The 72,089-nt window shown below is 43.9% G+C and overlaps 1 protein-coding gene across 1 annotated transcript; it reads left to right on the plus strand.

Annotated features, from left to right (window-relative positions):
• The first annotated feature begins 6,896 nt into the window (after positions 1-6,896).
• LOC126427186 (speckle-type POZ protein-like) lies at positions 6,897-32,511 on the plus strand. The gene is made up of 3 exons (XM_050089410.1): positions 6,897-6,971; positions 28,231-28,807; positions 31,635-32,511. The coding sequence occupies exons 2-3, from the start codon at positions 28,242-28,244 to the stop codon at positions 32,113-32,115; spliced, it is 1,047 nt and encodes a 348-aa protein (XP_049945367.1). The 5' UTR covers positions 6,897-6,971; positions 28,231-28,241; the 3' UTR covers positions 32,116-32,511.
• Positions 32,512-72,089: the final 39,578 nt, after the last annotated feature.

The following is a 72,089-nucleotide window of genomic DNA, read 5'->3' on the forward strand; positions in this document are numbered from 1 at the left end:
GGGCGTCGCTGTAAATTTGAACATAAGAGTCGCTTGTCTTTTGTTCACTGCAATGTGACATGTTACCACGGGGAGCGCTAGCATAGCTGCAGTGAGTTCATAAACATCGCCGGTAAATACAATTGGTGTGTACCGTCAACTACAAAATTAATAGAGATGTATGAAGCTGATGAGGCGCTTTACAACGTGAGGCACCCTGAATACAAAAATAGATTAAGAACATTGTAGAGGTATAATAATATTGCGGAGATCATTAGCCGTGAGATACGGGCTGGTTGCGCCGGCCGGTGTGGCCGTGCGGTTAAAGGCGCTTCAGTCTGGAACCGCGTGACCGCTACGGTCGCAGGTTCGAATCCTGCCTCGGGCATGGATGTGTGCGATGTCCTTAGGTTAGTTAGGTTTAAGTAGTTCTAAGTTCTAGGGGACTGATGACCTTAGAAGCTAAGTCCCATAGTGCTCAGAGCCACTTGAACCATTTTTTTTGTTCAATGCTTTAATCGTCTCGTCTCGTAAAACCCACGGCTTCACCCAGGTACGTTTCCTTTTTTCCCCCGCTTCTCTCCCACATGTGCACACAGAGCAATTGTGGTACATGCAAGTTGTTGTTGTCAGCGATCTTCAACTTTGACGAAAAATATGATGACCGTGTAATTACCCCTTTTTAGGGCCACGTCAAAATCTTTGTAAAATAAATTTGACGAATATTTGACCATATCTTTGATCTAATCTTTGACAAAGAAATTTGATAGTGTAATACTGGCCTCAAGAGCTATGAACACTACTCTAATAGAGATGTTTCGCAGTATGGAAGACGAAGCAGTGCACTGAGCTCTTGTGGTGTGCATTTTAGAGCACATGATTACTCGACTTTCTTTTTGCTATGAGTCAGTTTCTGTCATCTGCCTTAATACTGGCCATCCTCCTGGGACACCCTGTATTAATATCGTCACACTACTTCACAGGCTGAGTAAGTGAGCCAGGCTGAACTTTCAGACGGAGGAGTAAATTGGGTCGGCAGTGCTCCAAAAGATATTCAAGAAGCTGTTTTACTTGCGACAATGTTCTACCAAGCGCCACGCCACGCATCTTTTTGAAAAGGCGCCAAACGTAACTGCTGAGGAGAGTCCACATCTTACGTCAGCTGACTCGAATGACGATCCAGCATCTGCAGAGATCATTCTGGAGGCCTTGAAAACATGTAGTGCGTTTACCAATACTTGTTCTCACACTGTTAAATGTAGTACACGATCTTTAAGAAACGGAATCGTGCACTTTTTATAACGTCTTGCCAAACTTTGTTACTGTGTTTAACAATAGCTTTTCTCGATCGAATTATAATTTTTAATTTCTTAACTGCTTGGCCCAATTTGTTTTTTAAATTCCAGACAATTGCACATACTTTTCAACAGAAGTAGCAGAGAATTTAATTTTCGTAAAATGATAATAACGTTAACCGAAACTGTATGAATGTGAGATAATCTTTTATTAATACCATAGCACACGTGAATTCATGTTAAACCGGAAAAACGCTTAAATACACTGTTTACATTATGTTCTTTCACTGAAAAACACAGAAAACTAACTCGTTTGACGAACTGAAACAAGTCACTCACGGTTGCCAACAACGACATGAACGTTACAAAATTCGTAATGGAAAGTAAACAAATTTACTTGTATAATAGTCTTTGCTTCTCTGGATGTTTTGGAAAACTACTGCAGATTCACATCTGGGACATGTTGTATTAGATTCACCAGACCAATAACAACAAAGTAAATGGAAACCGTGCTTTCCTTTAACCTCGTACATTTTTGCGATGGCTTCGTATCAGCGAATTTGCTAAATGTCAGACCAAATCTTTTATTAGCCGTAACTCCGTAACTAAACATTTGCGGACATATGTTTATATGAACTTTTTTCTTTGGTTTTACTTGGACAATAACATACTAAGATATTTGCAGTATTCTGTGTACGAACTGACTGCTCGATTATGTTCCATAAATGTTCAATGGGACTCATATCAGGCGATCGGGGTGGCCAAATCATTCGCTCAAATTGTCCAGAATGTTCATCAAACTAGTCACGAACATTTGGGGCGCAGTAACATTTTCACCCACAGGAATTCCATCATTGTTTGGGGACACGAAGTCCATGAATGGCTGCAGATGGTCTGCAAGTAGCCGAACATAACCGTTCCCAGTCAATGATCGGTTCTGTGGCACCAGAGGACCGATTCCATTCCGTGTAAACACAGCCCACACCTTTATGGAGCCGCCACCAGCATGCTTAGTGCCTTGTTGCCAAGTTTGGTCCGTTGCTTCGTGGGGCCTGCAGCACACTGGAACACTGCTGTCACCTGTTACCGGCTCACCTGACCAGGCCACGGTTTTGCAGCAGATAAGGCCGAGAGGCCAGGAGAGACGCTGCAGGCGATTACCTGCTGTTAGCAAAGGCACTCGTGCCGGTCCTCTGCTGCCGTAGCCCACTGGCGCCACATTGTTCTAACGGATACGTTCTTCGTACGTGCCACATTGAAATCTGCGGTTAATTATTCCAGGCAATGCTGTTCGTCTGTTAGCCCTTCCAACAATACTACTACTTGCAAAGTAGGTTAGAAATCAGATTAATAATGTTGCTCACGCAGCATATGTTCGCTTTATCGGGCAACAACAATGGAAATAATGAAGTCACTGTAAAATAAGTTATTAATTTTAACACTTATCTTGAATGGATTCCCATGTAGACTTCGTCGAAGTTATTATGGCTCATCTTGTTGATTATAGGGTGAATCCACTTTGACTGCTAGAAGGTCCAGATCTGTATTTTAGCAATATTTGAAGACCTAAGAAATGCGTTTTACAGGAAATTCTTAATGATCAAACAATCCCAGATCAGAACAATGGTATGGTGGAAATAATTATTTATTGGTGTCCACCATCCACATTTTTGTTAAACTTCTTCTAAATACACATATACTTCTTCTTAATTGTCACATCATCAAGAAAACAGTTTTGTATCAATCTTCATATATTTAATTTCCACTTTAACCAAACACAAGACTTGACTGTTCTTTTACAAAGCGAAATAACAACTTAACTTCTGCCAAAGTGAAACAAAGACCGCTCTGTGCGCATTCGCGCCAAAACGATTACAAGTAAGTCAAAGATATGACAGTCTCACAGAAATGATTACACACAAGAACCATATCACTGTAATATTTCGATACATCGGTGTACCTATACATTAATAAAACCAAATGTGAATATTGTCACAAAAATGTCTGTTACTTCGCGGAAAAGCAGTACGATATTACTGGTATCGAGAACTGGGGTTGGAGTGCCGTGATGGTCACGTAAATAAAGCACCACTACCCCCTGACAACTCTACGTAAGCGCCGCTGCTCTCGGTAGTTACGTCAGGGCTGCCGGCCACTGCGTTGTCTCCGCAGTGGGAGGTAACGCCTGAAACGTGGTCTTGTCGCACACTCTTGAGACTGTCGATCTCGCAGTGTTGAATTCCCAAGTGGTTTCCGAAACGGAATGTCTCACGCATGTACTTCCGACTACCATTCCACGTTCAAAACTATCAATTCCCTTCGTGCGGACATAATCACTTCGGAATGCTTTTCACTCGAATCACCTGAGTACAAGTCACACCTCTGAGAATGCACTGTCTTTTTTACCTTGTATACGCATTACTACCACGCGCATACCGCTGTCCTGTGACCTTGGTCACGCCAGTGTAATCCCATCTCATACTTGCAACGTCTCTGTTTCTCTGTAAGCTTTAAATCAAAACAGCACCGCAAAAATATAAGAGGGTGTGCCCTTCGATTTAAAAGTACTTGTAATGCTGGAACTCAATGTGAAATCCTTGACACATTGTAAAACCGCGATATTACCTAAGATGGGCCACAGCCATTCTGCCTCTCTGTGTGTGATGCTGGATAGGTAAATTCTGTATATAATAAAAGCGGGAGGGCGATTTTACGAGACATCATTCACCTTAAACTGCGAGACAGCCGTCAAAAAGTTTGCGGCTGCGATAGACGGCTCGTGTCATTACTTTGTGGGGCGTCGAAGATAATGGAGGACGCAATGATTCACTCGACGTGCAGCATTCAGTCGCAGGATGAGTCCAGACTTGGGGGAAAAGAAAGTGCTCTGATGCCAGAATGCACTATCATATTTCTTTGTACAGGGTTATTACAAATGATTGAAGCGATTTCGCAGCTCTACAATTACTTTATTATTTTAGATATTTTCACAATGCTTTGCACACACATACAAAAACTCAAAGTTTTTTATGCATTCACAAATGTTCTATATGTGGCCCTTTAGTGATTCGGCAGACATCAAGCCGATAAACAAGTTCCTCCCACACTCGGCGCAGCATGTCCCCATCAATGAGTTCGAAAGCATCGTTGATTCGAGCTCGCAGTTCTGGCACGTTTCTTGGTAGAGGAGGTTTAAACACTGAATCTTTCACATAACCCCACAGAAAGAAATCGCATGGGGTTAAGTCGGGAGAGCGTGGAGGCCATGACATGAATTGTTGATCATGATCTCCACCACGACCGATCCATCGGTTTTCCAATCTCCTGTTTAAGAAATGCTTCTGCTTTAGCCTTTTCCGTAAGATTTTCCAAACCGTCGGCTGTGGTACGTTTAGCTCCCTGCTTGCTTTATTCGTCGACTTCCGCGGACTAGGCATGAAACTTGCCCGCACGCGTTCAACCGTTTCTTTGCTCACTGCAGGCCGACCCGTTGATTTCCCCTTACAGAGGCATCCAGAAGCTTTAAACTGCGCATACCATCGGCGAATGGAGTTAGCAGTTGGTGGATCTTTGTTGAACTTCGTCCTGAAGTGTCGTTGCACTGTTATGATTGACTGATGTGAGTGCATTTCAAGCACGACATACGCTTTCTCGGCTCCTGTCGCCATTTTGTCTCACTGCGCTCTCGAGCGCTCTGGCGGCAGAAACCTGAAGTGCAGCTTCAGCCGAACAAAACTTTGAGTTTATCTACGTATCTGCAGTGTGTCGTGACCATATGTCAATGAATGGAGCTACAGTGAATTTATGAAATCGCTTCAATCATTTGTAATAGCCCTGTAAAAGTTGATACGTCAAATACTTATGTCAAAGAAATTTAATGGTGGAGTAGGAAATACTCTCAAATCTAGCCTACCATCAAATAAATATGATCAAACCTAGTGTATCGCCGTAGATTTGATCATACAAGTTATTTGCCTTCTCTTCATTGCAATGTGAAATGTAACGGCCTGGAGCGCTGGCGTCGCTACAGCTATTTGACGCCTCTGCAGTGTGTCTGTAAACATGGCTTCACAGTTAGCGTTTTGCTTCGACTCCTAATTACAAACTTGCTTCGACTATGGTGAGGGTTTGAGCAATGGGCACAGTGCACGCTATTAATTGTGTGTTGATGGGCAGCTGAAGTTGCTGCAGGCGACTCCATGTCCACGATCACAGCTACAGCCATCTACATCTGGAAACATCCAGGCAGCTTTTCATAGAGGATGTGCTCACACTATAAAATAAAATAAAAATTCTTTCTTAGTTTTGCGTTCTACTTTGTCTGTTTTCGAACTCTGGATACCACAAGTTAAAAAGCGCTTCATCTGTTTAGTACTTTTTATTAATTTTGTAGTTGTGACTCTTTAAGCTTACCCGATGGATATGTAGTGCATAGTCTTCACAGATTTGCCGCGTGATAACGTTGTGCAAATTCCACAGTATTTCCTCGCAGCAACTGTTCAACCTTGCTGGTGGCTTGGTACGACGGGCGGTATCCGCACGTCAACGCCTCGTTTCTAGAACACGCGCGTGAAGAATGCGCAGGCGCGGAAATGACGCATGCGCAATGCTTTGCAGGTAGATGGTGCCACACTCCAACGCCCTCTGCCAAAAATCGCAGAGCAGCTCTCCTGCGTGTGCGCTGTACGCTGTGTTTACTAGCAGTGCGGCCAGACGTTACTCAACAAAAACCGTACTAGACAAATATAATCACGGGTCTGTTATCGAAAAATCTTGATTTTTCCCTCGTGATTTTGTAGTTGTTCGAACACTAATTCCAGTAATTCAATTATTCAAAAATAAAAATAGCTCTTATTGCCCGTATAGTGTATTAAACATTTATTTGCCTCTAAATATTCTCCCACCAGTGCTTTATAAATCGCTTCACACGTTTCTGCAACTATTTTCGTTAATGTGCAATTTGATATTCCAGTGCTGTGTTGTAAACTAGAGTACCTCTATCCTGTATCGAGAAATTTCAGTGTCACAGTTTGCCTGTCTTCTGCACATACAGCTTTTCTCAAGAGAGTATTCTGTTTGGTAATATGAGAAGTCACTGTGCTGAGAAAATACTGAAATGCACTCTCATCCACTCGTAAGTAATTTATATAGTAGCAGAGTTGACATCCTCCACTAGCATCCCTCGTAACAAATTTTGCTGAATGCTTTTACTGCCACGACGTAATGCCTATGGCTTCATCCAAGTGGGTATCCTTCCGTCTTGCGCCGCTTTTCTTCCAAATACGCACACAGTGGAATTGCGATTCTAGCAACTGCAGCGCCTAATAACAAGTTGTTGTTGTCCGCTGTCTTGAAATTTGCTGATAAATGTGACAACAACGTAATACCCCTTTTTAGCGCGACGTCAATGATCTGAGTCAAAGCAATTTGACGAATCAGTATGTGATAATATTTCTTTGTCAAAGATAGTGTAGTACGAGCCTAAGCGAGGGTCACGCCTCGTGCCTTCGACCTTCTGCGGCAGCATTCTATGCGGTGTGTGTGTGGGGGGGGGGGGGGGGGGGGGGGAGGGGGCAGCGTGACGTCAGACCAGCTGCCCCGTCAGTTCTGGAACACTCTCTGGCGACGCGTGGCAGCGAGCGACGCTCAGTTCTTTTCCTACAGCAGGACGGGCGAGAGTGTGTGCGGAAACGGCAGGTAGGGATACGAGCATAGTAATGTTTTCGTGTCGCAAACGTTTGGCGAACAAGAATGGAACTTCCTCCGAAACAAAAGTATTACTCGGCTGATTTCATAGGAATGTATCATTGCAGTTCCTTAGCTCTTGTCACCCAGTTTTTTCAGAAGAGAAGAGACGCAATGGAAATGATAGAATGACTTATTTTAAGTACAACATTTTTACTGCCGCGTTATTTATTTACTCGCAATGATAAATTTGCACGAGGACCTCGTTTCGGCGACTTTTCATTACGAATTTTGCCTGTGAAGATGGTGTAATAGGTATAACATTGTACCTTACGTCTGTCCACGCCTAAATAGGCCACCTTATGCTGAGATTTTAGCTAGCATCACGTGCCCCTTGCGGCTTCTTGCAGCGTAAATGTCGATTGCCTTTTTATGATCTGATCATATCATTTATATGTTTGCTTTTCATTTGCTTCATCCTCCAGCGATGCTATATGTTTGCAAAGGAATTTATATTTTTCCAGAAGTCTGTGATCACACTTAATTTTTCAGAGACTGTATTTTGAGGTATTTGCGCCTACAAGTATTGATATTTTGTGTTTATCACGATAATTCACCCTTTTTCTTTTACAGCAGGAATAAAATTTTAGAAATATTTTTCATATTAAAATTCTGTGATAGTTGGGGATGTACTCTGGATATTTTTCTGTATGAGTGTAAATTTCCATTTTCTCCAAAATGTTCATAGGTTGTCATTAAGGTACTTTGTGTAGAATTTTAAGGACACATACTTTCTGGCTTATAATCTTGACTTTTTAAATACAAGTAGAATATCGAGATACTATTTCTTATCGTATTTGAGCCTTGAAGTTATTAGTAAGAAATGCTGATTTTGTTTTGTTTCATTTTCTGGTATTTGGCCTACATATGGTGTTGTAACAGGTAGCATAAGTTTGTGATTTTCTTTCGTCTCATTATATTGTTATTTCCTTACTTTTCCCACCTGCTTTATGGTTTTGCGTGCTGTTCATGTAACTTTAGAACTATTTTGGGGTTGAAGTCATTTCATTGTTTCAAGTATTGCAGACTTTCTTTTTCTTTTGTATCTCGTTACCATCGAAAGCTAACTTTAACAGAATTTTAATCATTGTTTTGAAATTTGGGTATTTATGCGAATTTGGGTGTCAGGAATTTTCGTTTATGATGTCAGTCGTAGTAGGTTAGCTCCTCTATATATTTGAAATTGGTGGTAGCTGTTGTTGCTCAATTTTAGGTCTAAAAAGTTTAATGATTCGTTTTGTTCTGTCTGTATTGCAAATTTTGTGTTATGGTGCAAGTTGTTTAGTTAGTATTCCCAATGGTTTTCAAGATAGAACAGATTAAATGTTAGTTTCGTACAGTTTTCTTGAATAACTCGAAAACCATAGCCTTTAGCCAAAACGTGTCACAGTACAAAATTAAAAGCGACACTAAATTTGCTATAAGAAAGTTCCTATTCGTTTTCTCTTGATCTAATACTTGGCCTGATGAGACCAAGAGAATATAACGCTGTCACGTGACGTACATGCACCGTAGTTTAGGTATTTCTTGTAGGCCAGTTTCGACAGTTTCCCGACTTAATAGACCAGATATTCCCCATGTGAAACTGTGCGTCTCGAATTCCTCTGCACTATTTTGGTGCTTTCAGAACAATCGCAATATACTGAATTATTCACGAGAAAACCAACAATGACCATTAAACGTTTCTATCTCTGAAACCATTCAGAATAGGGTGTACATCGATATGAAGTTTCATGTTCAACATAAGCAATACTATCACTCCTGGAACCACGTACCTCCTCCCCCCCCCCCCCCCCCCCCCCCCCGAGTCACCGTGTAGAAAACCGCTTCCGATTTCAATGAACCTGCAGTGTGAATGTTACGTTTTTATCGTGGGGATGTCTATAAAATTTGTCGCGCACCTAACAGTTTCTTTAGTGGGAAAAGTTATTTCAACATAAATTGTGACTCTTTCACTTTAACATAGGTATGTTTGGTGTGAAGCTCGAGTATCTTCCTTATAAATAAGTCCATACTTTTTCACCGTAATGAGGATGAATGTTGAACTTGGCAGTGTTGTTTATGCAATTGAAAAGCTTCCAGACACTTTATATTTTTGAAGCATACGATACGTGAACACTCGACGTCTATATGTGTTTCTTGCTGTCATAAGGCTCTCCACAAATAGCTCAGGTGGTGGAAGTAGAGGGTCAACGTTGAAGCCTCGTTCAGGGCACAGACATCTGATAACCCCAAAGTTCCTGTGGTGGTCGCTATAGGAGGCACTTGCTCTGGAAGCTGTGAGGAAATAAGTTGCCGTTGCGAAACAACACTTTATCGGCAGCAGGCAGTGAAGGTAACTGCATCTATTGCGAGCAACAGAGGGTCGCTGGAGGCCGGGGCTTCCCCGAGCAGGTGACGCAGTGCGGCCACACTGACGGAAAAGTACTGAGGGCAGAAGGGTGGGAAATAGCAGCAGCGAGGCAGACACGACGGCGGAGAAAAACAATGGCGCTGATGTCACAAGTACTCTCTGTCACACACTGTAGTGTAGTTGGTATTAGCTGTTTCTATTTTTTTATTTTATTTTTTATTTTTGCAACATGCTCCTGGTCAACAATAATTTTGTGCTACATCTTTCGGTTTCATTTTCACACAATATACATGATCAGCAAGACTTTGATTCACTCATTTGAATTGCGATTTTTTGGATCGGAATACAAAAATATGCTTATTAGAGTGCATTTCATATGTCTCGTACTGTTTGAAAATAGTGTTTCACAATAATTACTAGGGGGCGAAAAGTTTTTACTCTAACAAATAAACAATGGCAGAAATTTCATAATACCAATTTATTTTTCAATATGATACCCGTGTACACTAATACACTTAGAAGCCATGCTCAGATAACTTCTGCAAACCATTAAAATAAAAGGTCTTCGATTTAGAGTCTAACCAAGCGTTCATAATATCAATCACTGCATCATTATTGTGAAATTTCCGTCCTTTGAGGTCATTTTTTATGTTTGGGAAAAGAAAAACTTGTCATGGAGCCAAATCCGGAGAATATGGTGGATGACGTAGCAGTTCGAGCCGGCAGTCACGCAGAATTTCCAGTGTTGCGAGGCCTTTGTGCGCTTGTCCGTTGTCCTGATGCAAAAGCACTCCGCTCGCCAATTTTCCCCGCCTTTTTTTTATCTTTATCTCTTCTCTCAAACGGCGCAGGAGGGTGCGATAGTATGATTCATTGATAGTTAACGCCCTTTTGCAAGCAATCCTCCATAATTAGCCCTTCTGCATCCCAGAAGACCAATGTCATCACCTTAGCGCCTGGTATTTCCACCAGAGATTTTTTTGAGGCTAGGGGACGAAGGATGTTACCATTGTTGTGAGTGTTGTTTTGTCTCAGGATCAAAGTGGTGTGCCCACGTTTCGTCCATTGTCACATACATGCAAGAAACCTCTCTTCATCCGCTTCAGATTGGAGGACGATTTCTTCACAACACTGCACACGCTCCAGTTTCTGATTTGCATTCAAGTCTTTCGGGACCCACCGAGATGAAACTTCCCGCATTCCCGAAACATTCACAACAATGTCAAGCGCACGCCCGTGGGAGGTTCCGAATGCGGCTTCAGTGTGCTGCGATGCTGCTCGACAATCCTGCAACATCGCATCGTGAACTGCAGCCACTGTTTCATCAGCGGCAACGCTGACACGCCTTCCGCTCCTTGGAGCGTCTCCCACACTCGTTCATCCACGTCTGAAGTCGGACACCCAGTTTTTCACTGTCGCATAAGACGGAGCACTCTCCTTCTTAAGTGTATTCCGCATGTCCTGCTCAATTTTCAAGGGCGTCATTCACTTCAAGTGAAGATATTCAAACACAGCACGTTTCTTGAGTGTCTCGTTATCTGCCATTTAGCTTACACAACGGTATACAACGTATCCTAGCGGCAAAACTAACGAAGCCGGAGCCGCGAAATTTGACTTGCACATCCACAAAAGGCCACCATAAAAGTAGGTGACGTTGCTTGTGCGAGACATTACGGTAACCTTCTCGGGCTAGAAACTTTTCGGACCGTCCCTCGTAGGAAAATACTGTGGCATAGGTAGTAACTGTGTACGCTACATGAAATTGTCAGGTAGAATAATGTTTTCCTCATCTTTGACAAACGGTTGCTTATATTTTGGAATAGTTTGACTAGATAATTTTGTGAATTCGTGTTCGTGTATACTTCCATTAAAAGTCATGGGCAGTCAGCTCTGTTGGCGGCGGGGGAAAGGGGAGGGGCGAAATCTCAACACATGGGGGTGGGAAGTTAGTCTCGCCTGCGTATTATGAAAGTATGCCGTTTCAAGGGAACAGCACATCGAAGCTTTGCAAAAAAAAACGTCATTTTTGGTACAATTTGTTATAAATAAACGACATGTAATGACGTGTGGGCAGGTAAAGCCTTCATTACATTTAAGTTACGGTACGGAGGCTGCGCTTGCAGTAGTTCATTGTGATGTAGGCGTTATAAGCGTTGAGTTACAGAGCAGATAACTGTGGGAATGATTCGCGTCCTGCCATGTCCAAAATTTTGTACAAATTTTTGACAAAGGCGTATAGAGAAAATAGTACAACGTTTTTCAGTAAGTTCCACGCTAATTCTTGACAACACTTTAATCTCTCTCCTACCCACAGCCCAGTTCACGTGGATGCATAATCTTACACATTTATGAACGAAGTAACTTCCAAATTCACATACCCTACTGTAAAGAAAAAGCATAACTTCCAGTTAACATCAGCTGCGATGTTATATCGTTACTCTTCCATCACGTTCCGCATACCGTTAAGTTATTGAAAACCTCTACGAACTCTTTCATATGCCACAGACGAAAAGAATATACATTGAAGAGCTAAAGAAACTGGTACACCTGCCTAATATCGTGTAGGGCCCCCACGAGCACGCAATGTGCCGCAATACTACATGGCATGGACTCGACTAATGTCTGAAGTAGTGGTGGAGGCAAATGACACCATGAATCCTGCAGGGCTGTCCATAAATCCATAAGAATATGAGGGTGTGGAGAACAACACGTTGCAAGACATCCCAGATATGCTCAATAATGTTCATGTCTGGGGAATTTGGTGGGCAGCGGAAGTGTTTAAACTCAGAAGAGTGTTCCCGGATTCACTTTGTAGCATTTCTGGACGTGTAGCTTGTCGCATTGTCGTGCTGAAATAGTCCAAGTCCGTCGGAATGCACAATGGACGTAAATGGATGCAGTTGATCAGACATGATGCTTATGCACACATGTCACAATCGTATATAGACGTATCAGGGGTCCCATATCACTCCAACTCCACATGCCTCACACCATCACAGAGCCTCCACCAGCTTTAACAGTCCCCCACTGACATGCAGGGTCTATGGATTCATGACATTGTGTGCATACCTGTACACGTCCACCCGCTCGATACAATTTGAAACGAGACTCGTACAAGCAGGCAACAACATGTTTCCAGTCATCAACAGTCCAATGTCGGTGTTGACGGGTACAGGCGAGTCGCAAAGCTTTTTGTCCTGCAGTCATCTTCTTTATTCTGGCCTTCTTTGTTATTGTTTCAGGAGTTTTTTCAGCTTCAGCTACAAATTGCCTGTCCGTTCATGGAGCCCACTCACTATTTGACACCTAGTCCATTCATGCTATGTAATCTGCTTGTTACTTCATTATTAAAACATATTATGACAATGAGACCATCATGAAGGGGTGACCTACAAAAAAGAAAAAAAAGACAGTTTTAGGCAAGCATTCCCAAATTGCAGCTATTGGAGCTTTCATTCTGTTTTTGTGTTTTGCCATGTAAATATTTTTCCAGGGGTTTAGAATCTGAAAGATCTCTGTATATTGGCATTAGTTCCACAGTAACAGTTTCTGGCATGAGGTGTGCATGTGCCTGTTTTTGTCCATTTTCTTTTGTTTTTCTCATCTCACTGACATCACTGTTTCTCCTGATGAACAGACCATAATATTGTGTAAGGTTTTCTATCTTCGATTTGTTGTCAGCCTTGTCCACCAACAGCTATGCCAATAGAAAAGTTTGTTTCTATCGTGTTCTTCTCTTTAGCACATATGCTACACATTCCATTTTTTAAATTTCAGTTTCAGCATATGGCTTAGCAGTCACAACAAAGTCACAGTTTCCACAGTAGTGAATGTATTGCACACAGCATCTAACAACTGACCTACTAAAAATAGAGACTACCTCCCTACATTTCATACCATCACTGAAACCTTCAAAGTTTTTGTCACATTTGTGTTAGTCTGCGTTACTGACTTAATCTTGGCAATGTTTTGTCAGACATTCGTAGTTCAGCACGTTGCTCATATCTACAGAGGTAGCTGTGATAACTTCAGTCAGCAATGTGTAGCGTCACGTCTGCCAGGAACCGTCCAGTGCAGCAACAGTATCAGCATACTGACTAATACCTGCAGTTTATTTCGCTGTCCTCACATAGAAACCTCACTTTGTTAGGCCATTGTACAAACACTTGTAATACCTCTCGGACCTGACAGGTCGCAGTGGGAGATCCATCATAGCACACAATATCTGGGCTGCTTTCTTCCCTTCCGAATACACCTCATGTCACGTGCAAAGCGAATATCTACTTCCCTACATTTTATGCTTGTTACAGGAGATGTCATTATATAGGTTGATTATAATTAAAGTTAAACTTTAATTATAAAGTTAAACTTTCAAAACGCTGTACAAGTAACACCACTGGTCAACATGAAGTCAAATTGCAACGGAATATTAACGGAGAAGGGGAAAACGTACGGCAGAATAAAAAAAAAATAGATGGCGCTGTATGTGTCAGAATACGTAAATGAAAACACCTGTTATGCGCACGACCCACTGAAGTTGGTATAAACACGCCTGTTACACGGCTTTTCCTCCTTTCGCGTCTGCGACGTTTGCCGTGGCTGCCTCAATGCAGGATCGCGCTGTGCTTGTAAAGCTGTACTACTAGAGTGATGACTGTGCACGCGTCGCTCTGCAGAAGTTCCGGACACTTAAGGGTTTGAAAAAAGGCGTCGGTGCGATGACTGCCGTGGGTCTGGAGAAAATTACTCGGAAATTCGAAAAGACGGGTTCTTTTGGTGTACAACCTGGTAGAGGGAGGAAACGAGTTGATTCGACGTCAGTGGAAGCAGTGGCCACTGCAGTGGAGGGGGAGACGAGTGGTGGTGGGCAAACGTGTGGTGCACGGACATTTGCCCAAACACTGGACACACCCGTGAGCACGGCGGGTAAAATCCTACGAAACATCCTTCTTTACTAGCCATTCAAAATTATCCATGTGCACTAGTTGTTTCCACAAGCAAATTAACCAGTACCATTCATCATGAAAAGGTCACTGTGTGGCGGAGGTTTATGGCATCATTTATCATAGGGCCAAAATTTTTTCGAAGACACAGGTGCTTTCGGTCCTGTTGCCCGTACCTGGTAAGCGCTATGTGTGTCTTTGGCGCAACCACGTCATTCCAGCACTCCAACAGCCTGGATGTGTGGATGGGATCATTTTTATGCAAGATGGCGCTCCTCCGCGCATTACAAATCCAGTTAAGCAGCTGCTGAAGCGCCATTTCGGAAATGCTAGAATTATCAGCCGCCATTTGTCTACATCCTGGCCGTCCCGATCACCTGATCTCAATCCGTGAGACTTCTGGCCGTGGGGCTATCTGAAAGATGTTCTGTTCACTGTTCCGATTGCAAACTTAGCTGCGCTGAAGGCGCGCATTGCGCAACACATTCTGAAAGTGACCCCGGAAACACTTTGATCAGTTGTGGAATATGCTGTTTCTCGATTTCAACTTTTTGCCGTAAACGGTGGACAGCATATTGAACATGTTCGGCGCCAGTCAGACGGAAATTAATAATCCGATTTGATTTTGATTGATGCTTTTTATGCGGGTTTTGGCCTCGGGAAAATACACTCCTGGAAATTGAAATAAGAACACCGTGAATTCATTGTCCCAGGAAGGACAACTTTATTGACACATTCCTGGGGTCAGATACATCACATGATCACACTGACAGAACCACAGGCACATAGACACAGGCAACAGAGCATGCACAGTGTCGGCACTAGTACAGTGTATATCCACCTTTCGCAGCAATGCAGGCTGCTATTCTCCCATGGAGACGATCGTAGAGATGCTGGATGTAGTCCTGTGGAACGGCTTGCCATGCCATTTCCACCTGGCGCCTCAGTTGGACCAGCATTCGTGCTGGACGTGCAGACCGCGTGAGACGACGCTTCATCCAGTCCCAAACATGCTCAATGAGGGCCAGATCCTGAGATCTTGATGGCCAGGGTAGTTGACTTACACCTTCTAGAGCACGTTGGGTGGCACGGGATATATGCGGACGTGCATTGTCCTGTTGGAACAGCAAGTTCCCTTGCCGCTCTAGGAATGGTAGAACGATGGGTTCGATGACGGTTTGGATGTACCGTGCACTATTCAGTGTCCCCTCGACGATCACCAGTGGTGTACGGCCAGTGTAGGAGATCGCTCCCCACACCATGATGCCGGGTGTTGGCCCTGTGTGCCTCGGTCGTATGCAGTCCTGATTGTGGCGCTCACCTGCACGGCGCCAAACACGCATACGACCATCATTGGCACCAAGGCAGAAGCGACTCTCATCGCTGAAGACGACACGTCTCCATTCGTCCCTCCATTCACGCCTGTCGCGACACCACTGGAGGCGGGCTGCACGATGTTGGGGCGTGAGCGGAAAACGGCCTAACGGTGTGCGGGACCGTAGCCCAGCTTCATGGAGACGGTTGCGAATGGTCCTCGCCGATACCCCAGGAGAAACAGTGTCCCTAATTTGCTGGGAAGTGGCGGTGCGGTCCCCTACGGCACTGCGTAGGATCCTACGGTCTTGGCGTGCATCCGTGCGTCGCTGCGGTCCGGTCCGAGGTCGACGGGCACGTGCACCTTCCGCCGACCACTGGCGACAACATCGATGTACTGTGGAGACCTCACGCCCCACGTGTTGAGCAATTCGGCGGTACGTCCACCCGGCCTCCCGCATGCCCACTATACGCCCTCGCTCAAAGTCTGTCAACTGCACATACGGTTCACGTCCACGCTGTCGCGGCATGCTACCAGTGTTAAAGACTGCGATGGAGCTCCGTATGCCGCGGCAAATTGGCTGACACTGACGGCGGCGGTGCACAAATGCTGCGCAGCTAGCGCCATTCGACGGCCAACACCGCGGATCCTGGTGTGTCCGCTGTGCCGTGCGTGTGATCATTGCTTGTACAGCCCTCTCGCAGTGTCCGGAGCAAGTATGGTGGGTCTGACACACCGGTGTCAATGTGTTCTTTTTTCCATTTCCAGGAGTGTAGAAAACCGATGTGAGTGATGCTTTTTATGCGGTTGTTGGCTTCAGGACAATAAAAAACTGATTTTTCCCATACGATGTGATATGACCTTGCCGCTGTGGATGGACTTACTTAAGAAACAGTATAACACCTGTACACCCATGCACAATGAATAGTACAGTTTATTTAAGGTCAAACGTACACCTCAGGCATTGTCGTATGACTCATTTGTCATTTGTAGTCGAGCACCATTAAATTATGTTTACAGCGCCGTCTATTGCTACGTTTTGCAACTATTTATTTTTCTTCTGCCACGTATTTTCCCCCTTCTCCGATAATATTCCGTTGCAATTTGGTGTCATTGTGACCAGTGGTGCTATTTCTGCAGCGTTTCGAAAGTTTAACTTTAATTGTAATCACCATGTACATTTCGTTTCTTTACAGACTTGACATCCCACTACAGGTCTGCTGCATAGAATTCGTTCTTACTTACGTCTTCATTAAATGTGAGATATTTTTCACTAGTACAGTATTTACATTAGCAACAGACAAATGCAATTGTGAAAGGATGCACTTACTAATAAATGTAGCCGTTGCTTTCACTGTTTAAAGCACCAACATTTTGTTAATAAATTCTCTATAAGATGTTTCAACTTATTTTTGAAGTACAGCCTGCCGGACTTTCAGGCCTAAACCCACTTTGCCGCAGCGTAACAGGTTTTTCATTTTTACAGTGTCCATCAAAATGTTTGTACTGATTACAGTAAAACTTACGACTGTAATTAAACTTATTCGGTTTTGGTGCTTTATGATGTCAAATCGTTGAAATACGCAGTCACAACAACTTTACAACACGAACTCACGAAAAACGTAAGCAATCTAATTGTATTAACAGAAAGATCGATTGTAATAAATCCCTGATCATAATACTGTCCATAATTTCTTTAAGGATATTATACAAATGACTTGCTATGGAAATAGCGGCGCCAAAGTGAAGTAACAAGACACTGCAGGCAAGATTTTGTTTGATGGTAGCGTGACAGGCATTCAAGAGCTACATATTATGCTTTAGAAGGACATTTAAACACCACAGTAGTGAGGTAATACACGCAAAGCATGAATATTTTACAATAAGGAAGAATCGCATAATTTTATTAAATAAAAAAATCCATTTTCTGGGCGCTCATGACACCAGCTCCCTTTACACTTAATTTGTTTGTGATTCGTAAGCTTCCTGACATCCCTCTGTAACATGCATTTTAGTAGGAGTAAATCTTGTGTCGCTTGCAGAAATGTGAAAATGCACACTAATGGCTAACTTTATAGACGGTGTACTCTAGATGAAACCACACAACTGGCCGAGCGTTTCTAGGCGCTTCAGTCCGGTACCGCGTGACTGCTACGGTCGCAGGTTCGAATCCTGCCTCGTGCATGGATGTGTGTGATGTCCTTAGGTTAGCTAGCTTTACGTAGTTCTAAGTTCTAGGGGACTGATGACCTCAGATGTTAAGTTCCATAGTGCTCAGAGCCATTTCAACCATTTGATTTGAAACCGCACAACGCTGCATCAGAGATCTTTTACCAGGAGAATAGATTAACTTGCGAGTATTATAAAGATGCCTTAGAATCCCTGGAGGGAAGGTGACGTTTCATTCGAGACAATTTAGGGGTCGATGACGTAAATTATGTGTAAGTCCCATAAAGACAAGAGAAAATCTAGGGCTCATACAGTGACATACAACATGGATGCTCTATTTATGAGTGTCATGACGTACCATCTACTATGCAGCACAAAGTGCCCTCTGGAGTAGATGTGTTCTAAAAGGTTAGAAGAGTCGTAATGATCAGGATCAGTAAGGATACAGCGACCCAGGGCTCAGACCAGCATTAAAAAGAACACGAAGACGTGTGCAGAATTAGCGAACATTTGTCTGCTTCTTGATTCAGTGTGATTGTTCTTCACACACATGCATATGTAAACCCTGATCAGGTTTCCCATCTCTGCAGTAAAATAGACTTCCGTGATAGTCACAAGAAATTTCTCACGAAAAGTTATACCTCACATCTGTTAACACAAACTGATAATTTTCGCATGCTGATGAACAACTCTCATATCGTGATGTCTCTTTCAGGTAACACACCACGAAAAATCGAAATCATTTCCAGAAATGTGTAAGGCAAATAATAATTAATTATAGATTAGAACCATCATGATGTGTGTTGTGGGTATTTTAAGACTGCATATTGAGATTAGGATGTCGTGGTGAAGCTGTAACACATGGCCACGTCTAATGTTTTATGTTGTAAATCGAGAAGATTAAGTACCGACTAATCACAGTAGTGCCAACATTTATTCTAATTTTGGAACTCATGATCACGTGATCAACTTACAGAGTTTTATTTCTTCGCAGTAGACAACTGGCAGAACTGCATATTGACACTGAAGAGCCAAAGAAACTGGTACACCCGCCTAATATCGTGTAATGACGCCGCGAGCACGCAGAAGTGCCGCGACACGACGTAGCATGGACTCGACTAATGTCTGAAGTAATGCTGGAGGGAATTGACACAATGAATTCTGCAGTGCTCTCCATAAATCCATAAGAGTACGAGGCGCTGAAGATCTCTTCTGAAGGGCACGTTCCAAAGCATCCCCGATACGTTCGGTAGCGTTCAGCTATGGTGAGTTTGATGGCCGGCGGAAGTGTTTAGCCTCAGAAGAGTGTTCCTGGAGCCACTCCGTAGCAATTCTGGGCGTGGGTGGTGTCGCATTGTCCTGCTGGAATTGCCCAAGTCCGTCGGAATGCACAAGGTGCTTGAATGGATGCAGGTGATCAGCCAGGATGCTTACGTGTATGTCACCTGTCAGAGTCGTATCTAGACGTATCAGGGTTCCCATATCACTCCAACTGCACACGCCAAACACCATTAAACATCCTCCACCAGCTTGAACACTCCCCTGCTGACATGCAGGGTCCAAGGAATCATGACATTATCTCCACTCCCGTACACGTCAATTCGCTCGATACAATTTCAGACGAGACCCGTCCGCCCAGACAACATGTTCCCAGCCATCAACAGTCCAGCGCCGGTGTCGACGGGCCCAGGCGAGGCGTAAAGCATTGTGTCGTGCAGTCATCAAGGGTACAGTAGTGGGCCCTCGATTGCGAAAGCCCGTATCGATAATGTTTCGCTGAATGGTTCGTACTCTGTCACGTTTTCATGGCCCAGCATTGAAATCTGCAGCAATCTGCGGCACGGTTGCATTTCCGTCACGTTGGACGATTCTCTTCAGTCGTCGTTGGTCCCGTTCTTGCAGGTCCTTTTCCGGCCGCAGCGATGTTGGAGATCTGATGTTTTGCCAGATTCCTGTTATTCACGGTACGCTCGTGAAATGGTCGTGCGGGAAAATCCCCACTTCATCGCTACCTCGGAGACGCTATGTCCGATCACTCGTGCGCCGACTATAACTCCATGTTCAAACTCGCTTAAATCTTGATAACGTGCTGTTGTAGCAGCAGTAGCCGATCGAACAAAAACGCCAGACACTTGTTGTCTTATACAGGCGTTGCCGACTGCTGCGCCGTATTCTGCCTGTTTACGTATCTCTGTATTTGAATACACATGCCTGTACCAGTTACTTTGGCGCTTCAGTGTATAATTTAACAAGTAATGGCTTAAGTCTCACTGACAGATTGAATCCTTTATGTGGTGTCACCGCCAGACACCACACTTGCTAGGTGGTAGCCTTTTAAATCGGCCGCGGTCCGCTAGTATCGACGGACCCGCGTGTCGCCACTATCAGTGAATCCAGACCGAGCGCCGCCACACGGCAGGTCTATAGAGACGTACTGGCACTCGGCCCAGTTGTACAGCCGACGTTGCTAGCCATGGTTCACTGAGAATTTCGCTCTCATTTGCCGAGACGATAGCATAGCCTTCAGCTAAGTCAATTGCTACGACCTAGCAAAGAGCCATTTATCCTTTGCTATGAAGCATGTACAGTAACAAGACCAATGTCACCAATTGTGGATTAAAGTTAAGTATTCCAGCAGCTACGTACTTTTCTTTATAGCATTCATTACGTATCCTGTGTCAGACCTCACGCCAGCCTGCGTGAGTTTAAACGCATGCCTTTCGGTTACCCGTCGCTGTGGACTGGCTGTCTTGTCAGTCCACAACACTTTAGGTATCTACATTTTTGCCAGCAAGACAGTCAGCTAACTCCCTGGTTAGGAGAGACGTATAGATATTCTTTGAATTTTGAGATTTAGCCTCATTGAGACAATGAGTCTCACCGAGTTTTTCATGTTCTTAACACGAGCAAAACCCTATGGGACGGTGGTGCTTTTGCCCGCCATACTTGCGAGTGCGTAACTTCAAACAATAACATATTCCCTAGTATCATTATCATCAAATTCGTTCCATAGCAATTGTCAAACCCAAGCAACTTCGCTGACGAATAGATTTCCGTGTAGCAAATAGCCACTCACCCATTCGGTCCTACTATCGAACAAATGTTCCATTGAAACTACAGCAGATGCATTCCGTACTGCATTTGAAATGTAATTTTCTTACGAAGGCTAGACAGCCATCCAGCATAGCAACATAGAATTTCACCAAGATACAGTCTGGAATACAACAGTCGGTATCGTTGTTTGGTACTTTGTGTAAGTGATTTTCATGCTAAATATCTATCCACTCCCATTAGCTGAGTGATCAGCGGTGGCTGAATGCCCCACCAATGGGGCCGGGTTCGATTCCCGGCTGGGGCAGGAGATTTTTCTCCGCTCACGGACTGGGTTTTGTGTTGTCCTCCTCATCATTTCATCCCCCTCTCCGACGCACAAGTCGCCCAATGTGGCGTCGAATGCAGTAAGTACTTGCGCTCGGCGGCCGAACTTCCCTGAATGGGGGACTCCTGGCCCACATTGCCGTACGCTCATTTCTATGGTAAATAATACGCGTAGAGAGCACAGTATTACATCCAGGGCAACTGGGAAAGGCGGCAATTTTAAAAATTCTGATAATTTTAGTTTTTGCAGATTTCAGTTAAATTTTTGTAATTTTGCTTTATACCGCTAGCACAGAATAATACTGCAGCAATAAACCATAAACAACACAAGAAGACCCAAATGAATCTCAAGTTGCAAACAAAATGCGCCGTTTACAACAACAAAACAAAGTACATAGACAAGCATCTGCCTACAGCAAAATGTGTCGAAGATTTAGGGCAAAGACTGTGCATTATTTCGTAAAAACAAACTGCTTTCGCCTTCGACGAGCGTGACGTCGCAACTCTTCACGTTTGTAACAGATTGCGGGAAAATATTGTGAATGGTGGTTTGAGAAGCGTTACTTTCAAAGTATGTTTCCTTTCACGCAAGATGAATTATGTTACATGTGAGAACGCGTGATGAATTCGTAAAATTTCGAAGCGTTTGATTCTCATTCAAAACTTAAGGGTTTGAGAAGCAGCCATTTCGAAAAATTACAGGTCCCAAAGACCAGCCATTTATACCATTATTTAAACATTTGCTGGCACATTTGTGTTTGATACATCGTAAAGGGCAAGACACGCTAAAAAAGAGCAACGTTATATGAGAAAGCATAGCTTGTCTTGTAGTTGTACTGTATGTGTATTAGTTAAACCATTAACTTTTCTTATTTCTGTGTTCATGGATCTGAAGTGATACTTAGTCCAATTTATGTATTGCCTAAACATCTCATTCTGTTTTACACTTATAATGTCCTCACAGACGCAGAACTAGTGGGATGTGGTGGTTGACACAATATCTCTCTAGAATGCACAGTCTTTTTTTCTAAGTTTATGTGTGACGTCATGCCTCTGTTGTTATAATCTAGTGCTTATGCCTCAAATTTCGAATACTCCCTCTGTATGAGTACAGATATCCTGTATTACCATTTAGGGTCTGGATTTTTCTATATTTTCCAAAATTTTAGTCTTTTACGTATTTTTCAAGAGTCTATGGAAATGTATAAAAATGTATATACTTATCAGCCAGAACATTATGACCACCTACCTAACAGCTGGTATGTCCAACATTACCACGGATAACAGCCGTGATGTGTCATGGCATGGAAGTAATGAGTTCTTGGTAGGTCGCTGGAGGAAGTTGGCACCACATCTGTACACAAGTCACCGAATTCCTGTAAATTCCAGGGACGGGGCGGAGAGCTCTGACGTTATGTAGATCCACATCCCAGATGTGTTCGATCAGCATCAGATCTGGCGAGCTAGGGGCTGTCACATCAATTAGCACTCGCCACTGTGTTCCTTGAACCACTCCATTACACTCTTGGCCTTGTTATGTGTCACATTATCTTGTTGAAAAATGCCTCAGCCGACGCAAACATGATCGTCGTGATGGAGTGTATGTGGTCTGCAACCAGTGTACGATACGATACACTTCGGCAGTCAGGGTGCCTTGCACGAGCTCCACTGGATCCATGGATGCCCATGTGAATTTTCCGCAGAGCATAATGGAGCCGCCTCCAGCTTGTCTCTGTCCCGCAGTACAGGTATCAAGGAGTGGTTCCCCTGGAAGATGACGGATTCGCGCCCTCCCGTCAGCATGATGAAGAAGGTGTAGGAATTCGTCAGACTATGCTGTGCTCTGCCACTGTGCCATGTCCAGTGTCAGCGGTTACATGCCCATTTCAGTTGTAGCTGCCGATGTTGTTGGTGTTAACATTGGCACATGCATCGCTCATCGGCTGCAGAGGACAATCGTTAGGAGTGTTCAGTGCACTGTGTCTTCTAACACACTTGTGTACTCTGCCCTGGGGTAAAGTCTGATGTTAGTTCTGCCACAGTTCGTTGACTGATCTATTCTACCAGTCTGCAAAGCCTACGACGTACAACATGTCGGATGAGGGATGGCCAACCAACCCACGACGTCTGGACTTGATTTCACCTTGTTTTAGCCATGTGCTGAAGACACTCATCACAGCACTCGTAGAATACAAGTCGTGCAGTTTCCGAAATACTCACGTTGAGCCACCAAGCCATCGCAATTAGCCCTTGGTCAAACTCAGATAGATCGTGCACCTTCTTCATTCTATATATGGACAGCATGTTCACTCATACTACGAGGGCAGTTCAATAAGTAATGCAACACATTTTTTTTCTCGGCCAATTTTGGTTGAAAAAACCGGAAATTTCTTGTGGAATATTTTCAAACATTCCCGTTTCTTGTATAGTTTCATTGACTTCCGACAGGTGGCAGCGCTGTACGGAGCTGTTAAAATGGCATCTGTAACGGATGTGCGTTGCAAACAATGGGCAGTGATCGAGTTTCTTTTGGCGGAAAACCAGGGCATCTCAGATATTCATAGGCGCTTGCAGAATGTCTACGGTGATCTGGCAGTGGACAAAAGCACGGTGAGTCGTTGGGCAAAGCGTGTGTCATCATCGCCGCAAGGTCAAGCAAGACCGCGTGCGGGCCGGCCGTGCACAGCTGTGACTCCTGCAATGGCGGAGCGTGCGAACACACTCGTTCGAGATGATCGACGGATCACCGTCAAACAACTCAGTGCTCAACTTGACATCTCTGTTGGTAATGCTGTCACAATTGTTCACCAGTTGGGATATTCAAAGGTTTGTTCCCGCTGGGTCCCTCGTTGTCTAACCGAACACCATGAAGAGCAAAGGAGAACCATCTGTGCTGAATTGCTTGCTTGTCATGTGGCTGAGGGTGACAATTTCTTGTCAAAGATTGTTACAGGCAATGAAACATGGCTTCATCACTTCGAACCTGAAACAAAACGGCAATCAATGGAGTGGCGCCACACCCACTCCCCTACCAAGATAAAGTTTAAAGCGATACCCTCAGCTGGTAAAGTCATGGTTACAGTCTTCTGGGACGCTGAAGGGGTTATTCTGTTCGATGTCCTTCCCCATTGTCAAACGATCAACTCTGAAGTGTAATGTGCTACTCTTCAGAAATTGAAGAAACGACTTCAGCGTGTTCGTAGGCACAAAAATCTGAACGAACTTCTCCTTCTTCATGACAACGCAAGACCTCACACAAGTCTTTGCACCCGAGAGGAGCTCACAAAACTTCAGTGGACTGTTCTTCCTCATGCACCCTACAGCCCCGATCTCGCACCGTCGGATTTCCATATGTTTGGCCCAATGAAGGACCCAATCCGTGGGAGGCACTACGTGGATGATGAAGAAGTTATTGATGCAGTACGACGTTGGCTCCGACATCGACCAGTGGAATGGTACCGTGCAGGCATACAGGCCCTCATTTGAAGGTGGCGTAAGGCCGTAGCATTGAATGGAGATTACGTTGAAAAATAGTGTTGTGTAGCTAAAAGATTGGGGAATAACCTGATGTATTTCAATGCTGAATAAAACAACCCCTGTTTCAGAAAAAAAAAGTGTTGCATTACTTATTGAACTGCCCTCGTACATGCATCATGTGTGTATCTGACGATCAGGTGACGCTGGTATAGCCTGTACAGGTTTATATAGATAGTAGGTCGATGGTCATAATGTCTTGGCTGATCAGTGTATGTTCTTATTGCTTACCTCCCCAGATTTCCAAACCCAGCCAGAGTATCTACAAACGGCACTTGAGTGCAGAGTTTAGCCGTATCTTAAGTACAGCTATCTGTCCACTGATTATTACAAAATATTACTCCATGACCACATAACGATGACATCTGTTTATATTTTCTTGTAAGTTAATAACTCCAAATATAATCCAACTAGGGCTGTCCGAATTTATGATAGAGACTCTAATGGTACAAGATGGAAATAGTCTTCGAAATTCTGATCAACTGCAGCTATCAGAACTTAGATCCCAGATGGGTGTATGTATGTATGCAACATATGGAAATAATGTTTGAGGAACTGACTTAATCCTGTTATAAACACATATACATAGCTCTCTTTTGCTACTTTCGTGCGTCGTGATTTCTCGCTCTCAGCTTTTACTCCCAACACCCCCAGACCAACGCTGGTTGGAAACATTTCTTGTCACTAGTGCAGACATAACTCGTATGTACATTCTGCATCCAATCTGATGCAGTTCATTCGATCTCTGACAGATGAGAACTCAGCATTGCAGGAGCGGTCGAGCAGTGGTGCACAAAAATGCAGTGCATGGGGAGTTACTCCAACATTGGCCACGCCTGCGACGCAATGCTCAAAATCCTACGAAACATCCTGAACTGCTATCCGTACAAAATTACCTATGTTCAGGAGCTGCTTCTTGCTGACCTACCAGCAAGACCGATTTTCGATCTGGAATTTCTTGCTCTCATGGAAGTGGAAAATGAGTGGCTATGGAACTCTGTGGACAGACGAAGCCCATTTCAAACGACATGTGAATAAGCAGAATATGGGCAACAGAAAATCTGGACGGCCATCAAACGGTATCACTTCATTCTGCAAAGGAATCGGTGGACGGCATCGTTTATCACAAGGCCGTATTTCCCCGAGGGGATGAGTCCTGTGGGTCCTGTTACCTTTACCGTCACTGGTTGATGATGTGAGAGTCTTTCGCGCACCAACGTCACTCCAACCCTTTAATAGCACGTGTGTCTGTGGATAGGATCATTTTTGTGCAAGATGGCATTCCTTCACACATTGCACAGCGAGTGAAGCAGTTGCTCAGAGCCATTTCGGAAATGGTTGAATTATCAGCCTGGCCGTCCAGCTCACCTGATCTTGATCCGTGTGACTTCTGGCCGTGAGGTTATCTGAAAGATGACACGCTCAGTGCTTCAGTTACGAACGTTGCTGAATTGGAGGCACACATGCACGACGTATTGTCAGCGTGACCCCCGAGGCACTTCCATTTGTTGTGGAACACACTGTTTCTCAGTTTCGACTTGTGGCACAAAGCGGTGGACAGCTTACTGTACGTGCCTCGCGCCTGTCTCACGGCAGTTAGAAACAGATGTCACGTTGCGTTTTATGCGGGTTTCGGCCCCAGCACAATTAAAAACCGGTTTTTCCCATCCGATGTGCTACGATCTCGGCGCGGTGGATGGGCTTGCCTAAGTAACACTGCCACATCTGTTAAGACTGCCAGACTTGTGCAGTTGCGCACATTGAACAGTACAGATGGTGTAATGTGCTACCTAAACCGCAGACTTCGTATTGCAGCTGACCTGTGATTTGAAACCGACCCCACTTTAATTTAAGAGCTTTACAGCATCATCTATTGGCAAAATGTTCTTTAGCTTTTTTTTTTTTTTTTGTTCCATCATGTGTTTCCCTGTGTCAATAATATGATGTTCAAATCTGACGCCATTCTGAGCAGTGGCGTTTTGAAAGTGGAGATTTAATTACGGACATCCTCTATATGGGAGGAGTATCACACACACACACACACACACACACACACACACACACACACACACGCAAGTACACACGCGCGAGCGCGAGAATGCTTTGTACCAAGGGAGTAATCGGAATATATCGTAGAGAGGAGTTCTGCGTCTTTAGGGTAACGACAAGATATAGGAAAGGGGATAACTCTACACTTGCGTGTGTGTGTTCTCATTACCTCTATGTTCGTGAGAAAAGGGTGGTATTTAAGACAAAACTCAAATAACGAAATCAATACGTTCTCACTAAGAGGATCCTATAATGAATGCAAACAAGTTTACAAGGAAAGTTGTGATGATTATTCGGAAAGTGAGATAGTACACAGATCCCAATTAAACACGCCTTCTGTCATCTCATAGGTAAGAACTGAAATCAAATCCAAGAAGATCCTCACTTCCCAAACTTTTGTTTCGAGATAAAATTCAGAGAGATCATGATATTATGTTTAGCATTTCTCATATACAGCTGCTGTGAGTAGCAACCGAATATTAGATTTGTTATCCTTGGCTTTATATTCATTTTCTATTACATGATTCTGATACATAGTAATTATTTCGCCGTAAAAGTTTTAAAGTAATGAAAAAAATACTTCCTCTTCAAGTAGGTTTCAAATTTTTGTTTAAGAATTCCGTGTATTTGGTCGTTAGTTCGGAGTGGGGGAGCGTGAACCAATTATCAGCAATCGCCAGTGAGTGTCCAGATCAATTAGTAGTGGGGCATACAGGTTACATGTTGGAATATCAGTCACTGGGCAGTTCACCACAAAGTGTATGCTGACACTAATTGCATTGAACGTGAGCATGAGCAGAGAAAGGCTTTGGATGTTTGAAACAAAATAATTACACAATGGAGGAGTAATCTCAATGAAAACTATCCTTTTATCAGTATTATCTCCAGTGCTGTGATAAGGGGAGATCAATTCCAAAACGATAACAGATATGTTAGTTGGACGGCTGATGTGTTCTATATTTCTGGCTCAACATTTTTTCCTATTCGTGGTTGGGTGTCGTCCTCTTGGAATGTGTCGAGTGTGTTGACGAGTCACAGTCGGATTGGTTAACTGACTGTGTGATCAAAGTCATGCAAGACAACGTACAGAAATAGCTGTTAAGAGCAGTGTAAACAGATTCCTTAATACGATGAGCGATTAGTAAGATACATCGTTTACTGTAGCTATTTATGACGTTCTTAGTAGTTTGCTAGACATCGATTTTGGTGACTGTGCGGTAGCTACAAATTTACGGAGCTACATCTCCAGTCTGTCTGAGAACACATTGTGGAAAATCTTCTAAATTGGGGCGAAGATTTCCAGCTGTTCACCTGTGTAGTTTGACATACCAATGATAACTTCGTGTTGTAATTCATCTGTTATGGGTAGCTTTTTCCGAACTGTTTCTTGACACAGGTCTCTGTACCATATACAAATGTTGAGGGTGCTGTTGTAAGGACAAAGAGCTGCTCAGTGGTGACATGTTTCAGAATCAACCACCATGTTGGCCACCAAGAAAGTTCCAGAGACCGCAGCTGTGGATCTGGGTGCTCTCCTCGATGAGAGTGAGGGCGCCATAGTGATTCTGGTGGCAGGCCAGACGCGTCTGGTGGCACACAGGGCAGTCCTGGCCGCCAGGAGCCCCGTATTCGCGGCCATGTTCCAGCACGACACACTGGAGGCCAGCACAGGTGAAGTCAGCATCACGGATATGGAGGGCCCAGTTTTGCGCCAGCTGCTGTCATACATGTACACACTCCAGGCCCCCCAGCTGTCCAGCATGACCCCACAAATGCTGGCAGTTGCTGATAAGTACGGCTTGTCGGCCCTGAAGGCTGCTTGTGAGCAGCTGCTGGCCACTCAGCTGACTGTGGAGAATGCAGCAGCCACAGCTGTCCTGGCAGTGAGGCACTGCTGCCCAAGCCTGACTCCAGCTTCAGTCGCCTTCATAAAAGACCACAACTTCCGAGTAATGGCTACACAGGGCTGGGCAGACATGATGCGTAGCCACACTGAAGATTTGATTGAAGTGAGTCGCCTGCTTGCTGAACCACCAGAAGAAATCAGGTAAATATGAGAATATGTGCTTATCTGTGTTGCCCAGTGCTCTCTCTCTCTCTCTCTCTCTCTCTCTCTCTCTCTCTCTCTCTCTGTGTGTGTGTGTGTGTGTGTGTGTGTGTGTGTGTGTGTGTGTGTGTGTTTTTTCAAGTTTACAATGTTTGCCATTGAATTTCCTTGCATGTGTCCACACTGTGAAATACATCTGTTGACAGCTACAAAAACCACTGGCTGATAGCTCACAGAGCTTTCATTGTATTCTCATGACTGGTTCACTGGATCTCTGGATGGAACTGTGTTTATTTGTAGATGAGTTAGCTACGAAAAATCAGGGATGACCAAATTTTTGATAGCTTCAAAAATTATTTTTATCTTCAACATGTTCCATTTGTTTGCAGTAATTAATTTGTTACATTGTGTATGTACAACACATTGTTAGATGTTGGCATCTGGTTTCCAAACAAAGATTATGTTAACAATGCACCCAGCAGGTGACATTCTTGCTGTGGTCACAAAGATGTGCTGCTCACTACAGTAACAGACATGACTGTGTGTGTAGTTTGTAGTTAGGCAGGAGCGTGTTTGGAATTTGTTTTGCGTGACATACAGGTCACCATAACCTCTTTACAGTAAGAATACTTCAGGTGTTTCGTGTCACTGTAGCTGCTGGTGCTAGAGGCAATAAGATCGCTATAAATGGCATACTGCTGGATAAAGAGAAGTTGAAGATAAAAAGTAAGTATGCCAATCTATACCAGCACCAAGAACATGTTAGTATGTTGAATCAACGAGGGCAGCAACATATTTACAGTTTGCATTTGTCGTGTTACCATGCTGTAAGCGCTTACCTGTCGAAGCTTTTTGGTGCAGGGAAGTATACCACTGCTACCTCACTCCTAAATCAACGTCTCTCACTATGCATTCAGCGACGAAGACGACACCTTAGAGCTGACAAGCGGACATCTGCACACTTCAGCATTCTACAGTCTAGCAGTTCCAGCTTTCACAAACATCCCATAAAGTGCCAACAAAAGTGGTGATTGCATTGGTGGCTATTAAAACTCGGCATGTCCTAATATAAAAAAAAACGCCTACTTAATAGTGTTACATACCAGTCAGTGTAATCAACGGCTGGCGTTGGCTATGAAGTTTTTCATGACAGTCTTTGCCTGAAAAGCTCTCGGTTGCCACATCAGATTCGAATAAAACTCAAACTTTCGATTGTATCCTCCACCATAGTCCTCCCTGATGGTCTTTGCCTGAAAAGCTCTCGGTTGCCACATCAGATTCGAATAAAACTCAAACTTTCGATTGTATCCTCCACCATAGTCCTCCCTGATGGTGATGATGGAGTAGTTCTCCCACTGGTGCTCCTCTCACACTACCACGGCATGTGTCTGCCACTGCCACAGTAGAGGACACTACCACAGGTCAGTGTGTTGCATTATTCGCTTCCACTTCCTTAGTACGTGTACGCAATATGCCAACAGTCTTGGTAACACATTATTCTATTGACTGCCAGCAATATAACTTTTAATGCACATCAAATGAAATATATCAGGCACTAAGGAAAATGGTATGGTTCTCAGTCTGTTTGTGTGTGCAAGCCATCCAGTACACAAGGTGCTGCAAGCACAGGGGCAGCAGGGTGTAGCAGTTTATTCCTTGTGTACCCACAAGACATCAGACCAGCCCACACAACAGTAACACAGCAACTTTGTGTGGGCCACACATTTCCTTCTCCTCTCTGTTTGTCGGTGTCTCAGAATGTGTGCTACACTTTGGTGCTATTTCTTAGTTCTTACATGAGCTGCATGTATTGTACAGTGTGTTCAGGAAGCTAAGGTTGGGTTATAGGAATACATATAATATGTACACAAGTGCTTGAATTGTTAATTTACTGTGAGGCTATAGGTCTTTCTGATGTAATATTTAGACATGGCCGCCACAATAATCTATTTCAAATAGTGTTAGAGCATGTGCAATGCTTGTGCGTGCGTGCGTGTGTGTGTCTAATGGACTTAATATCATTGTTATATCTGTAATATGTCAACAAACTGTTTCCTGCAAAGCTCTAATTTTCTCTAATTGGTGATGGCATGCCCAGAATTTTACTAACTGGACTGAAATTTTATGCTGCCATTTGAGGACATTGCCATCAAATTCCTAGAGATTTGATTAGGTTGGTTGGTTGGTTTGGGGAAGGAGACCAGACAGCATGGTCATCGGTCTCATCGGATTAGGGAAGGATGGGAAAGGAAGTCGGCCGTGCCCTTTCAGAGGAACCATCCCGGCATTTGCCTGGAGTGATTTAGGGAAATCACGGAAAACCTAAATCAGGATGGCCAGACGCAGGATTGAACCACCGTCCTTCCGAATGCGAATCCAGTGTCTAACCACTGCGCCACCTCGCTCGGTAGATTTGATTAGTTTTGTGTTTTCCCTTTAAAGTGTCAGAAGATATTGCTGTTCAGAGATCCAGTGTTAGCTGTATTAAGTATATGTTTCTACAGAGGTCAACAAGTGGTTAACAGTAACATCCTGATTTCAAAGGAACTTTGTGTCTAGAATGAATTATTGCAAAATGCGATGACTCGCTCATGAGTTGAATTGTAGTAATGGTACGTGAATGAAAACTTTGATGAGAGCATACTGATATACATACATATCTTTTACATTGACTTTCAGACTATTCCACATCGCAGATGGGATGCTGCTACTTTTTTAATTTTTCACTGGACAGATGCGTATTCATACAGTTTCATTGCTATGACAATTACCTTCATTTGATTTATGTGTTTACAGTAGAGTGTAAGAACTTCAATGTTCTGTACAGGAGTCTTTCGGTCGAGGAGAAAGGCAGGAGGCTGATCCAGGCAGCTGAGGAGGGGTCAGTGGAGGAGATACGGACTCTGCTCGCCGCAGGTGCTGACTTAGGAGTGAGGGACAAGTACATGGGGACCGCCCTGCATTGTGCAGCGAGGGAGGGACACGTAGATGCAGTGAAGTATCTGGTGGAGTGTGGTGCAGGCCTGGAAGACAGGAACAGGAAGCAGAGCACACCTCTGCACTTAGCTGCATGGAAAGGCCACACGGCTGTGGTGCGGCTGCTGGTGGCTTGTTCTGCGGACCCCAACACCAGGGGTGACTGTGGGTGGACGCCACTGCACTTTGCGGCGTGCTATGGTCACACAGAAGTGGCGGCTGCGCTGCTGGAGGCGGGATCTGACAGGGGAGCAAGAAATAACAAGGGGAACACGCCACTGGACCTTGCTAGAAATAACAATCACCAGCAGCTCATAGGGATTCTAACGTGAAGTTTACAAGGCAACAAAAATCAGGAGGAAAACAAACAAAGCACCACGTCATGACTTAACATTATCTTTAAATAAAGTATTGATCCTGCGTCCAATGTTTGCACCCATCACTGTGTAGTGCATGTTCTACTCCAGTAACAACTCAGCAATAGGTACAACATGGATAGTATCGTAAGTAATGTAAGTATTCTTTCTCATTAGGAAAAGATCTGAAAAACGTTAGTTGAGCAACCATTTTAACGCTCGAGCAGGCATGTCAGTTTTGTAACATCTGTAGTCGCTAACCAGCCTTCATGTTCTTTAGAGGCACGAAAAATAGTGCCTCAATATGTTTGGTATTGAGAAAAAACTTTACTTTGCTTTTTACATAAATAAACATATATTTCATTGTTTGAATTTTATTTCTTCTTCATAGGTATTTACAAAATCTCAGAAGTATACCACTCTTTTATTTAACCACAAATTTCTAACGCACACAATAATCTCACATCACATTTGGTCGACATGTATTTTACAGTGTATATTGCTTCTATACCACTAATTGTATCATACTCAGGTTATTTATTAGTCGTGTTGTTACTTATACACAAAAATTTACTCTTCCTGTTCCACCACTTCATTCAAAGTGCCACATGTACAGTTTCCACAGACAATGGGAGAATGATTTTTGCACATAAACATCTTAGACTGACTACAACAAAATCTGGTAACAACATTCCTTTTTCCTGCATACATAAAGCAGCGACTCTTCCTTGTGTTTGCAGGCTCTTCCAGTTGTCAATTTTACTCCTATTTATAAGGTGCCAAAAACATTTTGGGATCGTTTGCAAAGGTATAAATGTGGAATGCTGTAACTCTTAAGCTTCCTGTAAGTTGTTGAGACGACTGTTTCAAACATATTCTTCTTGGTTTTCTTGGGTTTCCTACATTGGACTGCAACAATGTTTGAGCATTTTTATTTTCAAAGTGCCAGTGTAAGTGATGTGTTTCTGCAAAAGTGAAACTCCTATTGGAAAACTAGTACACCAATTACCAAAAGTAATATTCCATTTGGATCCATCCAAATTTTCTACCAGTCAAAGCATAATGTTATATACTTTATTTGACACCTTGTAAGGGCATTTGATTGTGTTCCACCAACTGATGATGTGAGAATGATGTGGCCTAGCAAATAGCAAAGAATTTCAAACCATACTTGGCTGGTTTGTTTGTTATGTACTGAATGAACAATAACACGGGCCAACGAAAAATGTTTTTTGAAAAAACATTTTTTACTTTGGTAGCTGATCTTTATAGATTTTTATGAGCTGAATCCAAATCTAGCCCAAGTTTTTTTCTATCGTCCATGGATTTCGAGCATTACGCTTTTTATTACACAGTATAAAAATCCTATGCTATATGGTAAATGGGGAAATTAATGAAATGCTTTGTTACAACATAAGCATGGTTTGTATTTACAGTTGTTTTTACTTAAAACAATGATATGCGTTAATAGAGTTTTCACTTGTCAGGTGCAATAGGTTTGTATTTTCTTTCTCTTTTTCCTTGGAGCTTCTTGAGTAGCTTTTTCTACGATGAGTTTCTTGCTGAACTTCTCGGTAAATTGACCAACAGTGGTCCCCCATCATGTTGGTGTTCCAGCAGCCTTGGTAGCGTTTTTCCATCACATTAATGTCCTGGTGTAATCGCTCACCATGCTCCTCACTAACATCTCCCATATTGTGAGGGAAGTAATCAAGGCGATTGTTCAAAAAGTGAACTTTCAGGCTCATTAAACATCCTAAAGTATTAAACTTCTTTTTTACATTGTAGCTTTAATAGAAACATATTCTGGGTCTTTTTCATGTCCTAAGAACTTTGTAACGACTTGCTTGAATGATAACCATCATTATTTCTCATTTAAGGTCATTGTCGATTCAGAGTTAATATCATACATCAATTTTCTAATGTCAGGTCTGACAAAGATGCTTTCTTTTAGTTTAGCTTCTGAAAGGTATGGAAACTTTTGGCAGAGATACTTACAACATGGTCCATGTGTAGGCAAAGTCTTTACAAACTGTTTCATTAGGCCTAACTTTATATGTAGAGGTGGTAGGAGTACGTTTAATTGGATCTACAAGGTTTCTGCATAGAATGTTCTTCTCAGCAGGTTTTAAAGACTTCCTCACAGGGCAGGTCTTTCTGCACCAGTGTTGATCCCTAGCACTCCTGTCCCATTCACATAAGAATCATGGAAATTTGGTAAAGCCATCTTGCCGACCAAGGACCATTCATGTTACTTTTAGATCGCCACGTATCGTCCAACCATGAGCAGAATAGCCTATTTCATTTAACACTATTTCCAGGTTTTCATAGATTTTTCATTTGTACAGAATGTCCAACAGGTATAGATTCATACATGTTACCATTTTCTAATACAACAGCCTTTAAACTAGTTTTGGATGAATCAATAAACAGCCTCCAGTCGTCCTTTTTGTATTCAATACCAAACTCAGTCATAAGATTGCGAGATTGCGAATGTCTGAGCAGTACACTAAATCACCTTGTTGAAAAAGCTTGGAAAATTGCTCCTCTCTCTTTCTATACATATATATGCTGGTTCCAACTGCTAATAAGTTTTATTTTAATCTAGAACCAAGCAATGTAGCTTTTTCTTTCGTTAACCCCAGATCCATAACCAAATTGTTAAGTTTGGTCTAAACAATTTGTAAAGTTCGGTATAAACAATTTGGGCTCTAGACTTTCTGTATTACAATGGAATTCATCAATATTTGGTTCATGTAAATCAGATTGCACATCAGAAAATATTTCTGTTGGATAGAATTTAAATCATCTGGTTGTTCAGGAACCAGCAGTTCTAGACCATGGCCTACAGGTCGGATGGTGGACAGAAGGTTAGGGTAGCTTATTACCTTCTTGTTTTTCTAATTATGACCAGTAATATCAACTCTGCAAAAGCAGCAACCATGGAATTATTTCTTGGCTCCCTCCATCTCATTAGGACCATTTTCTCAGATCGTTAACTCAAATAACATACCTTATGCAGCGTCCAAAATTAATGTTGATAACCAAGTTTAGATTCAAAGTATGATAGATAAACCTTTTTCACAAAGTCTGTAATGTTTCTTTGGTGTTTTTTAATCACAATGCACCACAGATGTAACGAAAACTGTAAGCAGAGTTTTTACAACCACTATTAAACATTGTACTGAGCACATGTACAGGAAATGGGAAAGTGAGGTTAGGTTGACAGTATACAAAGCACCATCTGTTATCACAAAAATAGAAACGACCTTTTCTTGCCAGCAAATGTTTTTCAGCACTGCTACCAACATCATCTACATTCATTACACCCGCTTTTTAAAATAATTTGACCTATATAAAAGCTGTTAAATTCTTTAAGAAGTAGCTTAATTTAATAAATTTAACTGTAAAACTTGAAGAAATAGTGGGTGTTACAGATTTTTAATTATCATATTTGGATTTCCCCCCCTAAAAGACATAAGAATAAGGTATTTCCAGCAAAAATGTTTTTCCATCATTGGCCTGTGTAATCTTTCACTAAAAGCTGTCAGCTTCTCGTAAATGATTGCAAACTCACCAAAATTGTTGCTTCCCTTACAGTTTGTAACAAATTTATCCTAATATGACTTGATCACTGCTAATTTATCTTTCTCATGCCTTTGTGTTCTTGTCACTTCATAATCAAACCTCATTCTTCTGCGGAGAAATGAGAACCATCTGTATGATCTTCATGCTCTGAGAACTACACTGAAGAGCCGAAGAAACTCGTACACCTGCCTAATATCGTGCAAATGGTTCAAATGGCTCTGAGCACTATGGGACTCAACTGCTGAGGTCATTAGTCCCCTAGAACTTAGAACTAGTTAAACCTAACTAACCTAAGGACATCACAAACATCCATGCCCGAGGCAGGATTCGAACCTGCGACCGTAGCGGTTTCGCGGTTCCAGACTGCAGCGCCTTTAACCGCACGGCCACTTCGGCCGGCTAATATCGTGCAGAGACCCTGCAAGCACACAGAAGTGCCGCAACATGACGTGGCATGGACTCGACTAATGTCTGAAGTAGTGCTGGAGGGAACTGACATCAAGAATCCTCCAGGGCTGTCCATAAATCCGCAAGACTATGGGGGGTGGAGATCTCTTCTGAACAGCATGTTGCAAGGCATACCCCCCAGACCTCCAGATTTGCTCAATAATGTTCATCTCTGGGGAGTTTGGTGGCCAGCAGAAGTATTTAAACTCAGAAGAGTGTTCCTGGAGACACTGTGTAACAATTCTGGACGTGTGAGGTGTCGCATTGCCCTGCTCGAATTTCCCAAGTCTGTCGGAATGGGCAAAGGACATGTATGGATGCAAGTGTTCAGGCAGGATATTTACGTACATATCATCTGTCAGAGTCGTATGTAGATGCACCAAGGGACCCATATCACTCCAACTGCACATGCCCCACACCATTACAGGCCTCCACCAGCTTGAACAGTCCCCTGCTGACATTCATGGTCCATGGATTCATGAGGTTGTTTCCATACCTGTACACATCCATCCACTTGATACAATTTGAAACGAGACTCGTCTGACCAGGCAACTTCTTTCCAGTCATAAACAGTCCAATGTCGGTGTTATTAGGCCCTGGTGAGACGTAAAGCTTTGCGTAGTGCAGTTGTCAAGGGCACATGAGTGGGCTTTTCATTCTGAAAACCCATATCAATGATGTTTCGTTGAATTTTTCGCTCACTGACACTTGTCGATGCCCCAGCACTGAAATCTGCAGCAATTTGCGGAAGGATTGCACTTCTGCAACGTTCAACGATTCTCTTCAGTCGTTTATTGTTCTGTTCTTGCAGCATATTTTTCCGGCCAAAGCAATGTCGGATATTTGATGCTTCATCATATTCCTGACACTCACGGTACACTCATGAAATGATCCTACAAGAAAATCGCCACTTCATTGCTGCCTCGGAGATACTGCATCCCATCGCTCGTGCGCTGTTTACAACGCCAAATTCAAACTCACTTAAATCTTGATAACCTGCCATTGTAGCAGCAATAACCGATCTAACAACTGCGCCGTATACTTATATAGGCGTTGCCAACTGCAGTGGTGTATTCTGTCTGTTTACATGTATCTTTATTTGAATATGCCCCCCCTCCCTCATACAATTCCCTTTGGCGCTTCAGTGTGTGATCCAGTACCATCATTACTTGAAAGTTCAACTTTTATTTCTGCCATTGAAGCTGATCAAAATAAGTGTTCCAGTAAGAACACAGAACTCTTACCTTGAAGTCTTCTTTACACTCTCACTCTAGAATAGTTGTTTTGTGACATTGGGTTTGTAATATTTAAGCTGGTGTATTCCACCAGTGAATCAGTCATTTCCTCACCAGTAATCCAGTGATCTGTAATACCTTCAGCAGACCTGTCTGGAACAGGAAATATTTTTTTATGTTTTTTGAGGGCGTCTTTGCTGTTTTGGCCGTAAAGCTTTGCTTAGACCACGTGGTTTTATCATCTTTACCAACAAAAGACCCACAAATAAAATCAAAATTGTCATCACCAATATCTTCTTCATGACTCTGAATTTCCGCTTCTTCAGGATGTATGGGTTAATTTCTCTCTAATGGAACCATTTCTAGTTTTGATTCACTGTTGTGATCGCTAACTATATTTTGTTCTTCCTCTCCATCATACCAGTGAAATACAGTATTGTCGCTGTCATCAGAGTCGTCATTTAAAAGCTTTTCAAATTCCTCTTCTGACAACCTGTGTTTGAAACGAGCCCTAAAGATGCAAACAAAAATGAAACTTATTTGATAATGAAAGAATTTAACTTATAAAAGCGATGGTACAAATAATTAATATAAAAATTGTTCCTTACATTACCCATTATGTGGTTCACTGCACACCAAACACAGCATGGACAAAAATAAGCTGCAATTACAACTCCAGCAACAATGCAGATGACTAAATGAGGTCCAGCTCGAAGATAGGTGGAGCCGCCAGCAGTTCAGCAATGAGTAATTAGAATTCACAGCAAAATAATAAATTCAGGTTGACTCGGTAAACCGAGGCAGCCGCTTGAGGGTTAAAAATCAACAACAGATGAAAAATACTTCCTTCGTTGCCATTACACAACAGTTCTGTCTGAAAGTGAGATTTTCCCAGTGTAAAAAATTTTCGAATAACTTAAGGGAATGTAGCCGGGTGGCATCTTCAACAACCACAAATACTTCAGCAGGTGAACTCCTTATCATTTTCAAGGTACAAACAGAGAAATATCAGTGGTTGTCGAAGACAACACTTCTCTTTGGTCCTTGAAAACTGTTTTAGTCAAACCTCTACGTTATTTTGTTACTTTAAAGTACTTTGTACAAACAAGTATGATGCTATGTTCAAGTTCTGTAAACTACGCCCATATCTAAATTATGCCGTGTAAACGGTATAATTATAATTTATCTTCAGTTATGATCCCAGGCTGAATTGACTTTTGTCTTTGCAGTACAGATGGTGTAATACGTGGAGGATCCCAAAAATGATTGGAATTTCTTTGCAGAAAGCATTTGCTTTATTATTTTTCAAATATGGATTTAATCTGCTTCAAAGTATTCTGCGTTAACATTAATACACTTGTCCAAATGTTAATTCCAATGTTGGAAGTATTCTCTAAATTCGTCCTCTTTGATACCTGCTAGCACCTTCATGACACTGTGTTTTACGTCTTCTACATGGAAAAAACGCTTCTCTTTCAAGCCTCTAATCATCCTTGGGAACAGAAAGAAGTCAGAGGGTGCTAAATCTGGGGAATATGGTGCGTGAATCAAGGTATTGGTCTTCGTTGAGGGGAAAAACTGTCGAACACTGAGGACGGTCTCTTGTGGGAGCATTGTCGTATTGCTGGAACCACTCGCCAGAATTTCATAACGCCAGACATTTTCACGTCAAACTTCTGTGAATTCTTTTCATAAGCTACAAATAGAATTGTTAGTTTACTGTCTGGATTCAAGGGACACATTCCGTGTGTACGGTTCATTGCATTTCACTTTCTGAACATTTTTTGGACCAGGTGCGACAGTGTACTTCCATTGAGTTTACTCTCAATTTTTTTCTGGATAGTATCCATAGCACCATGACTTGTAGCCTGTAATGGTTTTGCTGAAAACAATTGTATCATCTTCAAATGCGTCCTTAATTTCATTTCAGGTTTGTAGGTAATGATCTCTTTCATCTCTGGTGAGAAATCTTTGCACGAACTTTGCTGCACTCTCCACAACCTCAAATAAACGATCAAAATGTGCTGAATTAAGCTCCAGGACAACCCAAATGAGTCCTCGAGTTGGTTGATTGTGCTTCATTGATGTGGTCACTGATTTTTCCGATGTTGTTGAAAGCCGACTGGAACAGGCTGATGTTGAATGACCATTGCTCCCTTTTCAAACCGAGGAAACCATTTGTACACTTGAGTTTTACTAAGAGTATGTTCTCTGTAAACTGTTTGCATCATCACAACAGTTTCAGCCTCGTTCTTGGCGATTAAAAAACAAAATTTCTACGCTGCACATTATTTGTAAGAAGTAGCCATTTTCTCGTCTCATGTCTGCACTGTAGGCAAACTCGCAGAACTACCGGAGAAACCACACTAGTCGCTGTCTGGTGACGCCGCCAGGTGGAGTGATTAAGGAGAGGTCCTATAACAGCGCTCTGGCGGCACAACATGCTACTACATGTACTCAAGGCACAGAATTACGATTCTGGTTGTTTTTGTGCCCCTCCCCCCCCCCCCCCGCTCCCCTTGTAACTCGCGTTCAATTACAATGTGTCATTGGTATCAATTTTCACAATACATAATAGGTGTACCATCTGCAGTTATACTATCACTTTACTTTTCATGAAAGGGAATTGAAGAACCATCTTAAATCAGTCCTTTCCCACACACTTGCCACGCAGCTATTGCAAAACATACTACCATCTCCCAGGGAATATCCACCTTCACTCTCACATCACAGTACGCTACAGTAAGTTTTCCTGCTTTCCTCACTTCCCATGACCTTCATTGCATTTCCCTCTGCCTGGCGCCACGTCTGCAGAACGCCTCCAGCAGCCGGTACGCAACACTGACCGGACTGGCGCCGCTGCTGACAGCACCATGATTGCCCCAGACGGAATTCTAGAGAACTACGGCTCCAACGAAATGCAGAACTGAGGGGACAATGCTAGGAATTTCAGCAAGCAGCGTGACCACAAAACTGAATACAATACTACAATCTGGAGGAATAGAAACCAATGATGCTTGTCACATCTTAAGCAGTTACTGCAGTGATAGGAAGAACTCTGCAGTTTGCTAAAATAGTTAACAATATGGTCAGCAGTCACAATGATCAAATACACTATTGCCACAGACTATCAGGTAGTAGCTACATCCTGTATGACTAGGTGTCTGCAGCTCATGGTCTGGTTGCTGCCTCTGGATTACAGGGACCTGGGTTCAATTCCGAGCTGGGTCGGGGATTTTCTCCACCTGGGGAATGGGTGTATGTGATGTACTTATCATCTCATTATCATTCAGGAAGTGCCGAGACTAGAAATGGAAAGACTTGGAACCTGTATGAGAGCTTGATGGCCACGATGTTGAGTGTCACACAAACCACCATCATCATCATAATGACTAGGTAATACCGTATAAAACCGTTCGAAAATTTAGCCACAAAATTCTGAGATAGTCAAGCAGTTTACAGTGGAATATGTGAACGGCTGAAGTGACAAGAATCAGTAACAGAAGCAGAAATGAAATGTAGGACATGCGAAAATAGGAAATTTCTATCCTTGTGATATTATGTATGGTATTGATGACGAAACTACAATCGACCGAAGACTAGAAGTAGGGCACAGATATTCAACTGTGAACTTAACAAGAGATCACAACTTTCACAACACTTCACATGAACAGTGACACATATCAGGGAGAATTGTACATGTGTGGTGGTAATGAAAATCACAAAAGTACAAGAAACAACATTCACTACCTTGACACATAACTTCAGCACATAATTCTAAATGACAAAATAAGTTGGATCAGTCACTTACTGGTACGTTAGTTACTTGTAACGAAGCTATCTTAATCGATAAAAATTATACAGTTTCTGACAGGCGCAGACAATAACCCATTTATACTTCAGTACCTTCATAAAGCTGGGAAATTAACGTCCTCCATGTAATGTCATCAGATTGTTTCGAGCCTTAATGAGGTTTCCACTAATTACTGCACCAGTCGCCTTTTGTTTTATTATTTAATTTTTTTCCGTTACCAGTTTCGAATTGTCTATAGTCCAATTAAAATTACTTGATAGTGGACGCTTCACACATTGTAGCTGCTTTCCTCCAATCAAAGCGTCCAACGTCACACCTGAACCATTCGCCATTGCCAAACTGTCGAAGCAGTTGGTTAGTTCCCTTTCAATTCCTTGTTCTGTTTCTATCTTGATGTGTTTGGATCCCAAATCCTAGGTCTGTCCCTTTTATTTCGTATTTCATCACACATACAGGAACAATGATGCTAACGAAATACACACGTTTCACACGCAGCACTAACCAAAGACTTTTGTATCCTTCAACACAAGACAGGATTCGGCATCTTTTATGCAGCTATTATAATGATAGAGAACGGTTTATATTAGATAAGCTTCGCACGACATCGCGTGAAGCCGAATTTTTTAAGGCTGTTAATTAAGCATTGCGGCTGGGACACAATGGACTAAATACGAATTCCTTTTGGCAGATTCTAATGGTTAATGTATAATCCCGACGTGTCAACGGTCAAAGATTCGAGTCACGTCAAACGCAGCAAATTTTTTTTCTTTTGTAAATATAATCAAAAAACTTCATTATTTTTATTCATTTAATTAGTTTAAATGGAATTTTTTATTTCTATTACTTTGCCATGTCATTTTCACCATCGTATTGACTGTTTTATTTGCTCTTATTTTTCCACCTATTATTTGTTTTCATTTGGAATCTGTTTGTGTTGTGTATAATCTACAACAAAGTGCCAGCCAGGACCACTCTCGTTGGGTAACACGGCATCCTGTGTAGCCACTATAAGGATGGTTTGAGACGTCCAATGAAGCTAAAAACTACAGTTTGCTTTTACTGCTATAACTGAAATTTTGCTGCGGAAAATGGCTATGCAGACAAACACCTATTCATTACATATTTTCAGCATTGTGTGGCGTGTGTGGAGTTAGTAGTGTCTGGTGGTTCTCGTTTATTTCAGGAGCAGGTAACTCGGATTTCGTATCTACAATATGGAGCTCGTATGTCATTAGGATGGCATTGGGCACTTATGGGCTTGGTTGCTTTACGTCATACAGGCCCTACAAATAAATTAAGAAATAAAGCAGGATAGCAAACGTAGATCTGACATACTTTAATGCAACCATTGGATGAGGATCCCCAGCTGAATGAACTCCTCCGTGCCAACCAGTGCGAATTTTGAAAACTCCGGTCATGTGAAATCCATGAGACGTGAAATCCGTGCATGAAGGCAGTCAAGTGGACGTGGTATTTCTTGTCTCGTTGCCACAGCACACAGCAATGTTTATTAACGGAAGTGTGATCATATGTGGTAACAGAATTGTGTCAGGACCGAGCCTGTTTCACAAGGATAAAGCATCACCTCATGTGGGGTGGAGAGTCATTAACAGATGCATGAGGAACTTCAGATGTGCGCTTGTAAATGTGTTGCTCATCTCTTTATAAGGTTTGAAAATGGGAGAAAGATGGCAGCCTGCTTTAAATTCTCTGAAATATAATACAGCGTGCTTCACAAAACGCTAAAACATACTATCATATGAATTCCATATCAGCAAGTCACAGCTGGAATTACTCAACGCATACAAGTAGCTGGATGTAACAGTTTGTTGCATATGAAAAGAATTGATGACATGGACTCAGTAGCTGCTAAAGCAGGTAGCAGACTTCTCTTCACTGGACGTGTAAATACTTACATAACAGCTATTTTGTATATTTTTTCAACATTTCTCCAGTGTGTTACATACCAAACACAAACTAAAACGAAATATTAAATGTATAGTAAGAAGGACAGCACATATGGTCACAGGTTTGTTTGATCCACGAGAGAACTTCACAGAAATACTGAACAACTTTAAGAGTCAGATGTCTCAAGACAAATGCCAACTGTCCTGCGAAATAACTGTACAGGATGGGCATACGGGCAGACGGTGGGCGTTATGAAATGAATAGGAGAAAATTTAGACAAAAGCCATTTATTGGCGAAAGCGTGTTAAAAAGGGGTCACATGGGCCTAGGCAGGTGAGGGTGAGCCAGAGCGTAGAGTTTGGCGAAACGCAGTTCGCGAAGCTACCGAAAGTTGTTGTCTGCCAAAACTAAGTCCACAGTGCCGCAGCACCGGGAGAAGCGGGAGATGTTCACTGCTACAGGGCGCGCGTCCGACTCGCGGGTGAGCAAGAATACAAGAGAGCGGGCCCGGCGACGGGCGGCCGGGTATATTCGACGCACCACGTGGCTTCCTCCTCCCTGATTGGTCTGGACCGAGCAAAACGTGAGGGTGGCATGGAACTTTCCAGAGCGTTGCCTGCTAAGCGACGTGTGGGGCTACATTACCTCATAAGCACATGAGAGAGGTGTGTGATCAAGGTACCCTTCCTCGGTGCTGACTTCCTGTTGCTCAACTGTGGGACAAAAGAATTTACAGGCAGCTACCACTGCCGGCCGTGGCTTGGCCGTAATGGAAAAATGAAGTTACCGTTTGAAAGCTCATATAATAAAGTAAAATCCCCTACAGTCTGGCTCACCCTTTACATAACTGTTTAAAGCTTCGAAAACTGGTACTACTTGAGGAATACAGGAATATACCACAACCCTCTATGTAAGTAACAGCGAAAACAATATCAGACTAATTACAGCACTTACAGAGCCAATAATGCAGTCAGTTTTCCCTCACTCCATACGTAAATGGAATGGGGAGAGAGCTTACTGTGTGTTTCCATCGAAAGTACCCTCTGCTATGCACTTCAGTGGCCTGCAGAGTATGAGGGTTGACGCAGAAATCTTCAGAAACCTACCTGAGTAATGTAGAGTAAATGGCAGAGCGTTCTCTATACCAGAACTGATTCATTCCTTTCATACTGCATCAGAGAAAAGTATTGTCTGTATTGACTGCACATGTGACATAATGTCCCTCTTACTATTCTAAAGGCTCTGTGCAGATAAACGAAACAGTCGGCAAAACCACTTCAGATTTTAGGCTTGGTACCAGTTTCCTGCTGTACATGGGCAGGGAGAGGGAAGAAGGTGATTGGATTCTGCTTGCGGTGACAATGTACAGAAAATCGACCAGTGAGGACTTGTGAGTGAGCATCCACGACTGCCGTTAAATGATAGAACAGGTAATTAGGTAAAATAAAGAGAATGTATTTCAATATGGGGAACAGAAAGGGCGTGCCCAGGGTTGGAAGTTACCAGGTGTAGGCCAGTCTAAGAGGATGAACAACTAAATAAATGGGCAATGGATGGGGATGTTGTTCATGTTAAATTCAGTTGGTGGCCAGACAAGGAATGTAGAGCCAGAGGCACTGCCTGCTAAGAAAGACATGTGTTCTGCTGGAGGTCTCGACAGTAAGAGAGAACCAACTGTGTTTTGCACTGCAGAACACTCCAGCATCCACACACATGACCTGTATCCCATGACCTGTATCCCCTAAATTATTCGACTAGCTGCCACCCTGTACATTCCTTCCCTTTCCAAAGGTGTGGTGACACATTTTTTACAAAAGGGCGTCAGGCACTCCGCGGAAAGATGGTTTGCCCTAGCAGGGGCCTTAATGCAGTGGGAGGGATCTGTTACAATATTTCATTTACTGTAAATGGGAGGCAACTTACATATAATCAAGTTTATCAGATTTCACAAGTTAAGAAAATAGTAAAATATGAACTGTTCAGATTTTGTGCAGAAATTCAATAGCTCCTGTAATAACTGAAATCAACGTCCAGATAATCAGTTCTTAAACGAAACAAAATTAAAATCGCGCTAGAAAGCAACACAAAAGAGGAATGAACTATTACGATTGCTCTTAGGTTGAGGGGAAGAAATCTGTTATTAATCTGTTGTTGGAGTACTGAACTCGTTGCCATAGAAAGTAGATCGTGGCCAAACTGAATCAGCACTGATCTTTTAATGGTTTACAGGCGTTGTTTGTATTGTCTGGCAAATATTAATCTTGTTGCTGCATAGTGGAACAAATACCAAAATACAAAATGCATCAACAGCTCGACAGATTACTTAATCCTGTGATAATCACAGTATTTGGGTAAAAAACATAATAAACCAACTCGTTGCAATCGTTAACCCCTTACTTGGGTAAGAACTGGATTAAGTACATTTAAAAAGAGTGATAACAAATGTAAAATCTCAGTACATCCGCTGAGTATTAGATATGGTAGTGGTTATATAAAGTTCCACAGGCTACGACACGTAAAGGCAATTTCAGTAAAATGTAGAATGCAGTTAGCAAGTTGAAGAGATGATATTCCATGAATCACATGAAAACTTTTACCCACATTAAGTCATGTTAAAATAAAAAGTACAAAACCTTTTATTATGCCGATAAAATACTGAAATTATGGATCAAATCAGGGGATAGCAAAGGCCACACATCGAAACCCTTGAATTCCTAGTATTAACTTTCTACCTAGTCAATTTAAAATACCATATATTGCCTTGTAGAGAAACAGTCCTTCAAAACATTGCGCACTATGGCACACTTACGAGCATACAGTAAGAGAGAGAGAGATGAATATTACACGTAGAATGAGATTTTCACTCTGCAGCTGAGTGTGCGCTGTTATGAAATTTTCCTGGCAGATTAAAACTGTGTACCAGACCGAGACTCGAACTCGGGACCTTTGCCTTTCGCGGACAAGTGTTCTACCAGCTGAACTACCCAACCACGACTCACGCCCCGTCCTCAGAGCTTTACTTCCGCCAGTACCTCGTCCCCTACTTTCCTAACTTCACACTAACTCTTCTGCGAACCTAGTAGAAGAAAGGATATTGCAGAGACATGGCTTAGCCATAGTCTGGGGGATGTTTCCAGAATGAGATTTCCACTCTGCAGCGGAGTGTGCGCTGTTATGAAACTTTCCTGGCAGATTAAAACTGTGTGCCAGACCGAAACTCGAACTCGGGACCTTTGCCTTTCACGGGCAAGTGCTCTACCAGCAGCCGGCCGGAGTGGCCGAGCGGTTAAAGGCGCTACAGTCTGAAACCGCACAACCGCTACGGTCGCAGGTTCGAATCCTGCCTCGGGCATGGATGTGAGTGATGTCCTTAGGTTAGTTAGGTTTAAGTAGTTCTAAGTTCTAGGGGACTTATGACCACAGCAGTTGAGTCCCATAGTGCTCAGAGCCATTTTTTGCCGCAGTCGGCTTTCAGCCGTGTTACCGTGCGGACGGGCTCGGCGCGCCGGGCAGTGCTCCGCAGGTGTTGTTGTTTACCCGCTAGCGCGCGGTCGCGTCGTTGTCTTGCCGTATAGTACCTGTACCGACCCGACATGGCGTTCTCATATCGAAAAGCTACAATCAAACTAACGTTCAACGCATCGTACACGAGACCGAAGGCCCATGAAATTGAACGGTTTCTACGAGACATCATGCACATCGAACCACAAGAACTGATAGGAATTCATCTGTCTATTGTAACCAGCACAGTGTACCTCAAACTGATTGACGAAGCGGCCTGCGACAGATTACTCCAACGATCTGCAAACGGCTTTCGCTTCTGTCACGCAGACGGTAACGTGAGCGTGGTAGGAGTTGACCATGCTGGTCTGGGGGTGCGTACCGTGCGCATCTTTGAACTACCGTTCGAAGTTCCTGCCAACCTAGTCGTTGATGCGCTGCGGCCATACGGCACAGTTCTGAGCCACACAGAGGAGAAATGGAACACATTCGAAACGTACCCTGTCCTTAACGGGGTACGACAGGTGCGCATAGAACTTAAGAAGCACGTTCCATCATATGTTTTCGTTGGTGGCTGCCGCGCAATTGTTATACATGATGGACAACCGAGGACCTGCTCGGCCTGCGGCCAGGAGGGCCATGTTAGAACTGAGTGTCTGCAGCGCCGCCTCGTTCAGGTGCCCCGCAATGAACTTCCCCCAACGATCCACTATGACCTCTCTCCCGCTAACATATGTGGAGGCGGCACGACATGATGTGATGGATGATCAAAACCTGCTACCTCCTCAAGCCGCTGCCAGCTCCGTTGGAGAGTCAGCGCCGTCGACGACGCCGCAGCCCAACGGTGCAGAGGTTCCTACAGCCTCCGCCCATCGCAGCGTCGTGGCCACCCAGCCACCGTCACTGTCAGGATCAGACACAGGGGTTCCTAGCGACCGAGACTGTGTCGAACCCCGCCCTCCAGTGGATGTCGAATCTCGGACCCGAAAGCAAAAATCACCCAAGCGACACAAGAAGATACGATTGTCAGCTGACGAACAGGACAGGAATATGAAGCCAGCCGAAGACATCGACTTCGTTGACTTGCCCACAATTGCAACGGACTCCAGTGGCATCATTCACCAGAAGGTACCTGAAGACAATGAACACTCTCCTAAATCTGGTGGCCCAGAAAACGAGGCGCACTGCGTCGACTCCCAAAATGTGGGCTCCTGTGAAAGCGTCCAGCCCCCAATGACATCACAATCGTCTCTTGGTGATTGGGCAGACGATATGGAGGCAGATGATGCACAGCAAACATCGATATCTCCACCAGAGCCCATGGCTGACATTGAGCCCGGAGGGCTCTGCCAGTCAGGGACTCCTACGGCACAGTAATGCACAGCATGCAGGTGGATGGCTGTGTGGTGTGTGGTGTGTGAGATCACTGTGGGATTGCACCGGCACACTGCCTCCGCCACTTGATATGTCTCAGTCATACCGTGTGGGAACTGTCAATGTAAATGGTGTCCACTCCACTGTCAAGACCCGCATGTTACACGACATGATCAGAGCGGAAGACTTGGACATTGCCCTTCTCCAGGAGGTCCGTCCCGAGCTGTGTTTAGACCTATATGGCTACACCACGTACAGCCTGCCCGTAGGTGATGGCGCAGGAGGAACGGCCATCCTTCTCCGAGATGGCATAGACGCGACGGACGCGACGTACTTGCCGAACGGGCGAGGCATCGCACTCACACTTGGTGCAGTGCGCCTCATTAACGTCTACGCTCCCTCTGGTAATTCGCACCGTGGTGACAGGCATGTCTTCTATTCGGAGGAGTTGGCCCCACTTTTGCAAGAGAATATGGACCATTACATAGTGAGCGGCGATTTTAACAGTGTTCTGCGGCCCGAGGACCAGATACCGCATTACGTCCCATGCCCGGCTCTACAAGCGTTGATACGTGACCTCGCGCTCCACGTCACATGGCTCTTACATCATGGGACCCAGAGTGGATATACGCACTTTACCAGCCATTCTGCCAGTCGTCTGGACCGGATATACGTCTCACGTGCCCTCCGCACAGCAACCCATGATGCAGAACTCTGGCCGACGGCCTTCACGGACCATCTCACGTACATCTGCAGTGTCACCTTGCCCCGACAACTCACAAGACGCAGCAGGGGCCCGTGGACGCTGAACGTCTCCCTCCTTCGCGAGGAAGCGTGTCGGCGAGCAGTCACTGACACGTGGCGTCGATGTATCAGGCGCCTGCCTATGTATGCTTCCACGTTGCTGTGGTGGCTGGGATGTGTCAAACCTGCCCTCCGAAAGACCTTGATGGCCTACGGGCGAGACAGATCGAACTGGCAAAGGGCAACATCGGAATTTTACTATACAGCGTTACGTGAGCTGGCGACACAACCGCCGTCTCCCGAACGTCAGATGTCCGTACAACGCATCAAAGCTCGTCTACTTCGCATCAGGACAGAGCAGCTAGACGGTGTCCGCATCGGTGCGCGAGTGCAAGACTGTATCCCCAACGAAACAGCGTCAGTGTATCACATTGTGCGCGAGAGGCGCCACCGCAAACGTCAGCTCATTACGGCGGTAAACACGGAGGACGGCGGGCGCGCAGTGACACAAGCGGACATCGCGCACACGTTCGCCAGACACTATGGGACCTTGTACATGCAAGATCCGCGCAATGTACGTGATTATGACGGGCTGTTGCACGATTTTCCCGCCCCTCGGGACGGGGCACCCGATGATAGTCTGCTGTTGCCCATTACACCCGACGAGCTGACATCGGCCTTGGCACGTGGAGCACCGAACAAGTCGCCTGGACCGGACGCTTTACCCCTGGAATTCTACCGCACTTTTTACCACCTTATGGGTGATAAGTGGCTCCAAATGTTTCAAGACCTGATCCGCCCTGATTTCACTGTCCCCACAGAATTCACAGAAGGCATCTTGATCCCAGTTCCGAAACCGAATGGTGGTTGTAGGTGGCAGGATTTTCGCCCACTCACACTACTCAACAACGACTACAACATCTTCGCCCGTATCCTCCGCGCGCGTCTCCACACCGCGATCGGGAAAGCCATCCACACCGATCAGACATGTTTAGGTGGTGTCAGCAACATTCATACAGCGTTAGGAGCATACCGCGACGTAATTGCTTTGACGGCGGCCTGCAAAATACGAGGCGCCCTTGTCGCCGTAGATTTTGACCACGCATTCGACCGCGTCGATCACGGCTTCTTACGCGCAGTTTTGCAACACATGGGCCTCTCTCCGGAGTCTGCACAGGTGGTCCTTCGACTGGTCCACGGAGCGCGCTCCCGCATGATGGTCAACGGTTATCAGTCTGGTCACATTGTTGTTGGACGGTCAGTGCGACAAGGGTGCCCCCTGTCGGGCATATTATTTGCTGCAGCGCTTGAACCAGCTTTACATGGTCTACGGCAGCGATTAACTGGTAGTTCCTTGCGGGACGTGACCTTTTGTTGTGGTGCATTCGCCGATGACGTGGTGTTCCTGGCCAGATCAGAGGATGAAATGCATATGGCGCTACAGTGGCTACGCCAGCACGGGGCGGTCGCTGGGAGCGTCATCAACGTGAAGAAGACAAAATACATGGATGTCGGAGGGGGGATTTCCCACACAACGGTGGTGCCCTTTGACAAGGTGCCCGTACTCAAGTGTTTAGGAGTGCAATTCTATAGCAATGTCCGCCGCACGGCGGCGGCTACGTACCGCCGGCTCCTACACCAGACACGTGCTTTGCTGCAGGACAACAAACTGCGTCGCTTGGATATGCTCCTCAGAACACGTTATGTCAACACCTATCTTGTCTCAAAACTGAACTATTTTGCGCATATCCTTCCCCTGACAGCTACGATGGCCGACACATTTCAAGCAGCATATGGACATTTCGTAAGCACCGGTCTGGTTTTTAAAGTCCGATACGCCACCCTGACATTGCCGCAGTGGGCGGGCGGTATCGGTTTAATTCACGTATATAACCGTGCGCGATACTTTATCTCAACACTATGCGTCGCACGTGGACCTCTGCCCACGCCACTCTGACGGGCACCCTGATAGCGGAAGTGGCACCACACTCTCTGCATCCCCCGGTTTCTGTAGGACGCATTTCACCGGCACTCACCCACATCAGAGACTTCTTTATTGACTTCAGCTACTTACGGTCAGAACTTCCGACGACACGGAAGCCCAGCACAAAAGACTATTATCGCCTTTATCAGCAGTGGAAACCTGTAAATACGGTCACCCACAGACATCCTGAAGTTGCCTGGAACACGGTGTGGCGAGCGGTACACACGCCTTTTCTACCTACGACGGTGCGTTCATTGTGGTACGTGGTTGTGAATGGGAAGTTCGCTACTCGTCAGAGGTTACATTCCATACATCTGACGGACGACCCCCTGTGTCCGACATGCTCAGTCGCTGACTCGGATGCGCACCGTCTGACGTGTGCCGCGACCAGCAAGTGCTGGCTACTGACGCAGCGCATGCTGGCATTACTCTTGCGGCGATTGCCGGAGTCTCTCTCCCCTGATGACGTATTGCGCCCCGACGTCGTATACTTTCCATCAACCAGAACGAACGCCGTTAACTGGCTAAAAGGCATGGCCGTTTACTACATATTTTGCGATGCTCCCAAAGGCACACTCGACTTTTGGTCCCTATTGATGACGACACATGCAGCTTTCAGCCGCCACCCGAAGTACAGAACTCGTTTCGCAAATTATTTAGGTTCATTATTTGCGGATCCTCCTGCTCACTGGGGCGTTCCAGGTATGAGACGCTGAAAATGAAGAAGAATTCTGGAGCATATTGATCCTCTACGGACGGAATAGGGGGGAACCCCTCCCAACAGATGAGAAGACGACTCGGACGCTCGGCTACGGCAGTTGTAGGATCTTTCTTTGTAATGAAACAAAAATAAATCTATAATAAACAAAATGTTATAAAAATTAAATAAATAAAAAGAACAACATCGACAAACCCACTCCATCCTCTTCACGATCCTTCGATCCTTGAACTCGAACACGTTGCTTGGGCGTGGCGGCGGGTTTGCCAGGCTTCGGGTGTCGACCCCTGCCCTACCCGTCGTCCTGCTCCTGCAGCGGTTCATCAGTAAAAAAAAAAATAGCGGTTAAAGGCGCTACAGTCTGAAACCGCACAACCGCTACGGTCGCTGGTTCGAATCCTGCCTCGGGCATGGATGAGAGTGATGTCCTTAGGTTAGTTAGGTTTAAGTAGTTCTAAGTTCTAGGGGACTTATGACCACAGCAGTTGAGTCCCATAGTGCTCAGAGCCATTTTTTGCTCTACCAGCTGAGCTACTCAAGCACTTGCCCGCGAAAGGCAAACGTCCCGAGTTCGAGTCTCAGTCTGGCACACAGTTTTAATCTGCCAGGAAAGTTTAGTACTGCGCCTAGTTCAAAATAACTCAGTAGCTTCAATCGGAACTGAGTACCTATGATCGATATTTCTCGTGATTTAGTGCTACAGATCCAACACAATACCGTCCAGTTGCCAAATGAGCATCTGGCATGACCTCAAATATTTGTGGGGTGAATGCACCTAGTGCAGGGGTTCCCAGTCATAATAAAGTTTTGACTTACACTCATCAATTGTAGAAAACACATACTCCATTAAATGCTTACCCAATTCCCAGATCCACAAAATGAAATCATCTACCTGCATATGCTTATTTCATCACAGCTATAAAAGGAACATGAAGCAAAAGTACTTGAGGGAACAGGTCTATGCGAAATCGTTAATATCCATTATCTTACTCAAGAATATTGCTCATTAACTCACCAAAACCATGGTACCACTCTTAAGTCTCTTTATCAGAAAAAAATTCACATTAATCTAAGGAAGTACAATGTGAAAATATGCCATGACTTTAAGGTCTCACCTCAGTGCACTGTGTATTCGTACAAGACCGACTGAACAGGATAACACACACACACTTTTTACAAATAGCGTCACTTAATCATTATGTTATGCAAACATGTTACAGTAATTATAAACAAACTGTCTTCTATAACTCAAATTACAACTAAAAATTCAGAAGGACAAGACCAGAGACAGCACTTGATGGATTATCAATTGAAAATGAGGAATTGTTACAACCTTATCTTTTCCTCGAAAACGGCAAAGTTAAAGAGTTTACAGTTTCCACATTATCAGGAGACCTTCACCGGCATAACACAAGCTTGTAAAACAAGGTTACGGGCATGGAGAAAAAAGGCAAAACTCTAGAAAAAATAGTTAAAATGTGTGTCCACAGTGACAAAACAGCTAACTATATCCTCTCCCTGTTCATAAAACTTCATATAAAGGAAGGGATATAATGCAGTGAGTATGTAATCAGTTCATAAAATACAAAAAGATTGACAGCCAGAATGTGGTTCTGCAGGACAGAAGAGCATGTACTGTTTGTACACAGACTTCCGACTGATGGGAGAAGAGCACGTGGCTTGTCCTGCGGGGAAGGAGTGTGTGTGACATAGACAAACTTTAATGGCGCTTCTCTCTAGTAGGGTGATGGATGGGGGTATTAAAAACCAAAATTGATCATGACACGAAAACGAAATGGAAGAAAATGCTGCGAACGGCTGGGAAACTCCGTGCTTGCCAAACACATTTTGGGAGCTGCAGATCCCTGGAGATTAAAACTGTCAAAATATACCTTCTTTTCATGACAACATGTAAGTATGACATATTTTGTGGACATCAGAGTTTAAAACAGGTATAAGAAATTTATTGCAGTACACAGCTTCAATGGGAGTGTTTTTAAATTACACATGCATTAAACATCCAACCAATGAACACATTAAGTGGTTATCTAGGACCAATTATACATTCAAGGCACCTCATAGTAAGTAGATTCACAAAAATTTTAAGTTGAAATCGTCCTAGGTGAAGAGACCCCCAAAAAACGGGCAATAAGTGCATAAGATGCAAAATTAAACTGTGTAGTGCACTAAAGAGCCAAAGAAACTGGTACACCTGTCTAATATCGTGAGCGTGCAGACGTGCTGCAACTCAACGTGGCATGGACTTGACTAATGTCTGAAATAGTGCTGGAAGAAACTGACACCATGAATCCAGCAGGACTGTCCATAAATTCGTAACAGTACGAGATCTCTTCTGAACAGCACGTTGCAAGGCATCCCTCCCAGATTTGCTCAATAATGTTCATGCCTGGGGATTTTGTTGGCCAGTGGCAATGTTTAAACTGTGGAGAGTGTTCCTGCAGCCACACGGTAGCAATTCTGCACTTGTGGGTTTGGCATTGTCCTTCTAGAATGCTCGAAGTCCATCGGAATGAACAACGGACATGGATAGATGCAGCATCAGAGAGGATGCTTACGTACATGCCACCTGTCAGACTCGTATATAGACGTATCAGGGTTCCCATATCACTCCAACTGCACACGCCCCCACACCATTACAGAGACTCCACCATCTTGAACAGTCCCTGCTGATATGCGTGGTCCAGGGATTGAGGTAGGCTCCATACTTGTACACGTCAAGCCGCTCCAACAATGTGAAACGAGATTCGTCCGACCAATAAACATGTTTACAGTCATCACCAGCCGAATGTCGGTGTTGACAGGCCCATTTGAGGCGTAAAGCTTTGTGTTGTGCAGTCATCAAGGGTACACGAGTGGACCTTCGGCTCCTAAAGCCCACATCGATGATGTTTCGTTGAATGGTTAGCGCCTTGACACTTGTTGATGATCGAGCACTGAAATGTACAGCAATTTGCAAAAGGGTTGCACTTCTGTCATGCTGAACGATTCTCTTCAGTCGTCATTGGTCCCATTGTTACAGGATCATTTCCTGGCCGCGGTGATGTCGGAGATTTGACATTTTACAGGACTCCTAATATTCACAGTACACTTGTGAAATGATCGTACGGGAAAATCCCCACCTCATCGCTACATCGGAGTTGCTGTGTCCCATCACTCGTGCGCCGACTGTAACACCACGTTCAAACTCACTTAAATCTTGATAACCTGCCATTGTAGCAGCAGCGACCGATCTAACGACTGCGCCAGACACTTGTACATCCACATCTACATTTGTTCTCCGCAAGCCACCCAACGGTGTGTGGCGGAGGGCACTTTACGCGCCACTGTCATTACCTCCCTTTCCTGTTCCAGTCGCGTTTGGTTCGCGGGAAGAACGACTGCCAGAAAGCCTCCGTACGCGGTCGAATCTCTCTAATTTTACATTCGTGATGTCCTCGGGAGGTATAAGTCGGGGGAAGCAATATATTCGATACCTCATCGAGAAACGCAACCTCTCGAAACCTGGACAGCAAGCTAAACCGCGATGAAGAGCGCCTCTCTTGCAGAGTCTGCCACTTGAGTTTGCTAAACACCTCCGTAACGCTATCACGTTTACCAAATAACCCTGTGACGAAACACGCCGCTCTTCTTTGGATCTTCTTTATCTCCTCCGTCAACCCGAATTGGTATGGATCCCACACTGATGAGCAATACTCAAGTATACGTCGAACGAGTGTTTTGTAAGCCACCTCCTTTGCTGATGGACTACATTTTCTAAGGACTCTCCCAATGAATCTCAACATGATACCCGCCTTACCAACAATTAATTTTATATGATTATTCCACTTCATATCGTTCCGCAAGCATACTCTCGCATGTTTTGCAGAAGTAACTGCTATTGGTGTTTGTTCCGCTATCATATAATCATACAATAAAGGATTCTTCTTTCTACATACTTGTTCTACATACTTGTTGTCATATATAGGTGTTTCCGACCCCAGCGCCGATTTCTGCCTGTTTTCATACCTTTGTGTTTGAATACGCATGCCTATATCACTTTCTTTGGCGCTTCAGTGTATAGTTTACTGATCCATGCCTTCTTCTGTGAACAAATGGCTGCAAGTGCCGCACTACATATCGTCGTAGCAGCGCCGCGGGCGGCGGGGGTGGAGGCTCCACGGCTGCCAAAGCACGCGCCGGGAGCTGAGGCCAGAACCCTAACGCAGATGGCAGCAGCGAGCTGACCGGCGGCGAACGTGGGGCGGCGCCTGTGGGCGGCGCGGCGGCAGGTGGGCCGCGCAGCTGGGCGACAGTAGCTGGTATATATATATACACTCCTGGAAATTGAAATAAGAACACCGTGAATTCATTGTCCCAGGAAGGGGAAACTTTATTGACACATTCCTGGGGTCAGATACATCACATGATCACACTGACAGAACCACAGGCACATAGACACAGGCAACAGAGCATGCACAATGTCGGCACTAGTACAGTGTATATCCACCTTTCGCAGCAATGCAGGCTGCTATTCTCCCATGGAGACGATCGTAGAGATGCTGGATGTAGTCCTGTGGAACGGCTTGCCATGCCATTTCCACCTGGCGCCTCAGTTGGACCAGCGTTCGTGCTGGACGTGCAGACCGCGTGAGACGACGCTTCATCCAGTCCCAAACATGCTCAATGGGGGACAGATCCGGAGATCTTGCTGGCCAGGGTAGTTGACTTACACCTTCTAGAGCACGTTGGGTGGCACGGGATACATGCGGACGTGCATTGTCCTGTTGGAACAGCAAGTTCCCTTGCCGGTCTAGGAATGGTAGAACGATGGGTTCGATGACGGTTTGGATGTACCGTGCACTATTCAGTGTCCCCTCGACGATCACCAGTGGTGTACGGCCAGTGTAGGAGATCGCTCCCCACACCATGATGCCGGGTGTTGGCCCTGTGTGCCACGGTCGTATGCAGCCCTGATTGTGGCGCTCACCTGCACGGCGCCAAACACGCATACGACCATCATTGGCACCACGGCAGAAGCGACTCTCATCGCTGAAGACGACACGTCTCCATTCGTCCCTCCATTCACGCCTGTCGCGACACCACTGGAGGCGGGCTGCACGATGTTGGGGCGTGAGCGGAAGACGGCCTAACGGTGTGCGGAACCGTAGCCCAGCTTCATGGAGACGGTTGCGAATGGTTCTCGCCGATACCCCAGGAGAAACAGTGTCCCTAATTTGCTGGGAAGTGGCGGTGCGGTCCCCTACGGCACTGCGTAGGATCCTACGGTCTTGGCGTGCATCCGTGCGTCGCTGCGGTCCAGTCCGAGGTCGACGGGCACGTGCACCTTCCGCCGACCACTGGCGACAACATCGATGTACTGTGGAGACCTCACGCCCCACGTGTTGAGCAATTCGGCGGTACGTCCACCCGGCCTCCCGCATACCCACTATACGCCCTCGCTCAAAGTCCGTCAACTGCACATACGGTTCACGTCCATGCTGTCGCGGCATGCTACCAGTGTTAAAGACTGCGATGGAGCTCCGTATGCCACGGCAAACTGGCTGACACTGACGGCGGCGGTGCACAAATGCTGCGCAGCTAGCGCCATTCGACGGCCAACACCGCGGTTCCTGGTGTGTCCGCTGTGCCGTGCGTGTGATCATTGCTTGTACAGCCCTCTCGCAGTGTCCGGAGCAAGTATGGCGGGTCTGACACACCGGTGTCAATGTGTTCTTTTTTCCATTTCCAGGAATGTATATATATATATATATATACGGTGGTCCACTGATCATGGCCGGGCCAAATATCTCACGAAATAAGCGTCAAACGAAAAAACTACAAAGAACGAAACTCGCCTAGCTTGAAGGGGGAAACCAGATGCCGCTATGGTTGGCCCGCTAGATGGCGCTGCCATAGGTCATACGGATATCAACTGCGCTTTTTTTAAATAGGAACCCCCATTTTTTTATTACACATTTGTGTAGTACGTAAAGAAATACGAATGTTTTAGTTGGACCACTTTTTTCACTTTGTGAGAGATGGCACTGTAATAGTCACAAACGTACAAGTACGTGGTATCAGGTAACATTCCGACAGTGCGGACGGTATTTGCTTCGTCATACATTACCCGTGTTGAAATGGACCCTTTACCAATTGCGTAAAAGGTCGATATCGTATTGATGTACGGCTATTGTGATCAAAATGAACAACGGGCGTGTGCTATGTATGCTGCTCGGTATCCTGGGCGACATCATCCAAATGTCCGGACCGTTCGCCAGATAGTTACTTTATTTAAGGAAACAGAAAGTGTTCAGCCACATGTGAAATGTCAACCACGACCTGCAACTAATGATGATGCCCAAGTAGGTGTTTTAGCTGCTGTCGTGGCTAATCCGCACATCAGTAGCAGACAAATTGCGCTAGAATCGGGAATCTCAAAAACGTCGGTGTTGAGAATGCTACATCAACATCGATTGCCCCCGTATCATATTTCTGTCCACCAGGAATTGCATGGCGACGACTTTGAACGTCGTGTACACTTCTGCCACTGGGCACAAGGGAAATTACGGGATGATGACTGATTTTTTGCATGCGTTCTGTTTAGCGACGAAGCGTCATTCACCAACAGCGGTAACGGAAACTGGCATAATATGCACTATTGGGCAACGGAAAATCCACGATGGCTACGACAAGTGGAACATCAGCGACGTTGGCGGGTTAATGCATGGTGCGGTATTATGGGAGGAAGGATAATTGGCCCCCATTTTATCGATGGCAATCTAAATGGTGCAATGTTTGCTGATTTCCTACGTAATGTTCTACCGATGTTACTACAAGATGTTTCACTGCATGACAAAATGGCGATGTACTTCCAACATGATAGATCTCCGGCACATAGCTCGCGTGCGGTTGAAGCGGTATTGAATAGCATATTTCATGACAGGTGGATTGGTCATCGAAGCACCATACCATGGCGTGCACGTTCACCAGATCTGACGTCCCCGGATTTCTTTCTGTGGGGATAGTTGAAGGATATTTGCTATCATGATCCACCGACAACGCCTGACAACATGCGTCAGCGCATTATCAATGCATGTGCGGACATTACGGAAGGCGAACCACTCGCTGTTGAGAGGAATGTCGTTACACGTATTGCCATATGCATTGAGGTTGATGGACATCATTTTGAGCATTTATTGCATTAATGTGGTATTTACAGGTATTCACGCTGTAACAGCATGCGTTCTCAGAAATGATAAGTTCACAAAGGTTCATATATCACATTGGAACAACCGAAATAAAATGTTCAAACGTACCTACGTCCTGTATTTTAATTTAAAAAACCTACCTGTTACCAAATGTTCGTCTGAAATTGTGAGCCATATGTTTGTCACTATTACAGCGCCATCTATCACAAAATGAAAACAGTGGTCCAACTAAAACATTCATATTTATTTTCGTATTACACGAATATGTAATAAAAATGGGGGTTCCTATTTTTAAAAAAACGCAGTTGATATCCGTTTGACCTATGACAGCGCCATCTAGCGGGCCAACCATCGCGCCATCTGGTTTCGTTCTTTGTAGTGTTTTCGTTTGACACTTATTTCGTGAGATATTTGGCCCGGCCACGATCAATGGACCACCCTGTATATTAATCAAAAACCACACTAACTACATTCTCAAATGATGATATGAGTATGTGAATGTCATAACCTGCCTTTCACGTAGGCGTATAATTTGGTGCAGAAAATTGATTGTAAACCACAGACTGAAGTTTGATGATGAAATAACGAGCATGTACCGCCACTTGTCGTTTGGCACATTTTAATCTTAAAAATCAACAATCCTTATATAGAGCTTATATTGCTGAAAGAAGTAAACATGAAGGGGTTGAAAATATTTTGTTGTTTTTGGTGGCAGCATCTTCAGCATAACATTTTTGTTTGGAAAACTTGCATCTACAAGGGTATGATGTCTATGTCCTGACCAGGAATCACACAGCAGTAACCTCTTTACACTCGCTGCATGCTTGGCAATGACTGAAGTTACTTTCATGTGTTAGTTGGCCACGTATACACTTTTTTTGCCTCCACATGAATGTTTTGGGACAGATTGTTTCAAGTTCCCTTAAAATATTTGGGCCAGAAGGGCCTTGTGCCTCTTGAAAGGAGATGTACAGGTAGTTTGTTAGTCTGCATGTCATTGAAAAAAACACGTCAGTTGTTTAGCTGTGGGTAGAGATATGAACAGACCGCCACACATTAGCTGTAGCTTTCTCTCCTCTGTGAGACAGTGCTGATGATGTAGACATTTCATTCTGGAATTGGCGCTGATCACTGTTTCAAACATTTCCTTTTTACATACCACTTCCTTTTTACATATCCTATTATGTCACAAACGAGTTCGCTTCCTCTACAAACTTTTGTGTCTTCTGATGGATACTACTATCGTATTCTATGTAATATGCCTGCATGAAACGCCATATTGAGACTTAAGATCGTCGGTCAAAGAAATCGAAGCTTTGAAACTGTCCAAGTCAACATATTTTAGACACTGTTAATGCCCAAATTTGCAGATGCCAATGTGAACTGTAGAGCCATACGACCTTTCTCTATCAAATAGCAATATTAGATGCTCTTGTACAGTTTGTAATTGCGGCACTCTGTTTCCTTCGAAACGAACTCCTGCTCGCTTTTTGCTAGAGACAAAATTTGGAATTAATCTCCAATCTGACTTACATTTAATACACTTATTGCCTCATTAATTTGCTATAGGAATTGAAACCACGATTGTCATAGCCTCCATGAATGTTCTCTAGTATGCTGTCTTCAGTATCCTCTGATACACTGGGTCTCGACTGTTTGGGTGGAGGTAATCTACATCTACATCCATACTCCGCAAGCCACCTGACGGGGTGTGGTGGGGAGGTACTTTGAGTACCTCTATCAGTTCTCCGTTCTGTTCCAGTCTCGTATTGTTCGTGGAAAGAAAGATTGTGGGTATGACTCTGAGTGGGCTCTAATCTCTCTGATGTTATCCTCACGGTCTTTTCGCGAGTATACGCAGGAGGGAGCAATATACTGCTTGACTCCTCGGTGAAGTTATGTTCTCGAAACTTCAACAAAAGCCCATACCGAGCTACTGAGCGTCTCTCCTGCAGAGTCTTCCACTGGAGTTTGTGTCATCTCCGTAATGCTTTCGCGATTACTAAATGATCCTGTAACGAAGTGCGCTGCTCTCCGTTAGATCTTTTCTATCTCCTCTACCAACCCCACCTGGTAGGGATCCCACACTGGTTAGCAATATTAAAGCAGTGGACGAACAAGTGTACTGTAACATACTTCCTTTGTTTATGGATTGCATTTCCTTAGGATTCTTCCAATGAATCTCAGTCTGGCATCTGCTTTACCGACGATCAACTTTATATGATCATTCCATTTTAAATTACTCCTAATGACTACTCCCAGATAATTTATGGAAATAACTGCTTCCAATTGCTGACCTGCTATATTGTAGCTAAATGATAAAGGGTTTTTCTTTCTATGTATTCGCAGCACTTTACACATGTCTACATTGAGATTGAATTGCCATCCCCTGCACCATGTGTCAATTCGTTGCAGATCCTTCTGCATTTCAGTACAATTTTTCATTGCTACAACCTCTCGATATACTACAGCATCATCCGCAAAAAGCCTCATTGAACTTCCAATGTTATCCACAAGGTCATTTATGTATATTTTGAATAGCAACGGTCCTACGACACTCCCCTGCGGCACACCTAAAATCACTGTTACTTCGGAAGACTTCTCTCCATTGAGAATGACATGCTGCGTTCTGTTATCTAGCAACTCTTCAATCCAATCACACAATTGGTCTGATAGTCCATATGCTCTTACATTGTTCATTAAACGACTGTGGGTAACTGTATCGAACGCCTTGCGGAAATCAAGAAACACGCCATCTACCTGGGAACCCGAGTCTATGGCCCTCTGAGTCTCGTGGACGAATAGAGCGAGCTGGGTTTCACACGATCGTCTTTTTCGAAACCTGTGCTGATTCCTACAGAGTAGATTTCTAGTCTCCAGAAAAGTCATTATACTCGAACATAATTCGTGTACAAAAATTCTACAACTGATCGATGTTAGAGATATCTTACCCATCTGAACCACACTCTTCCTCTTGCTCTCAAGATGAACGTCGCGTACTGCCTGAACAGCGAGCTTCAGGTTCAGGTTCTGCCTGTCACTCTAAATCTGTATATCTGTACAGCGGAATGTCATGTGTTTCTGTCTAATCCCCTTGTATTTCTGAATTATTACGTTGTGTATCACGGAACTCTCTATCCTCACTCTGATATCATCTCCATATTCAGCACGTCGCAACTTTGCCCCTAATATTTGGGCCACATTCTTAAGATTAATTCTCTTCGTGATATCACTGTACGCAGTCTACACAGCAACCAGGATGTGAATACTCCAGGAGACACATTAGTACTCCTATTACGCCATTCACTCAGCTTCTTAGTGCGGCTTCAGCATGCCACTGTATGATTGTGCTAGCAGACAAGTGCGGAGTTCTGCGTGGACAGACCAGTGTTGTTTTTATGGTCGAGTGTCGGTCTAAGCATGGTTTTGTGCGGCTCCGGGCGTTGGAGGTCAGAGGTGACCCTTGTTAGCGGAAACAACGGATCATTTTGGTGCAGCACTCTGTTATCGCCTGTCGTCAGTAGCACCGTCGTTCCGATACTTGCAGTAATTTTTAGTTCGCAGTTTTTCGTCTGTGTTTATTAGTTATGTGTTCACGTTATAGTGAGTGAGCTCTGTGTTTGCCGCCTCGATCAAACTGCCGAAACGCGCAGTTGCATTGGAAATGTTCACAAAAACTGACAGAGATGTTGAGATTAATCCGGTAATCTAATGGACCATTTGAAAAGGAAGCGGCATCAGTTCTTAAACATTGGGTGTCTTGACAATTCGTCAGAAGATACAGCAGGCGATCAACTCGCCCCACAGGCTGCGCCTCTGACTCTGGCTCCACGACGTACGCCGCCTCTTCGTCTGTCGGCACTGCTGCGTTCACAGACTGAGCAGGTACGTCAATTATGCAGCCTGATTTCACAATAACTGTTATCACTGAAACAACAGACGAATCCTATAATCTTGCAAGTACTGTAGTCTAACAAGCGCCGAGAAAAATACCAAGGCAGGCGACGACTTTTGTTACTGGGAAGGAAAAGATCTGTCTAGTAGTACAATTGATGGACGAGATTGACCACCACCTCGCTGATATTGTGGCTGAGTGTTACCTTACATTTTCCTCGGTCGCTAATACCAAATTTATGAAACTAGTTAAGTCATTAGAACCACGTTATTCTTTACCTTCCACGGAGACTCTGAGAAATAAACTGTTAAATCATCGTTGTCACGAGGTTAAGGTAGTTGTTAGCAATATTGAAAGGTATACACAGAGGGTAAAATTTTGTAAGAAGATTTTATATTGAATCAGAGATCGTCAAATGTAGTATCGATTGTATAGTAACGTCGCTGCTCAACAGCGATCGGTGGTTCAAGGTGTTATGGGTAATGTATTATAGTAACTTTAGATAGACGTGTTGTATCTCATGTTCTCTGGCTATATACTTACTACGGGCAGTAACGATTTTTATTTGGCAGATAACATACTGGAAATAATTAAGGTAAAGAAAGTTGTTTTGTTACCAATGCAATGCGTTGTACTCATAAATGATGATTAAGACAATGTATAGGTCTCACATCCAGTGATTTTGCAAAGCTAATTGTTAATGTATTATCAGTTTATTGTGTGTTATTGTGAGCATTCTTACTTTTCAAAGAGCCAAAATAAGAGTTTTAAACAAAGCGCTATATTGTTACTTATCAAACTCAATACTAGTTCCCTGATCCATGTCGTTTCTCATTAACTATTTCGCTCAAGAAGTTATTGTCTCAGTCATATTCGATTTAATTAAAATGTATGCTAAGCAACAGCCTTCCACAATAGCTGTTTGCTAAATACACAATTTAAAGTACTAACAGAGAGCAGTGCGAAGAGCGTGACCATCGCGCAAATAAAGGTAAGAAATTTTATTATTTCAGGGCTAATATTCATTAAGCACAGGGACCATTATTTTCCAAATTGATGAAGTTTTGTTTTATTACGAAGGCCAATTTCAAATCAATAGTGCTGCATCAGATTTAGTTTTTACATTGCGAAAATTCATACAGTTTTGATTTGTTTTGAAGTTATTGACAGTTTACAAAATAGCAGTCAAAAAAATCCAGTACAGGGCAAAGCGCAGGAGCGACGAGATAAAATACACGTTCGCATGCCATGCCCATTCCAAGAGATGTGTTGTAGGCTACTGTCAATTACGTAACTTCAATCACATACCAAAAGTACGTGTTTCAATGTATTGATCAAAATGAAATATCAGCACAACGAAAAACCGCCCAAGTTGCAAATTTCACTTTTTTTCTTCACTCGATGACTAATTTCGAGATGGAACCCATTTTCATAGTAACATGTTCAAGAATAGTATTTCCGAAAATACCATACAGATCTGTATGCGCTGTAAGTGATCATTTGCACATTTTTGGCATGGTTTTTGCATTATCGGAAGTACCATTTTTGACTTTGTTACCGTGGCACCCTGCTCGAAACTGGTCATTAAGGAATAAAAAGAGTGAAATTTGCAACATTGGCTGTAAGTTCGTGCAACCAAATATATGGCCTTGACTGCGGATATGTGGACCGACATGTATGTACACTGAGGTTTTTGACAGCGACGGCGCACTTCATTGAGCAGTACAAGCTGCTGTTCTGGACACTGTGCACTCGCTGATCGACAGACTTACGCAAACATCACCAAGAGCATTAGGGCAGTTGTTTCTGAATAGAGAACAGCTAACGAAGTGTTTTTTCTTGCAAGTGACAACGCAACCGTTATGGATGATGTAGCGAGGAAAATGAATGTCGTTCATTTGGGATGCACTGCTCGCACCCTTAATTTAGTAGTGTCAGCCATCCTGAATGAGCAGCAGTAAACTTCTCGTGACAGAAACGGCGCAAAATCGTCGCGTCTTTCAAAAGCTGTGCGGTAGCCACTGCAAAACTACTAGACTGCCAAGTTTGGCTGAACAAGAAGCAGTCAAAACTGTAAAAGGAGACATTCAGCTGGTGGTACTCTACGTTCCTCATGACGCAGCGCCTTCATAATGACGTTTTCGTGTGTTTACTGTACAGTTTTGACGGCAAATGAGTGGAGCAATTGTGAGACTGCCTTCCACTACTGGAAGTTCTGTTCGATTTAACAGAAGACGTTGAAACGGTACAGTAGTTTCCGCTCTATAAGCAGCAGGTTTCGCTGCTCGCTCGCACCGGGAAATACAAAGAGAGGCGGCTCCGCAGCCAATTTTATTACACGACGCGGCCGGCCGCGGGTGCAACAGAACCCATGTGGACGGGTGGAAAGAAATGTGTCAGGCTTCATAATACGTATTTATATGTGTCGTGTATTATGCATTTCTTGTACGTGGATGTGAATCTGCACATGAACTTTCCTAATGCTCTTCACACCTGGGTAGGGGATCAGAGAGACAGCACAGGCAGGTAAAAGTCAAAGACTTTCCAATGTCACAAGATTTGGGGTGGAGAGGTTGGTCACGGCCAAGTGGTTCGACCCCCCCCCCCGCGCCCAGGAACACCTCCGGGTGCCCAACATATCCTAGGAGTGTTACAGAAGACGGGTAAGTGAGCAGACGTGCCCTCAGTGCGTCTGTCTCAATGTTCATGCATGGAAGAGAGGTATTTGAATATTTGTACTAATTCTTTTATTTCCAGCTTCGGATTGTGTAAGGTAATAAATGTTCTCGTTTAATTCCGGAAATTGGACCCCCTGTGTTAATGTATCTGGTCCCCAGTTTGCCCGTTATCCTCCTCACATAGTGAATGTCCTATGTAAAATATTGGCAGACTTTCGTGGTATACATCTGGCCAACGCAATTCCGTCTTACCTGCAGAAATATGCATGCAGATTAGTATATAATATATCCAAGCTATAAGTTGTAAAATTGTAATGTCTGTAAACTGAAACAGTTGCTGGTATCGCTGTAAAGTCGAGTGATAATGTTTAAAATAAATAGATAACCAATTGTCATCAGTCTTTAACATACCTTAAAAATCACAAAGAAGTCAAGTTAAAGGAATTTATTTAAAATAAAAGCTATAGAACGCAGTGACCCACACATCAGCATGTGAGACCTCCAATCCCTTGCCTAGTAACGTACAGAAAGGACACACTCTCTAGGTAGCACTCTCAAGCTCCTCTCCCCAGTTATCCGTTGCAAAATTTTGATTCAGGGCTTGACGACATCAACTTTCATCTGGCATCCCTAGGCAAGGAAGTAAGATGGTAAACTTTCACCTGGCGACCCTGCCAGGATAGATTATTTAATCGCTGAATCCTAGGCACTTCTGTAAAACAGCCAGATAAAATAATTATCCTTCTTGTTTGAGGAATTCGTGTAGATTAGCATAATTAATCATTTTATTTTCAGAAACTGTTCTATGTTGCTCTGTTGAAGATTGATCAGCGTTGTTTTGCTCGTACTCAGCATTGTCCGAAAGGAGTGTGTAGAGATTTTCAATACTGTTGATTTTTATTTCTCACTGATTTTGTGAAAGTTGTAGGGGAGATACTGGAGAGGTAGAGCAAGTTTTGGTTGCTAATTTTGTGGTTGCTATAAGATAATGAGCGTAATAACTACGTCACGGGCAAAGAGTAACACGGAGGCAGAAAATTTAGTCGAGTTACGTGATGGAGGCGAACAGGAAATGGCCGCCAGTGGTGACTTTCCCTCCCTGAGCGCAGGTAGTTGTCCGAAGGCTGGCAGCAATCTGGTTTGTGCTGGGGAGGGTGGACAATGGCCTCAGAGGGTTTGGTCGAGTTTACCGTTAGGCGAAGCTGCTGCCGAAGAAAGTGAGGCAGGGGGACGCGCCTCGCCAGGCTCAGAAGCAACAAACCATGAGGTACCAAGTGAGGGTCATATCAGTGATGTGCCAGCTTGGATGAGCGTTCTTCTGAAAGGAATAGGACAGAGCTTTGAAGAGATAGATAACAAGTCTAGCCAGAGGTTTGAAGAAATAGGACAGAGGTTTGAAGAGATAGATAAGCGGTTTGACCAGAGATTTGAAGAAATAGGACAGAGGTTTGAAGAGATAGGCAAGCAGTTTGACGATTTGAGGGAAGAACGTAATAGGCAGTTTCAGGAACAAAAAATTATAATAGTTTCACTACAAGAGAGGGTCGAGGGGATTGAAAGGACAGTTGACGGAAGATTCGAGGCAGTGAACAAACGCATAGAAGGCATGATTGTAGAGGGCGTTGTAACGACGACTAGTGTCGAAAAGAAAATTATCGAATTTGGTAAGCGATTAGATGCGCTACAGGCGCATAATGTAGTAAAAGATAGTGAGGAAGTGCAGTCGTTAATGAGTTTCCGTCAGGCACAAGAAGATATCAATCGCCAGAACAGGGAGACGATAGCGAAACTGTAGAGAGATGGGACAGCACAGCAAAATGAAGAGGCAAATTCGATGAATGCCGATTATTGAATGGGCGCGCATAGGCGACGCCGCACTGAATCGGAGGAGATAAAAGAATTGGAGGAGCGTCTTTGCGAAATAAGAGAGTTAGCAGCAGGCCCCACCGTGGAAGCCCGTTCACGAGAAGTCGATCGAGATGAGGAGGAATGCTGCAGGCACTTTGTGTCAGTACTAAATTATTCGGTATATCCTGACTCGAATAATCCACAACACGCGCGTGTGTGGTTGGGGCAATGCCGATGCCGACTTCGTGGGGTGATAAAATGAAAATACGCTTTGTATGCACTCACCTTCGTGACGAAGCAAGTGCCAAGATGCAATTAGCGATAAGAGACTGTGTGACGTATCAAGATTTTTGTGAAGCTTTTCTGAATGAGTTCTGGTCGAAGATCATACAGGATAGGATAAAATTGAACATTTTAATGAAAGAAAATTTCCAGAACCATACTGAGAAGAATCCTGTACGGTGCTTCCAGGAAATGGTCAAAGATAACCAATACCTGGATGTGCCGTATGGAGACGCGGAGTTGATCAGAATATGCCTGACAAAACTACCATATAGACTACGTAGGGAGATAAAAATCGTGGGAAGGAGCATCCATGAGGTAGCTGCCTTCCAGCAATTGTTACAAGAATTAAGGAAAGAAAGTGTTCCGAACCATGCGCAAGAAGTGCGGAGAAATGAGCATGAACGCCATGAGCATAATGGCTATCAGCAAAGGTACAGGAACGTACATTATGTGCCATACCCGCAAAATGGTAACGGACGTGGGAGAGGTTTTGGCCCTTCAAATAACCGGGGACGAAATCAATGGAGGCGGAACTATTATGGTAATGGAGCGAGCCATACTGGCTACTCGGACTCTCCTGATGTCGAAATAAGGCCAGCAGATCCACGACAGGGTATAAGTGAGAACGATGCGGCAGTAGTGGCGAGCGAAACAATTTGACAGGCAAGCGCGGCTCCTGATGATAAAGGGGATAATAAGTTAGATTTGTACATCAATTATGGTGAGATGAGGGAAGTTCTTTTGGGAGAACCGGAGGAGTTTTTGGGATTTAAATTACCAATTGTCAGCGTGGATGTAAATAACGTAATAATTCCTTGTATCTTAGACTCAGGGAGTCAAGCATCTTTTATAAGGGAAGACGTATTTAATTGTTGTGGAGGAGATGTGAAGTGGCTGACGTTGCCACTACAGTGTACGAAGGAGCGAGGTGCTGTGCCTGGGAAAGCATAGAAGTGAAAAAGCAAAGTGAAGTTGAGTGTGTGTACAAAGGGAAAACTATTAGTGTTGTGTTCTTGGTTGTAGAAAGAATGACGGTTGAGGCCATATCAGGGAAAGATTTTCTCGGCCGGTACCAAGCCACCTTGGATCTGCAACGTGGATTTGCCACCATAAAATTGGTGACACAGGATTAAGACCATCTTTATATCAAAGTACCACCCGGCGTCGAATCCTGGGGAGAGGGTTATAAAAGAATTAGGCAAGCTTTGTAGGATTTACTGCAGCCGACGGCACAGGACATGGGATATGTTTCTGGGCGATTTCCAAGATGTTATCAACGAGATTCCTCATGGGAACACAGGGATGTGTCCACTGCTGGTCTTGAAGAATACAGCACCTCCGGATAGAATAAGAGAGCTGGTAAATTTTCCACCCACTGGTAAGGAGAGGCATCGAGCGATTGTCAATGCTGCGCTCAGAATGATTCAAAGGGAAGTGCTGAGCTGCCAAAGGAGGCAGAAAGGGAATGTACGGCATCTGACATTGAAACCTGGTGACAAGGTTCTTGTAAGAGGACATCGATTGTCCAAGAAACACAAGTTCCTAGCTAGTAAATTCTTTAATGTTTATGTTGGACCATACCGCGTTAAGAGGAAGGTTCATGAGAACAGGTATGAGATAGAAACTCTGAGATATAGGAAGAGTCGCTGATTACACGATATATCTAATTTAAAACTTTTCCATGGATAATTATCCTGGTGGAAGTAGCCCCTTGTTTTTCATGGATGACGTACTGAATATATTTATGTTAAGAATTTTCATGTAGACTGTTTATGTAGTTGTTGGTGGTAGGGATTGATCCTTTAGATGTGCAGGGACGAGACAAGGTCATACTCAAAGGTTTCTGGTTAATATGTACAAGAATGAAGTTAAGTTTGGTGTAAGAGTGAGCACAAATATTGCGCATTTGTTGGTAATTTATGTCTAATAATTTGATGTGTTTCAGGAGATAAGGATGTGGCGCCAGAAAAAGCGCTGATTTGTGGGCCATAGGGGCCTGGGGTTTAATTCTTGAAGTTTCCAGAGTGAGAGAGAGTGATTATCAGAGGTAGTACCCGTAAGGACTAGGAGAAGCCATGAATGCAAATGGATGCATGACTCAGTCGATGGAAAGCAGTGAGGAGGCTGCAGAGATCTGTACGTCATTCCAAGATGAACAGGGAATATTTAAGATGATGTTACCTGTAATGTTTTATTAATACAGATTCTTTGATGTGTCCTGAAATTTGAAACCATGTGGTGTACATGTTGATGTAAGTGAATTTCTTTTGTTAGCAGGTTCTCATGTCATTTTGTAGGTGGTACCAATATAGTACAAGTAAAGAGAGATTAAAGAATGACAAACAGGCAATGTTTGGTGAGGTGGAAGGAAGTCGTGTTTGCAGATCGAATGGCAAGAAGCAGTGAAAGAATGATCTAGACGCAGTTCGAAAAAAAAGGGGGAAAGGAGAAGTATTTAATGACTGACAGTTGTGTTGCCAGTAGCAATTGATGTAATGTTGTACTATTTTGGTGTGTTGTGTTCTGAGGGGTTAGAACAGATTTCTCATGTTTTGTAATTTGATTTCATTGGTAGAGGGTTACTCTTCTTGTAAATTTTGGTGTAAGGACTGGAAGTAGTTAGTGGAATAATTTAACCAAGCAGCCTAATTTCTTTCATGATTGTAAACAAAATGTGGAAACGATATCAATGTAGTGATTTGCGGTTGTGGTGTAGGATGAGAGACTACCACAATCCCATTCCATTCCTATGAAACTCCAATACCTTCATCGGTTGATGACTCAGTCATCAACCCCGATCAGGCGAACATGTGTTCAGAAAATAGGCCTAGATAACTTAAGTCTAACTGGCACCTCAGTTTAATTGCAAAAGTTGTGGGGTAAATCAATGTATGTAAATTGTTGTAAATAGGTTTAGATTTAATATCTGTCTAGGCTCTAACTGGTACCTCAATTTTATGGTAAACTTATCAGGTGGTCCACAGTACTGTAATTGTAATTCGTAACAGTTTGATTTTTTTATCTCGATATTATTGTTTTTTTTTCACCTCCAATTCTATAAAATCAGGGCCGATATAATTTTTGTAATAGTAATACTTTTAATTTTACTGTAAATAAAACCCTGTTTATAAGTTGTGATGAACAATGAGAAAGTTGTACTATGTAAAATCTTATTTACAAAAATGTGTTTGTCTGTGTGCAAGTCGCTTCGAGTTGTCAAGAGGGATGGAGAGTGGCTGGGGCTGCATGGAGAGGGAGAGACATAACGGGATTACCTACCTGGAGCTGGCGCGTGTCTCGCTCCCTCCTGGCCCTGTCTCTGTCGCACTCTCCCACCACCTGGCGGGATGGAGACGGCAAAGCGATCAGCTGAGGGCAGCTACGAGCCCTCCTCGCGTGAAAGGGAAAGTTGCAGGGGGGAGCCTCTGCTGATGTCACTCGCCCCAGATGAGCCTACGGCCAGTCTCAGGGGCCACGTCGCACTAGCCGACAGCTGCGTCAATAGACACGCCCCACAGCAGACATCACAGTAGTAGCCGCTGCTGATGTCACTCGCCCAAGCTGAGCTGGCTGGCCACCTCCGTAGCCCGCTAGTCAACAGCTGTGTCATCAGACACACCTCCACGGCAAGCATCGGCGGACACCGCTCGCCTTAAGTTGGGTAACCCCTGAGGTGAAGCAGCGGACTATGGCGCTGAAGCACCTATATGCAGCGGGGAATGACGACCGGATGACTGTCACCCTGGTCTGTCGTTATTATAGCTGTCGTCGAGATATTATGGGAATGATGAATGATGATGTGTTTCAAAATGATCTGTCGTGAACAAGGAGAGAAAGTAACTGTTTACGAGATATGATTGCTGCCAATACTAAGGTACCTACGAACAATTAGTTACTCTGTGGATTGCTAAGTGGGTATAAAGAAGTACTGAGACAGACGCCATTGTGAATGGTTCGACAAAGGAAGAAATGAACTCTCAGGCAATACGATTGTGATGACCAAGTGAAAAAGTAGAGCATGATGAACTCGCTTAGTTTATCAGTGATTCATAGCTCAGGTCTTAGTAATATTGAAAGTTTACTGACAAAGGTCAACTGAGGAGTTTTGTTCAAAGATAATCTGGTTGGTGATAGGCACAGGTGGCGGAGCTAATGAACAGATGTAAGAGGGGTGTGCCATGCTGTTACGTCGTGTTTCGCGAGGTACATGAACACACAAACAGACGGCGTACGGAGTCACCGGCACTTGGATGTGAAGTTAGGTTGTCCTCTTAGTATCTTTGGAAGAATGCCCTCCCCATCGCCCCTAGGGTGTGGTACATTGTCGATTGGCATGTGACGATATGAAAGTATGCAAAGTGCATTTTGTGTTTGTTTATTTTCAGGTCCATCCATTTTTGCAACAAATTTTCTCTGTTGTAATGTTTGCCACTATTCTGTACGTTTGTTTTAGTGCTATGTGGCACAGTGTTGTGTTCGGATAATTTATCTTTATGATAGTTCACTTGAAATTTTTTTGGCGTTTTTTATCATGTTCATTTGGAATCTGTCACCAGGTTAGGTTAGTGGTTCTTTAATTTTATTATGTAGCTGAAGTATGTGTGTTTTGTTGTTGTTTCTGTACTATGCACAGTGTTTTTACCATTGCAGATAACTTTAGTGTTATTTTCTTTGTGTATCTAGGTTATGTACTTAGTTGTGACATGCACAATGTGGGCATTGT

Source organism: Schistocerca serialis, chromosome 11 (assembly GCF_023864345.2).
Source record: "Schistocerca serialis cubense isolate TAMUIC-IGC-003099 chromosome 11, iqSchSeri2.2, whole genome shotgun sequence".
Lineage (NCBI taxonomy): Eukaryota > Metazoa > Arthropoda > Insecta > Orthoptera > Acrididae > Schistocerca > Schistocerca serialis.

What these genes read in the sequence shown, in the direction of transcription:
- LOC126427186 (XM_050089410.1), top strand. Translation starts at nt 28,242, where the DNA reads ATGTTGGCCACCAAGAAAGTTCCAGAGACCGCAGCTGTGGATCTGGGT. An exon ending in GAACCACCAGAAGAAATCAG is followed by an intron (nt 28,808 to 31,634) that starts GTAAATATGAGA and finishes TGTTCTGTACAG; the next exon opens with GAGTCTTTCGGTCGAGGAGA.